General features: G+C 31.7%; 2 protein-coding genes across 2 annotated transcripts; both read left to right on the top strand.

Moving 5' to 3' along the window:
* Positions 1–24991: 24991 nt before the first annotated feature.
* LOC110633262 (probable LRR receptor-like serine/threonine-protein kinase At1g53440) lies at positions 24992–56048 on the top strand. The gene is given in 24 exon segments (XM_058145633.1): positions 24992–25259; positions 30199–30355; positions 30505–30579; positions 36433–36504; positions 36662–36733; positions 36894–36965; positions 37062–37133; positions 37808–37879; positions 37989–38060; positions 38169–38243; positions 38322–38393; positions 38493–38570; positions 39809–39880; positions 49141–49209; positions 49308–49370; positions 52214–52279; positions 52518–52567; positions 52809–53170; positions 53253–53445; positions 53527–53652; positions 53841–53956; positions 54059–55108; positions 55264–55411; positions 55508–56048. Coding segments are annotated over 22 exon segments (2427 nt in total). The 5' UTR covers positions 24992–25120; the 3' UTR covers positions 54341–55108; positions 55264–55411; positions 55508–56048.
* On the top strand, positions 55271–55738 carry LOC131179437 (cysteine-rich receptor-like protein kinase 43). The gene is made up of 2 exons (XM_058146285.1): positions 55271–55411; positions 55508–55738. The coding sequence occupies exons 1-2, from the start codon at positions 55271–55273 to the stop codon at positions 55736–55738; spliced, it is 372 nt and encodes a 123-aa protein (XP_058002268.1).
* Positions 56049–72089: the final 16041 nt, after the last annotated feature.

Here is a 72089-nt window from a genome sequence, read left to right as displayed (position 1 = left end):
GAAATGAATTTTAAAATCTATTTCTAAAATATAGAGATAAAAAAAAGTTGCAAAATTTAGAAATATATTTAAAAGTCGTTTCTAATTTAGAAACAAATTTGATTCTGTTTCTAATTTAAAAACATATTTAATTTCGTTTATTAATTGGAATTAGATTTTGAAATTCATTTCTAAAATGTAGAGATAAAAAGAAGCTCCTAAATTGAGAAAAGGACTCGAAAATCCATTTATAAGTGTTAGAACAACTTTGGTTAGCAGATTTAGAGGAAAAGAGGAAAGAAGAGAGAGAAGTCAGTGGGGAGGAAATCTTGGTCAGGTATAAGGGAAACTTGAGGCCAATAATTGAAAAGTAGTTGGGTTTCTATTTATATGTTTGTGGAAGGACTTTTCGTGGCCGAAGTTCTAACGTTTAAAGATCAAAGTTGCTTGTTACAACAACCTCACTTTTATTCAATTCATCTTATACTCTCATAAATAAAATTCACATCCACTTGGCCTATGATAAATATTCCAATTCTAGACACATATTCTATCTAACTCAGGTGGCAGGTATTACACTAACGGCAATGCTATTTAGAGAGAAAAATCAATCAGGCTATCACGATCCCCAAAACCAAACTTGGCCGAATTCTAGCATTTTCAATGTTGGATGGATCTAGGATCATCACCAATAAGCTCATCTCAGTCTCCTAGGAAATGTTTTCTTACCATTGTTGGCACCAATAGTTGTTTGAAATGATAGACTTCACGAGAGAAAATTAGGCCATACTATGCTTTTTAATGTGATTTCAACCAAACAACTAATAGGGCTGATGATCCAAGCTCTCCATCATGCTCTTCATAGTCTTAGCTATCATTTAGCACCAATATATGTTGTGCATTTTTGACACCAAACAACTAAGGAGATCCATGGATGGCTGAGATTAATTTTTCAAATCTCTAACTAATAATAAGGGATTTCAAAAAAAAAAAAATTAAATTTGCAATAAAAAGTTTTAGGCATCTAGAAAGTGTATTTGTAACAAAAAAATTCCATTAACAACTGGACAACTAATCTATTGGAAGTGCAAGTCCCACAAATGATTGAAAACTCAAAAGATCAGCATAAGATCAATGTCCCTTCGTACATTTTGGGACATACCAATTATCACCACTTTAAGCTTTCAAATCACCTTGAATTTCTTCTATATATACCATTTTTCCTTTAAATCATATTAAAACCTAATAAAAACATTAAAAATATAAAAATCAAATATAATGTAACTTAAATTAACAAATTAATTAAAATAAAAATTAAAAGCATGAAATTACTAAATTAAAAGGGCAAAATGGATGTAAAACTACCCTAAAATACTTATATAAAATGAGCTTATCATGTGCCCTGTCCCTGTCACTTTCTTTGCAATGATCCAAACCTAGGATCATTACCAGTGCTAGGGAACAAATAGGTATAAGGCCACTAGAATCTATAGTAAGCCTGAACATGGTTTCTTAAACTTTTGCAAGGCCTATGCTAGTCATAAAATACTCTAGATAACAGAGGTCATAAAATATATTTTAATATTACGAGATATGGTATTGCAAGCACAGTAACAAAACACCAAGGTTACATGTCACAAAAGAGTGGAATTCCCCAAAGACGCATACATTGAAAACAAAATAAGATAACAAACCTTTGGAACTTCTAGTCAAAATCCATTGATTGTGTCTTCAAATTTGTTCCTAAAAGGGAAGATAGAATAAAGGGAGAAAAAGGGAGAAAAATTGGGGGCTCAGTAATACATAACACTCATGCTGGGTATTAATGGCTTAGTGTGTAAAAGCCTACTGAGGAAAGAAAATATATTTAAATAAAATAATTCATACACATAAATGCAGAATACACATTATTTTCATAGCATAAACAAATTACAAACAAGGTTTTTTATGTCACTAATGGTTCTCCCATCCCATATCATAGTATATCTAACCCTCTAGAGGAGTTTATCAAGGCTTTCTCTTATCGTCAAATAATATAATAGATGTCAAAGACACATAATTACTTACTCGGACATCCCATTGCATTCATATGTGAACCCATTTGGATGCATGCATGCCTTTCCTTTCCTTTTCTTTCCCATTTGAAACTAGTGGGTCATTCATGAACTATCACACATCACAAGTGATAATGTAGAACCTAAGTGATCTATGTAAAATAACATTATTACATAAAAGTATGCGATTAAATTAATAAAATAAAATAAAATATAATGATTTCATAATGCATGTAACATCCTCACTTTAGCTAGTCCGTACAGTCTACTGTTCCGGTGACCAATGTCAGTCCGGGCAGCTAGAATGTTTGAAATTATAAATAGACTAGAATGAGGAGTTATAAAGAAATTACATAATGCTCATAAAAATCAAGGAAAAATTTTTAGAAACGAAATACACTAAGGTTAAACGAGCCGAAACACCAGGGATGAGTAACCCGAAGGGGAAGTGATGGTGAAGGCCGTTAGCAACCCTATTCCTGGGAGAAAAATTATAAAATAACTATTAGGACTCCAGAGAAGGGTCAATGAGGTTCTTATGGCATTAGAATGCCAAGAAAATGTTTAGAAAATTTTTTCTATCGGTACACATAATCTTGGCTCGTTAAGCCAAACGGAGGGCATTTTGGTCATTTCGTCTTCAGAGATAATTTTTGGCCAATTTGTCCAGTTAAATAAATAATTTATATAACATAAAATATGAATAAATGTTGTTAAAAATTTAATTGAAATTAAATAGACAAGAAAAAGAGAGAAAATGAAAGAAAATGGAATTATGACATCATAATGATGTCATTAAAATTCTCCCAACCAATCCAATGTTGACACATGGCATAAGCTTATTTAAAAGAGACTTAATGGGCTGAAAAATGAAAAAAAAATTAGAACTCTCTCTCCACTTTTCTTCTTGCCGTCACCCCTCCCTCCATAGCCAACCTTGAACAAGCTTTTCAAAGCTTGATTTTCCTAGCTTTTACCCAACTAAACCCTATATTCCCAATACAAAAAAGTGTTCTTACATCTTAGCAAGTCTTTTGGGAGCAAAAAGAAAAGGAAAAGAAGAACCCTAGCAAGTGAGAAATCTCACTCCATTAGAGGTTTGTGACCTAACCTTGGTTTTCACTTTAAATTTATGTTTAAGGACTATGAATGAGTGCAAATGACAAAGAAATTGATGAAATAGCATTTGTATGCCATCCCTAAATTTCGGCAGCCTTGGTTGGGGTATGATTGTGATGAGTTTTATGGAGTTAAAATGGTAGTATGGCTGCCTTAACATTGGTCTCTTAACTGAAATAGTGAAATACAAGTTAAATGCATGATTTGAGATGTTAGGGTTAGGGTATAAAATGGAGCCTTTGATCATGTAATGGTGAAAGTAAGTTTTAATGGTCAATTAGTGACCATTTGGTTATGTGTAAACAAGAAATAAAGTGGTTTGTGTAGTGGGAATTAAGGTTAGTGTGGCTGCCCTGGGTGGACTGGGCATGAGTCTAGTAGGTTTGGGCAATAATAACTGGAGTTGTAGAGGTTCAATTAGTGAAAGGATAATTGGACATGAAACTAGACACATAATGGCACAACTTTGGTGAAGAAACTATGCCCAGAAAACCAAACCAAGTTGACCTAAAGATTGCCCTAATCTGGGTGACCTGCATTCTGCCTAGGCAAAATGACCAAATGAACAGTGTTTTGTCATTTGGCCATAACTCAGTGTAGAGAGGTCCAATTGACTTGAAATTTTACCAAAAACAAGCTGAGATATAGACCTATAACTTTCATGAAGAAACATAACCCAAATTATGACCATAACATATTCAAAAAGTGACCTGCAATCACTGCTCAAAATACTATAGATTTGGTCAGTCCAGAAAATCTAGAAAATTTATAATCTGGCCAGTTGTGGTTTTTGAGCCATAACTTGAGCTACAAAACTCCAAATGGAGTGATTAAAAAAAAAAATGTAACTAGACAAAATAAGAAACAACTTTCATGTTGACCATTTTGCCAAATTCCCACTGCAAGAATGACTAATGGAACAGTAAACACAAAGCTTGGAATCTGAAAATTTTAAACAATTAACTTTAAGCTTAGAAATGGTATTGGCAACCAATACCAACAATTTTAGAATGCAAAATGTGGTATGTTGGGAGTATTAAAACCAATGTACCTATTGTCCATGTAAAAGTCAACATTTTGTTGACTAATGAATTGAATAGTAACACCAAAACTTGAATTTCAAGAATTGTGAAACTTAAGAGTGTAATATACCCTTGTACACCTAGCAAAATTGGTTTGGATAGGTTGATATGCCAATAGGGTTCTGTTAGCAGTACTGCATATGGCTTCATGCCATTATGTGTTTTATGGCCTCACGTGCCATTTTGTGATAAAATAGCCTTTGGCTATGTTGATTGAGATATTATACTTGGGTTTTATCCTTGATAATTATTACAGCTTATTAGCTGTTCTGTTGCACACCAGGAGACATAATGTGACCGATGGTGTGATGGTCTGAGGTACTTAGTACCCAGTGCCAGTTTACCTGTTTATCCAGTCCAGTCAATTAGTATGGGTTACTCGGGCAATGATAATAAATTTTACCAAATTTTAATCGAATAATACTGTAATAAATGTCAGAAATTAAGTCTGCCAAAAATGTAAACATATATTCTGCATATTACTTTACTTTAGTTATTTTATTTTATATTGTCACCACTAAGTAGAATTACTTAGCGCATCGCTTTTGCCACGCGCAGGTACTGGAGACCTAGCTGGGTAGCCCAGCAGACATCAGACGGGGTAAACTTTCAGACCTGCATCCGGAGTCCAGAGTCACCTCACATCTGCAGTGCACATGGTAGGACATTAGGGGTTTGGGTAGCATTTTGTATTTTGTATTAGTTTTGGATTGTAACTATAAACTCTTGAAATTATTTGATAATGTAAATATATGAAATTTCATGTTATTGAAATTTTCTGTATAATGTTGAGAAATATGTATAAATGTGCTTCAAGTGATGAAGTGAACAGAAAAATTCTGAAAATAGTATTGAGATTTTAAGATTGATTTGAAATGTGTGTAATGGAGTTCTGAATTTGGAAATTATATTGGAAGTGTCTTTTAAACAGGTTCAGAAGAATTGTTTTTCTAATTTACAGCAGGCACTTTGCCGGATTTTCTATAAAAATTTCAAAAAAATTCAGATTTATAAAAAATTATAAATAAATGAATTAAAAGGGATAAATTGTAATTAAAATATGAATTGGTACTCCGGCACACTGAGTGGCATAACTTGCTCTGTTACACTGTAGACGGGTAAGGGGTGTCACATTTAGTGGTATCAGAGCATCAGTTTAGGCATTTCTAGGCCTAGATAGAGTGTATACCATTGCATTGCATTTGTAAGTGTTGAGGTGACACTGATGCAGATCTGTTTGTTTTCTTATTTTGAATAGGATATGGATCCTACTTCTCAAAAAGCAGTTGATGAAGAGGTGGAGAGTCGTGCTCCAGCAAGGGCTAAATCTGGGGGCAGGGGAGAATCTGCTCCACCAGCAGCTGAGGCACCTGCCCAACCTCAGTTTGCGCTATTTCAGCAAATGACCGAATTCTACCAACAAATGATGGGGGTAATTCCACCACCACAACCACAGCCACAACCTCCACTAGCACCACAGAAGTCCCATCTGGAGAAACTGCGAAAACATGGGGCTATGGATTTCTTTGGGAAGAGGAGGACGATCCCATGATCGCAGAAAACTGGTTGGATAGAACCATCAGGGTGCTGAAATAGCTTAACTGCACCCCTGATCAGAACCTGGAGGCTGCTGTGTCCCTACTTCAGGATGATGCATATCAGTGGTGGGACATAGTAACCAGTGAGGTGCAACCAGAATGGATCACTTGGGAATTCTTCCTCACAGAGTTCAGGAAGAAATATGTCAGTAAAGTGTATTTAAAAGAGAGAAGAAGAGAATTTATCAGTCTGAGATAGAGGCAATTGTTAGTGGTAGAGTATGAGCGTGAGTTTGTCAGACTGAGCCGGTATGGGAGGGAGATAGTCCCTACAGAGGCAGAGAGGTTCAGAAGGTTTGAATAAGGACTCAATGACAATATTAAAGTCATGATAACAGCATTGGAGATCACAGATTTTGCTAAATTAGTAGATGCTGCATCAAAAGTAGAAAGGGTCCGAATCAATGAGCAAACTAGAAGGGAAAGACAGCAGAATAGGGGTCTGGGTCAGTCCAGTACATTTTCTGCTCCCAGTAAGAAGAGTAAGGGTCCTCCTACTCAGAGTTTAGGACCACCACAGGGTCAAGGTCAGTCTCAGGGGCCCAGACCACAGTTCACACCTAGGAGAGGCCAGTCCACACCATCAGTGGGCAGCTCTCTAGGGACGGTGTTTAGGGGACCAACCCCAACATCTTCTGCTTGTCCGTACTGCCAGAAGTGGCATAAGGGGGATTGTTGGCGAGTGACCGATGCATGTTTACGGTGTGGATCTACAGAACATTAGATCAAGAATTGTCCGAAGAGGACTACTATAGTTGCTCCAACACAAGTTGACAGACCTGCTCCTGCACCACAAAGGGGTAGGAAGCCTGGTAAATCTGAGGCAGCTGGTCCATCACTGAGGCCTGCATCCGAGTTAGTTGAGAGGCCAGAGACTAGAGTACCTGCCAGGGCCTATGCCATCAGAGCTCAGGAGGAACAAGATGCCTCGGATGTTATTAGGGGTACGTTTTCCCTCTACAACACTTCTATGCATGCATTGGTGGATCCAGGATCCACTCATTCCTACATTTGCATCAAACTACCCATAGAGAGGGGAGTTCCAGTAGAGGAGAGTGATCAAGACATTCTGGCCACAGTGTGGTAGTGAATAAGGTGTATAAAGGTTGCCCATTGAGGATTCAGGGGTATGAATTCTCGGTAGACCAAATTGAATTGTTCTTTCACGAGTTTGACTTGATTTTGGGAATGGACTAGTTGTCACGTCATCAGGCAATAGTTGATTGCAAATTGAAGAGGATTTCTCTGAAAACTTCTGAGGGTAATGAGATTACTATTGTGGGTGAAAGGATAGATTACCTGTCCAATGTTATCTCAGCCACAGTTGCAAGAAGATTGATAAGAAAAGGCTGTGAAGCTTACCTAGCACATGTGGTTGATACTAGGCAGGCTAACCCAAACCTGTGTGATATACCCACAGTAAGAGACTTCTCAGATGTATTTCCTGAAGAGTTGCCTGGTTTACCACTAGAAAGGGAAGTCGAGTTTGCTATTGAGGTAATGCTGGGCACAGCACCAATTTCTATTGCTCCTTATAGGATGGCACCCACTGAATTGAAGGAGTTGAAAATTCAGTTGCAGGAGTTACTTGATAAGGGGTTCATACGCCCCAGTGTGTCACCATGGGGAGCTCTGGTGCTGTTTGTGAAGAAGAAGGATGGAACTTTGAAATTGTGTATTGATTACCGGCAGTTGAACAAGGTAACTGTAAAGAATAAATATCCATTGCCCAGAATTGACGATCTGTTTGATCAGTTGAAGGGAGCCAGTGTATTTTCAAAAATTGATCTCAGATCAGGGTATCATTAGTTGAGGGTAAAGGATGCAGATGTGTCAAAAACTGCATTCAGAACCCGGTATGGGCATTATGAATTTTTAGTGATGCCATTTGGGTTAACAAATGCACCAGCAGCATTTATGGACCTTATGAACTGTATCTTTCATCCATATTTAGATCAGTTTATAGTAGTCTTTATTGATGATATTCTGGTGTATTCCAAGACCAAGGAAGAACATGATGAACATTTGAGGATTGTTCTGCAAACCCTGCGAGAAAAGAAGCTGTATGCTAAGCTGTCCAAGTATGACTTCTGGATGAGTGAAATCTCTTTCTTTGGACACATAGTATCAGCAGAGGGGATTTGAGTGGATCCCAAAAAGATAGAAGCAGTGATGGAATGGAAGCCTCCCAGAAATACAACTGAGGTCAGAAGTTTCTTGGGGCTAGCTGGGTATTACAGAAGATTTGTGAAGGGGTTCTCTCTTATAGCTGCTCCAATGACCAAGTTATTGGAGAAGAATGTGAAATTTGGCTGGAACGACAAGTGCCAAGCCAGTTTTGAGAGGTTGAAGGCTATGTTGACAGAAGCACCAGTGTTAACACAGCCAGTGTCGGGAAAAGACTTTGTGGTCTATAGTGATGCCTCACATAATGGGCTAGGGTGTATATTGATGGAGGGGAAAGTGGTTGCCTATGCTTCCAGGCAGCTAAGGGTACATGAACAAAACTACCCTACTCATGACTTAGAGTTAGTAGCAATTATCTTCGCACTAAAGATAAAGAGGCATTATTTATATGGTGAAAAATGCTACATCTATACAGACCACAAGAGTCTAAAATATTTAACAACCCAAAAAGATCTCAATCTTAGACAGAGGCGATGGATTGAGTTCTTAAAGGACTATGATTATGTGATAGATTATCATCTTGGGAAGGCAAATGTCGTTGCTAATGCCTTGAGCAGAAAATCCATCACAGCTTTAAGATCACTAAATGCCCGTCTGTCCTTAGCTCAAGATGGAGCTATTTTGGCTGAGTTACAAGCGAGGCCAAACCTGCTACAGCAGATACAAGATGGGCAGAGAGCAGATGAAAAATTAATAGCCATTGTGGGTAAAATTCCAGAGGGAAAGGAAACTGAATATGAGGTGAAAACAGATCGGTGTCTGTATTACAGAGGAAGAGTGTGTGTACCAGATGATGGGGAACTGAAGACTAGTATTCTGAAAGAAGCACACACTAGTGTTTATGCTATGCACCCAGGAAGCACAAAAATGTATAATGATTTGAAGCCTCATTATTGGTGGCCTGGTATGAAGAAGGATATAGCTGACTATGTGACTAAGTGTTTGACATGTCAGCAAGTTAAAGCAGAATATCAAGTTCCATCAGGATTGCTATAGCCTATAAGCATACCTGAATGGAAATGGGACCGGGTCACTGTGGATTTTGTTAGTGGTCTACCTCTCACCCAAAAGAAGCATGATGCAGTATGAGTGATAGTGGATAGATTGACAAAGTCAGCACATTTTCTGCCAGTTAGGACTGACTACTCACTGGAAAAGCTAGCAAAATTGTATATCAGTGAGATAGCTAGACTGCATAGAATCCCACTTTCCATCATATCTGACCGAGAACCAAGGTTTACATCAAGATTCTGGAAAAAGTTGCAAGAAGCCTTGGGCACACAACTCCGTTTTAGCATGGCTTTTCATCCTCAGACGGATAGACAGTCAGAACGAGTAATCCATGTAAACCTAAGAACTAATTGAATTTTCGCAATTAATAAATTGAAATAATAGTAACAATGTGAATTATGTGATAGATCCTGGAGGATATGCTAAGGAGTTGTGTCATTGAGTTTGAGGGGAGTTGTGATAGATATCTCCCACTGGCAGAATTCGCATATAACAATAGCTACCAAGCTAGCATTCAAATGGCTCTGTATGAAGTACTGTATGGGAGGAAATGTAGAACCCCAGTGTGTTGGACTGAATTGGGCGAAGATAAGCTGGTAGGACCAAACCTGGTGAAACAGACTGAGGAGAAAGTGAAGATAATCAAAGCTAACCTGAAGGTTGCCTCAGATAGATAGAAATCTTATGCCAACTTGAAGAGAAAAGAGATAGAGTATGCAGTTGGCGATAAAGTGTTTCTCAAAGTCTCACTGTGGAAGAAAGTACTGAGGTTTGGAAGAAAGGGTAAGTTAAGCCCTAGGTTCATTGGCTCATATGAAGTCATTGAACGTGTGGGACCAGTGGCCTATCGGCTAGCTTTACCACCAGAACTGGATAAAATCCATAATGTATTTCATGTTTCTATGCTGAGAACATATCGCTCAGACCCATCACATGTCATTTCCATGGAAGAGATTGAAATCCAACTGGACTTGACATATACAGAAGAACCTATACAGATCCTAGCTCGGGAAGTGAAGGAACTGAGAAATAAATAAATTCCACTCGTGAAAGTGCTTTGGAGGCACCACAACACTGAAGAGGCAACTTGGGAAAGTGAAGAGATGATGAGGCAACAGTTCCCTCAACTGTTTGCATCAGGTAAATTTCGAGGACGAAATTTTTCTTAGAGGGGAAGAGTTGTAACATCCTCACTTTAGCTAGTCCGCATCTCTTTGTTTCGGTGACCAATGTCGGTCTGGGCAGCTAGAATGTTTGAAATTATAAATAGACTAGAGTGAGGAGTTATAAAGAAACTAAATAATGCTCATAAAAATCAAGGAAAAATTTTTAGAAACGAAATACACTATGGTTAAACGAGCCGAAACACCAGGGATGAGTAACCGAAAGGGGAAGTGATGGTGAAGGCCATTAGCAACCCTAGACCCGGGGGAAAAATTATAAAATAATTATTAAGACTCCAGAGAAGGGTCATTGAGGTTCTTATGGCATTAGAATGCCAAGAAAATGCTTAGAAAAATTTTTCTATCGGTACACACAATTTTGGCTCATTAAGCCAAACGGAGAGCATTTTGGTCATTTCATCTTCAGAGATGATTTTTGGCCAACTTGTCCAGTTAAATAAATAATTTATATAACATAAAATATGAATAAATGTTGTTAAAAATTTAATTGAAAATAAATAGACAAGAAAAGGAGAGAAAATGAAAGAAAATGGAATTATGACATCATAATGATGTCATTAAAATTCTCCTAACTAATCCAATGTTGACACATGGCATAAGCTTATTTAAAAGAGACTTAATGGGCTGAAAAATGAAAAAAAATCAGAACTCTCTCTCCACTCTTCTTCTTGCCATCACCCCTCCCTCCATAGCCAACCTTGAACAAGCTTTTCAAAGCTTGATTTCCCTAACTTTTACCCAACTAAACCCTATATTCCCAACATAAAAAAGTGTTCTTACATCTTGGAAAGTCTTTTGGGAGCAAAAAGAAAAGGAAAAGAAGAACCCTAGCAAGTGGGAAATCTCACTCCATTAGAGGTTTGTGACCTAACCTTGGTTTTCACTTTAAATTTATGTTTAAGGACTATGAATGAGTGCAAATGACAAAGAAATTGATGAAATACCATTTGTATGCCATCCCTAAATTTCGGCAGCCTTGGTTGGGGTATGATTGTGATGAGTTTTATGGAGTTAAAATGGTAGTATGGCTGCCTTAACATTGGTCTCTTAAGTGAAATGGTGAAATGCAAGTTAAATGCATGATTTGAGATGTTAGGGTTAGGGTTTGGGTATAAAATGGAGCCTTTGATCATGTAATGGTGAAAGTAAGTTTTAATGGTCAATTAATGACCATTTGGTTATGTGTAAACAAGAAATGAAGTGGTTCGTGTACTGGGAATTGAGGTTAGTGTGGCTGTCCTTGGTGACTTGCAGGACTGGGCATGAGTCCAGTAGGTTTGGGCAGCAATAACTGGAGTTGTAGAGGTTCAATTGGTGAAAGGCTAATTAGACATGAAACTAGACACATAATGGCACAACTTTGGTGAAGAAACTATGCCCAGAAAACCAAACCACGTTGACCTAAAGATTACCCTAATCTGGGTGACCTGCATTTTGCCTCGGCAAAATGACCAAATGAATAGTGTTTAGTCATTTGGCCATAACTCAGTGTAGAGAGGTCCAATTGACCTGAAATTTTACCAGAAACAAGCTGAGATATGGACCTACAACTTTCATGAAGAAACCTAACCCAAATTATGACCATAACATATTCAAAAAGTGACCTACAGTCACTGCTCAAAATACTATAGATTTGGTCAGTCCAGAAAAACTAGAAAATTTGTAATCCGGCCAGTTGTGGTTTTTGGGCTATAACTTGAGTTACAAAACTCCAAATGGAGTGATTCAAAAAAGGAAATGTAACTAGACAAAATAAGAAACAACTTTCATGTTGACCATTTTGCCAAATTTCCACTGCAAAAATGTCTAATGGAACAGTAAATACAAAGCTTGAAATCTGAAAATTTTAAACAATTAACATTAAGCTTAGAAATGGTATTGGCAACCAATACCAACAATTTTAGAATGCAAAATGTGGTATGTTGGGAGTATTAAAACCAATGTACCTATATTGGGAGTATTAAAACCAATGTACCTATTGTCCATGTAAAAGTCAATATTTTGTTGGCTAATGAATTGAATAGTAACACCAAAACTTGAATTTCAAGAATTGTGAAACTTAAGAGTGTAATATGCCCTTGTACACCTAGCAAAATTGGTTTGGATAGATTGGCATGCTAATAGGGTTCTGTTAGCAGTACTGCATATGGCTTCATGCCATTCTGTGTTTTATGGCCTCACGTGCCATTTTGTGATAAAATAGCCTTTGGCTATGTTAATTGAGATATTATACTTGAGTTTCATCCCTGATAATTATTACAGCTTATTAGCTATTCTGTTGCACACCAGGAGACACAATATGACCGATGGTGTGATGGTCTGAGGTACTTAGTACCTAGTGCCAGTTTACCCGTTTATCCAGTCCAGTCAACTAGTATGGGTTACTCGGGTAATGATAATAAATTTTACCAAATTTTAATCGAATAATACTGCAATAAATATCAGAAATTAAGTCTGCCAAAAATGTAAACATACATTCTGCATATTACTTTACTTTAGTTATTTTATTTTATATTGTCACCACTAGGCAGAATTGTTTAGCGCGTCGCTTTTGCCACGCGCAGGTACTGGAGACCTAGCTGGGTAGCCCAGCAGACATCAGACCGGGTGAATTTTCAGACATACATCCGGAGTCCAGAGTCACCTCACATCTGCAGTGCACATGGTAGGACATTAGGGCTTTGGGTAGCATTTTGTATTTTGTATTAGTTTTGGATTGTAACTATAAACTCTTGAAATTATTTGATAATGTAAATATATGAAATTTCATGTTATTGAAATTTTTTGTATAATGTATGTGGAAAAATGAAATGTTGAGAAATATGTATAAATGTGCTTCAAGTGATGAAGTGAACAAAAAAATTCTGAAAATAGTATTGAGATTTTGAGATTGATTTGAAATGTGTGTAATAGAGTTCTGGATTTGGAAATTATATTGGAAGTGTCTTTTAAACAGGTTTAGAAAAATTGTTTTTCCAATTTACAGCCGGCACTCTGCCTGATTTTTTATAAAAATTTCGGAAAAATTCAGATTTATCAAAAATTATAAATAAATAAATTAAAAGGGATAAATTGTAATTAAAATATGAATTGGTGCTCCGGCACACTAAGTGGCATAACTTGCTCGGCTACATTGTAGACTGGTAAGGGGTGTCACAATGCATGTTCGTACACGAAATAAATTAAATTATACATTTATTTAAAATAAAATTTAAGTAGGTTCTACTTACCTCTTGGTGTTGACATCTACTATTAGACATTCCTTGGACTTTTTGACCTTAAGTACTTGGTGTCCTATCTTCATGTCTATAAGAAAGGGTTTGAAAAGATATATAATTAAGGTTAAAAAAAATTGTATAAAATTATAGTTTTACCAGTAGAACCACTTTCGATAAGGATAGACTTTTGGATGTCGAAGGTGCGTGCATTATTTATGTAACTGTTCATATGATTCGGCTACTGAAGAGTGATGCTTTAGCTGTCGAACTCGGGATCTTTTAGAATTTGGTTGATAGTCCAACAACAAGTCTGTAAACCCTCAAATCCCAACATTAAGTTGTAAAGTTCTCATTATAGGTCCATTTTATCATTTAATTCTTTAAGTAACTAAAATTGTTCTTAAATACACTAATTTTCTATATTAAACTTAAATTCCATAATTTTGCAGTAAACCTTTAAGCTATTTTAATAACTCAAAACTAATCCTAACATACTGAATTAAACTAAGGGGAAAGAGAATGAGGACCACCTCACTTAGCTAGAGTTTCCAAGTGGAGGAGTTTCTTCCATTTCCCTTTTGTACTACTTGATAGGGGAGAGAAAATGCATTTTTTTACCTTTTTTAGAGGTTTAGGAGTAATTTTTCTTCATTTGAAAGCTAAGGTAGGGAGATTTAGGGAGAGAGAGGTAATAAATCAGAGGGAGAGGGGAGAAAATAGGGATAGGGCTTAGGGAGAATGGGAGAGGGTTGGTAAAAACTTCTAATCTTCGGGTTTTATATCCAAGTCGAGGGAAGTTTGGCAATCAAACTTCTTCTTTTAGAAGTTTTAAGATTAACTCCCTTTTTAAACATTCTTTTTCCTAAACCCAACTCTTTAAGACTTTCTATCATCTAACAATTTAAGGAAAGTTCTGTCTCTAAGCACAGATTCCAGCCAACCAAGGTGTAAGTTTCTACATTCCCCCCCAACTTAATAACAATGATTCAAACCAACACATTACTTTACTTCCTTTGCATGATAAACTCAATTCAAGAAATTATTTATCTATCATAGTAACAAATCTATCTGCAATGCCAAGAAACATGGCATGTAATCTAGCAACTTTAATAACATGCATGAAAACTACCTTTATAAAGAGATCTTCATGAATCTTATCAATAATATTTTGCCTTTGTTAAATAAATAAGTCTAATACAACTTGTTCTAATGTTTTTTCAACTTTTAAAACAAAGATAATTTCAAGATGTTGAATTAACTTAATTTTCCAAGAAACAATGAAGCTAGCTCTACCTCGTCCTCCATCTCACTCTCCCTTTTTCCCCTATCTATTATAACATATGAGAAAACTTAGCAATTTAGCCCCATTTCACATTGTTTATAAGCACACACCCATTTCACTCCACAACAAATTTATAATAGGAATAAGAACAACTCCAAGAATAAGAAAATGAAGTGGAAATGAAGGAAGAATAAACTAAGAAAATCCAAAGGTCTTCTAGTCATCCACTTAGTTAGTAATAGCTTCCATTCTCTATGCATATACCTCATCAAAAATAATTCTTAATAGATCATAGCAATCATAAATATGATGTGAATAATAAATATAAGATTCAACTATCACCCTAATAATAGATCTTGAATAAATAAATTCTCATAGATCTAGAAAGCAAACTTGATACATAATTTGATTAAGCCATACCAACAATCGAGAGGGACCATTTGATTTAATAAATTGATTTCTCCCTCTTGACTCTTCTTGATTCACAAAACTTTAATGACGAAGGTCTTTCTTGAGATAACCTTAATATCTTTAACTTTATGAAAGAGAATGTGTGTGTGACCTTATGGGCAGAGAGAGAACCAACTTACACACACACACACACACACACATAATCTGGCACATCTATAAAATAATCCTTGTACAATTACAATTAGGATTTATTTTAATTAAAGTAAATATTAATAAATATTAGGCCACATTAAAGGAATTGATTTTGGCCCATATGGTAATATTAATTATGAACAAAAAATCTTATATTCTCCCACTTGGCACAATAATTTAGTGATATAACCTATAATAGCATAAACATTAGGCGTGCATAAAATAAACCAATCCTTTCCATAATTAACTTCCTATAATAAATTATTGAGTGTCCATTATGGCGATTATACGTTGTTTAATCACATACTCCCTTCCATATACCATAACACTAGCAACTTATCATAGTAGGTTCATAATAGATATATGTATATCACATCATGGTCCACAACAATGTCTTAAAAGACTTTTCCTATCATTATTCACTCATAGTATTATGTGTACACAATCATGAGAAATAAGAAATACTTTAACATATGTTAAAAACACATTAATGAGCTCAGAGTGTCAAAGTCAATACATTATATGTTAATACAACCAAGATCCATTAGAAGAAAATATTCTTTAAATGTCATAGGTTGTACACTCCTAATTAATGGATCTATAACAATGAGATCAGTAATAATATGCTTTAATAGACATTATTTGTCTCTAAACTTTTCTCCTTAATAGCAAAATACTTTATATGCTTGGTATCTTTTGCATATTTGTCGTATATGGAGAAAATACTACTATGGAATTATCACAATGAATTCTCAGTGGTTTATTAATGGTCTTGACTACCTCAAGTCCTGAGATAAAATTCTGCATCTATAATGCATGAATTATAACTTCAAAACATGCTATAAATTCTACTATCATAATGGATAAAGTAATGACAGAGTATTTGGCACTTCTCCATGATGTTGTTCCTTTAATTAATAGGAATAGGTAACCAAAATAGACTTTTTACTGTTAATACATCCTGTCAAATCTAAATCTGAGTATCCAATCACTTTCAAATGATTAGATCTCTTATGCATTAGCATGTAATCTTTAGTTCCTTATAGGACTATGTAAACTTTCTTTACAGCTTTCTAGTGATCAATTCCGGGGTAAGGAATTGTATAGGTTTGAGCATAAATCAAATTGCTCACAACTCAAGCATAAGGGATTGATTCCATTTCTTTACATTCAACATCATTCTTTGGACATTGATTGAGACTAAATTTGCCCCCCTTTTGCATGAGAATAATTCCTGCTAAACATTTATGCATATTAAATCTCTTTAGAATTATATCAATATAGGCTTTCTAAGGTAATCCCAATAGTCCTTATGATCTATTATGGAAAATTTCACAAATGATGCCTCTCCCATACCTCGAAATTCTTTGAGATAAAATCTTTAATCTCAGGTAATATACCTAAATCATTTGCAGCAAGTAAGATATCATCAACATACAGAATTAAGAAAATAAATGTACTCCCACTGATGTTAAAATATATATATATATATATATATATATATATATATATATATATTGATTAATCACTTTTTCTTTAAATAAAAAAATTTTATGGTATCATTGAACTTAATATACCACTGGTGGAAGCTTACTTACTTCTGTATATTGATTTCTTAAGTTTGCATACCACATGGTCTTTTTCTGCAACTGAGAAACCTTTAGGTTGCTCTATATAAACTTCTTCTTTAAGTTTTCCATTTGGAAAGGCTATTTTTATGTCCGTTTGATGTAACTCTATATCATAATGAGTCACTAATGCCATAATAACTCTTAATGAGTCTACTTCTTAATGAGTCTTTCTTTGAAATGAGTGAGAAAGTATTTTTATAGTCAATACCATACTTCTGAGTATAACCCTTAGTAATAAATCTTACTTTACATCGTTCGATATTGCCATTCGAGTCGTGCTTGGCCTTGAAGACCCATTTAACTCAACTTGATTAGATACTTTAGGCAATTCAATGAGATCTCATATTTTATTTTGTTTCATGGATTTTAACTCATCTTTCATAGCATTTAGCCACTTATCAGACTTAAAATTTTCCTATGGCTAATGAAAATGAAATTGAATCTTTATTGATTCCTTATATCAAAATCTAACTCTTTTAGATAAACCACATAATCATCAGCAATTGCCAATCTCTTTTCTCTTTGAGATATTTTTAATTGCTTTTTCTTTTTTTTTTTTTCTTTTGTTCACCACTATTAGTTCTTACTAGGTTAGCTTCTTTAGGGGTGTATCATCATCATGTTGTATAGCAATGTTAGAACATTCAACAACTACTAGAACAACACTTGGAGTAGGAGTGGATATAAAAACATTAATAAACACAGGAGAATCAATTTTAATTTCTAGTATATCCGCTTCCTATCTCTCAACCTGCCATTAACTTCATCATTCTTCAAGGAATCTAGCATTACCAGTTTCCACAATTCTTGGACTATGATTTGGAACATAAAATCTATACCGTTTAGATTTCTTAGGATGACTAATAAAGTATCCACTTATCATTCAAGAATCTAATGCCTTTTCATTTGGATTATAAATTCTTGCTTCCGCTCGACAACTCAAACATACAGGTGCCTTAAACTAGGTTTCCTTCTAGTCCATAATTCATAAGGTGTTTTGGAGACTACCTTACTAGGAACCATATTTAATAAGTATACAACGTTTTAAGTGCATACATCCACAAAGATACAAGTAAAGAAGAGTTACTCATCATACTTCTAACCATATCCATTAAAGCCTAATTTCGCCTTTCAGCCACCCCATTTTATTGAGGAGCACTTGGTATAGTATACTATACACATATGTCATGATTTTCTAAGAATTTTACAAATGGACCAGGACATATTTTCCCAATTCATTATGTTTCTCATCATATTCACCACCCTTATTTACACTTACTATTTTTGCCTTTCTATCTAATTTCCTTTCAACCTCATTTATGTACATTTTAAGTGCATCTATTGATTGAGATTTTTCATTAAATATATCTATAATCTGAAAAATCATCAATAAAGGTGCTAAAATACTTTTCTCCACCAAAAGATGGAGCATCAAAAGGCCCACATATATTATTATGTATTCTTTCAAGAAGTTGACTACTTCTTATGGCTCATTTCTTATTATGTTTGGTTTGCTTTCCTTTAATGCAATCCACACACATATTTAGATTAGTAAAATCTAGACTCGGTAGAATCCCATTCTTTACCAATCTCTCTAATCTTTCTTTAGATGTTTGAACCAAACGCTTTTGCCATGAAAAAGCAAAATTCTTATTCAGCCCACTGCGCTTAATTCCAACATTACTGTAAGTGACAAGCAAGGATTCAACAAAATTATCATCAAGTTTTAGTCTACATAAACTATCAGTAAGAATTCTAGAACTAATAATGGAATCATTATTTATTATTAAATAAACTGAAACATTCATGTCCAAGCTTAATATTGAACCCATATTCATCACATTTTGAAATAAAAAATGATATTTCTAGAAATTGAATAAGTCTAGGTGATAGCCATTACCCAAGACTAAAAGTTAAGTCCTTATGCATTCAATTGGAGCCTTCATACAGTTTCTCATAAATAGAAAGTCTTAATTAGGTTTACGATTTGCATTTTAAGGAATCCTTTCATCACATTGGATAATATGAGTAGTAGCACCAGAATCAAGCCACCATGCAAGTATCATTAGGAACTTCAATCAAATTTGATTTGAAACATACATAAGTATAAGGATTACCTTTCTTTTCAAATCAAGCTTTAAGTTTCAGGCAATCTTTTTGATAGTGCCTTACTTTCTTATAGAAGTGACATTTATTTGCCATTTGTTCCCCAACTTAAGGAACATTTGAAGATTCTTTCTTTTTCTGCTTAAACTTATTGGCTTTAACTTTAAGTCCTTTACCAGCTTCTTGACCCATAATATTGACGGAATGAGTCTCTTGATTCTTCACTACCATTTCCTCTTAAACTAGCTTATTGGCCAATTCATTAACATTCCAATTATCTTTAATAGTGTTGTAATTAATTTGAAATGGCCCATACTCAGGAGGCAATGAGTTTAGAATGAACTACACTAAGAAGGAATCATCAACCATAATTTCTAAGGTTTCTAGTTTTGCTTCAATATCACTTGTTCCAATAATGTACTTTTGCATACTTTTTGACCCATCATACTTCATGGTTATGAATTATGCCATTATAGTACCAATGAGTGGCTTAACTTCAAAATGGAAAGCACCTTTCACAAGGTTAAGGTATTCTTTTGCATTTTCAGTTTGTGAAATTGTAGTCCTAATGTTGTTGGAAATAGTTATTCGCAAAAATATAATGTTAATTTGTTTAACCATTCCCATTGCAGATAGTGTAACTTCTATTCCTCACTACTTGTATCCCTAATAGCAATGAGTTTATCTTCCAATAATGCCAAATCAAGGTCCAAGACACCTAAATGGAAATTGACATCTCACACCATTCAAATAAGTTCAACCTATTAAAATAATAACATATTAAGCTTGCGAATGAAGAAAAACAGTTGCATATAATATTTATATGCTCATAATATATTCAAACAACTTAAATAATTAGAGTATACTATAGTTCTCCTTTGAGTAGACACTATTACTATTCTAAATTAAATACCTTTAATCTTGATTGGACAATAATTACTTTACATCAAATATACATGCTTTCTTTGAACATCCAATACATATTTGATAAAATATTATCATCCCATAATTTTCACTATTCATAGAATAATTTATTTACCATTGGGTAAAATCCTTAAGTTCTAATGGATATTAGATATCAATTAATCTATTTTTTACTATAGGCATTTATTAGTATGGATTATTGATAATTATTACAGTTACTTTGGTGACTAACAAACTATTATTTTTATTTTTATTTTAGCTTGGCTACTTTAGTGACTAACAAATCAAAATAAATAAGATAAGTCATGCACATAAATTTGGTATCTTAATTTGTTCAATCATTAGGTTCAATTACCAATCTTAATTAGATTGGGTAGAAAACATAAATTTTTTTTATTATTTTGTCTCTTTTAATTTCTTTCTTTTGAGAGAACTTATTTGTATAACACGATTTTTTGTCATGTTAATAATCCTCATACCCAGAGTTTAACTAGGCAAAATTTTATTATTGTTATTATTATTATTATTATTATTATTATTATTATTATTATTATTATTATTATCTACACTTTAATTCTACCCAGATTTAACAAAAAACAAGAATATCAACATCATGTTCATCATCATAAATTTAATGGAGAAATTTAATTATTCAAAACTTAGGGCTCTGATACTATATCTAAAATAATTCTTAATAGATCATAACAATCATAAACATGAGGTGAATCATAAAAATAACTATCACCCTAATAAGGGATCTTGAACAAATAAATTTTCATAGATCTAGAAAGCATATCTAATGCGAAATTTGATTAAGCCATACCAATAATTGAGAGAGACAATTTGATTTAATAAACTGATTTTTCTCTCTTGACCCTTCTTAATTCACAAAACTTTAATGATGAAGGTCTTTCTTGAGATAACCATAATATCTCTAATTTTATAAAAGAGAATGCGTGTGACCTTATGGATAAAGATAAAGAGATGATAAGCATATATATATATATATATATAGAGAGAGAGAGAGAGAGAGAGAGAGAGATGGGTTCGACTGTGATTGGGATAAATGCTAGTCGCTATTGGGTCTACATTACTAGCTAAGGTCGCATCATTACAACAAGTGAGGGATAATGAGCGAGAGGCGTAAGATTTTTTGTCAATAATTAATATTATAATATGGGTCAAAATCAATTATTTTAATATGGCCCGATATTAATTGATATTTACTTTAATTAAAATAAATTCTAATTCTAATTGTATAAGAATTACCTGATGGATGTAGCAGATTAAGTATTGAATAAATAAATAAATAAATATACCCATATATATATATATATATATATATATATATATATATATATATATATGGGTAGGGTAAGGAATGGATAGAAAGTAGACTTGGCCAGGGGCTGGGTTAGAATTGGAATTAGACTATAATTGGATTGAAACCAGTTAAACCAATAGTTGACTTAAACTTTGATTGAATCGAATCTAAGTCGGCCTATTAATAAATTTTCTCTTCTTTGACCAATTCAAAAACTCATTGATTAAAAGAAAATTTATATGGAGGAACCAACTAGTAGATTAAATATATAATGTCGCAAAAAATATATTTCTAAAAACACAAAAACAAATCATTAATTACACTATATAACACAAAAACTAAATAATATATTTAAAAAAAAATTATTATATAATTAGAAAATTCTACATAAATGAAAACTAAAGAAAACGTATATATTTTTATTTAGATTCGGTCCATTATAAATATAAAATATAAATATATAAAATCTATATATTTAATAGATAAATTTTATTATATATTTTATAACTTAAGTTTATATAGATCAAATTTAGATAAAAAAATTTAACAAATAATATTTTTTCCTTAAATAATGCTTATCGTCACAACATGATTGTAGCTCATCCACGTCACAATATTTTTTAACATGATTCGTGCTCATCTTTTTCTAATTGGAAATGGACTGGAAAGAGAAAAAGATTTGGAAAAAGGAGAGGCGGCAAAAATGTCCCCCAACTATTATTTGCACCCATATTAATTATATTTTAAATAAAATTGTTAAAAATGTTTTTATATCAATATATTTGGCTTTTTAATATTTCAAATTCTTAAATTTTCTTCATATAAAGATAAGTAATCAATAATTTTTCTTGCCATGTTTCTGGTTTTTTTTTTTCATATATATATATATATATATATATATATATATATATATATATATATGTGTGGCTAATAGCCGAGTCCATAAAAATTAAATTATTATTATTATTATTATTATTATAAGTGATTTGCCTTAATTTTTTTTATGCAAAACTATACTATATGAATTTTTTTATTTTGAATTTGTATTTTATATCTATTCTCTCCTATTTTCTAAATAGAAAAAAAAATTGCCTATTAAGAGTTCTGAATTATTCAAAATTATTTAAAGTGTGGAGTCATCCGATCAAAAAAAGCAAAACTCTTATACATAGAGGATGATATCCCTTATTAGGATGGACATCAAAATAAAGGAGAACCAAAGAATTGGAATAAAAACCTCTATTCTAAATGAGATAGAAATTAAATAAAAATTGAGAAATTAAATAAGGAACATCGTACCTTCCATACCTACATACATCTAGAAGCATCTCACCACATCTATGTCAAGTCAAAACTTAGGATATTTTCGTGTATGAGATTAATTGACCATGCTATCATATTAAAGGTACGTTTGGTATAAGATTAAAAAATTAAAGATTAAATGTTAACCTAGTAAAATTTAAGGGAGTAATTATTAATGGGCAAAAGATATTTAATGATATAACAATTAATGATGTTTGGTATGAAATTAAAAAATTGAGCTCACATTAAAATATATAAACATTTATTTTTTATATTTTAATAACAAATATCAAAATTATTTTTTTATTTTTATTTCTAGTAATATTATTTTTTATTTGTAAATAATTTAATTTAAAAAATTTATTATATATATATATATATACAAATTTCCTTTGCTTGCTATGACTTAATGAAATCTGTATATATAATCTGTAAATTGATAGAATTTTTTCTTTTTGTACTATAATTTACAGATTATATATATATATTTCATTAGGTCATAGTAAGCAAAGGAAATTTGAATATATATATATATATATATATATATATATATATATATATATATATATATAATTTTTTTCAACTCATAATGGAATAAACAAGATAGAAATTCATATTTTTTAAACCCATAAAATTTATAGTCTTGCTCATGTGATTAAAAAAAAATCGTACATTCTTGTTATTGTAGGAGAGAAAGACTTTTTGGAGATGAAAAGGTCAAAAAATAAAACAAGTTAAGAAGAAATAGAAAAATAGTATATAAATAGTATGTTTAACTTCTGTTAACATACCCAACCCAATGTTAACATTTAACCCCTAAAAAGAGGTTCAATATTAATGAGGTTAAAAATTAACCTACTCACTTTAAAATATCCAAACAGTATTAAAAATTATAAGTTTAATTATTAACTCTTATTAACCTCATACCAAACACATCCTAAGATGTTAGTGATAGAGTTTGAAAATAAAATATCTCAGATTAATTGAATTTCTCTTACTATTTGTTTGCACTAAAATAATTAATTTTATTTATTAATTATTTGCAAGCATAAAATTAATTAAATTAGTTTTATAAAAATTAATTTAATTTCATTGATTAAATTAGTTAAAAGCTTGAGATAATTAGTAGATAAATGTGGCTACAAATAAATATTAAGAGGGAATTAGCCGATATGAGTGGCTGTTAGAAGGGGTCATGAGGAGCTAAGGGAGGTAACAAATAGTGAACAAGTAATTCTCATCAACTGCATAATATAAAAATGAATCTTCTAAACTTTTTCCAGTACCGATAAAGAATACTATAAATATTATATGAGCAACAATGCTTACGACTAGTCTCAACCAATCAATTTTAAGTACCTATAAGGAATATTATAAATATTATATGAGCAATAATACTTACAACTTGCCTCAGTCAATCAATTAAATTAGACTCTAAGTAGTCGATATATCTTTTACTTTTATTAGCATTTCATTTTTTAATTGTTGTATTTAAATCGTAAAATATTATATTTATTATTTAATTAATCAAATTAACTTATTTTATTTTAATTATTTATAAAATTAATAAAATTGTGTTGAATTTAATTAATTTTCATAATCATTTAATTCAAAAAATCAAATGATATATTCTATATGACATACCCGCAATTCTAAGTTATTCGCTAGTGAAGCCAAGTTGTGTTCTAAGAAAACAGTACCTTAACTAACACTTGAATGGTTGAAAAATAAAAGTACAATTATTGGACTGGTAAAATGATGCTGAGAGAGTGAATAAGGGAAAAGTAATGATCAAAGTGGAGATGGCATCATCATGTCGGGCAATCATGCAAATGGCCTGGGTCCGAGAATGTGGAAAATTGTATTAAAGTTACAAGAATAGACTTGGACAAAGACTTCTGTAGCTCTTTAAGTAAATTATTATCACGCCTTTGTTAAAATTAATTTTTTAAGTAAATTTTTAATTCAATTAAAGGTTAAGCTATTTTTTATTTTCTTTAAAAATAACTTAATTTTTAAAGATCACTTAGCACTCTATTTTTAATTATATTTTATTTGATATTTAAATTTTATAAAATATAATTATTTAATTTTGTAATTAATTAACATGTAAATATAATTTTTACACTTTAATTTTTTATTATATTTTTATAATATTTAATAATTTAATAATTATACTTTTATAAACGGAGGATTCACGTATCAAATAAGATGCAAAAATTGATAAGCATATTTTTTTTTATTTTTTTTACCTTATAATTCCATTAAAGATCCTTTATTTATAAAGACAAAATTATTTTATAAATTTATTTATAAAGATCATTTATCAGTGTGCCAAATCCATCTGTTGGACAAATACTAAATTCCAATTCCTGAAAGATCAAATTCCTTATTCAATGTACCATTAACATGTAGTCCTAATTTAAAAGCTAAAGTAAGGAAGAAAAATAAAGAAAGGTTTTTCTTTTTGACGAGATGGTCATTCTGAAGGAAATAAATTGCCAAGCAAAGTGCATATGCATGTAGCTAGTGAAAAAGCTGAAAAAAAGAGAATGCATCTTTCTAAGCTTGTTCCTTTCCTGGTCTTTCTTCTTCTGCCTCTGCTCATCATATGTGGAAACAGTGCTGATGATCCCATTTTGCCTCCGGAGGAAGGTACGAATCTTCTACTTGATTGTGTGCATCATTTTCATAGCCTCTGAAGCAGCAAATAAAGAATACATAAATTATTGGTTTCGCTATTATCATTCTTTCCTTTCTTAATTTTTCTTCTCTATTAATGTTGTTTTCATGGCAAGGATAAGCACGAGTTAATAAAGGGTAAATTTCAGTTCATTTGGATGATGATAATATTATCATCAGCTAGGGTGCGTGCATGGTTCTGACATTTTCGAATTGAAACTAAACTGAATATTTTAATTTCGATTTCGATTTCATTTGATTTTCAGAACTTCGATTGAAACAGAATCATGGTTTCAGATTTTTTTTTTTTTTTTTTTTTATATTTCAATCAGTTTAATTGGTTCAATATTTTAATTATGGGTTTCGGTTTTTTCAAATAATTTTATGCAAGCAAAAAGTCTTAATTATATTTTTTAGTTATTTCTTAATTATAAAGTACATATATAATTAAGAATTAAGGGTCTATTTAGTTAAACTGAATATAACTCATAGTTAATAGCTGTTACTGTTAGCTAATAATTTATAACTGATAGTTAATGATAGATAGCTTTTATTAAGTATTGAGTAAAATTATGTTTTATTGTTGTTATTGATATGTAAAATTATTAATAAAATTATATATTATATAATTTATTTTACTAATATATCATATTATTAAATAAATATATAATTATTAATTATATTATATCATTTATTTTATTATTTTATCATTGTTTGTCAATATTAAATTAAGAGATTTGATATTTTTAATGAGTAATAATAACTATCTGTATAAAAATTATTTTTACATAATTAAATATTATAATATATTTTTATATTAAAGAAGTAAAGGGTTCCAATAAATTTAAAATTTCCCAGAAACCTGTAATAAAATTTATGATTTCAATACCACTTTTTCCGAATTTATGGTGTGCGTAGAAAAAAATTGAAAAAAAAAGTACGTAAAATAAGAGGATTATTTTTGTCAAATAATTATATAAATATATAGCAATTTGAAACAGCTCCAAGTTTAGAACTTACACAAACTGTTGTAGTTTGGTATCATATTAGATTTATATCAGTTATTTTAAAAATTTATCAAATACTTAGATTTAATTATTTGGATGTCTATTAATTATCAGCAGCATCAAACAGTTGAATCGAATATGCGATTCGAGTTTCATGAACGGGTTGGGGAGGATTTAGATTCGAATTATTTTAAATTTGTGAGTTGATTTATTTTATTTATGAGTCATTATATAAAGATTTCATATTAAATTTATATCGATTTATGAATTATAAATATTTTTATTTAAACATTAATTTTTATAAATTTAATTGTTTTTCAAAATTTATATTTTTTAATAATCAAAACATATCAATTTTGAAATAATCTAATTTATTAAGTATATCAAAACTTTCTAAACCTACTTAGTCAACAACTGGAGTTAATCAGTATATTATTAAATAAATATTATAAATTAATAATATTACTTTATTATAATTTATAATTTTATATATATTCTATATAAATAATTATTAAAACAAATTTAGTTAATTTTAATATGCAAATGTTTTCTTTTAAAAAATAATTTAATTTTTAATTTAAATAATAATATTTAATTATTTACAATATAATATTTTAAATTAAAATTTTATAATAATAAATTTATTCATACTAATAAAAAAATAAATATTTAATATATTAAATTATATTACAGAGAATTTTATATACATTTTACTATATAATAATAATAATAGTAATAATAATAACAATAATAATAATAATAATAATAATAATAATAATAATAATAATAATAATAATAATAATAATTCAATTATTTAAGTATCATACTAATATTAATATACTAAATTACTAATATTATTAATTATTGACACTATAAATTAATGGTGGGTAAAGTTAAAAAACTTTTCAATTTTTTTTCAATAATTATAGGTTAATAGTAATTATGGAAATGAGGTCGGTTTAATTTTAAACCAATTTTTTTTTTTTCAATAATTATAGGTTAATAGTTATTATTTTCAATTTTAAAATTATATCAAATATAAATTTGATGAAATTTAATTAAATTTTTTATTTTAAGTTATGTTATACAAAGTAATTAAAATTAATTTCAAATAAATTCTAAAATTTATTGTAGAATTGATCCAAACACTCTGTAAGTAAAATCAAGACTTAAATGGGGCTGGGTAAGGCAGAAGAAATGAGGATTTGGGCCTTCGGTGGGTGTGGACGCAGAATTGGAAAAAAATTAAAATTTGGTTGATTTGGTTTTTCATTGATTTTTCAGTTCAAAAACCAAACTAAATCGGAAACTAAACTTTCTTGAAACCTAAAATCTAACTGATTAATTTAAAAAAAAACTGAAAAATCAAACTAAATTAATTTGGTTCGGTTTCTTGGTTTAAACCATTGTATGCACACCTCTATTTATTAATGATTTTAAATTAATATAATATAAATTAAATCAATAAAAGAAATAATTTTATATAATTTTTAAATTGATTGAAATATATATATATTCAACCAAAGTTTAATCAGTATATTATTAAATATATATTATAAAATTAAAATGATAAATTTATTCATATTAACAAAAAAATAAATGTTAATATATTAAATTGTATAATATATAAAATTTATATACTATTCATTGTATAAAAATAATTTAATAATTTAATTAAGTTAATATACTATTATAGTTTATTATTGATATTATTAATTATTAAATTCTAGTGGATGTTGTTAAAAAATTTTTATTCTTAGATTAGTAATTATTAATTATTATAATTATAATTATATATATATATATATATATATATATATATATATATATATATATATATATATAGACACACACTACTGTGAAACAAATGCTAAGTGTGTTTGTAGGTCATATGGCAATGGAAGTGAAAAAAAGTGTAAAGGTGTTAGGTTCTATTTTTTTGTAGCGCTATTTGGAAAACTTTTTTCGTTGAGTAATCAAATCAGATCACTCGGTCCAAACTTGGCCAAGTTGACCAGTTGACTGGTAACTCGGTCAATTCAATTTGCTTCGCATCGATTCTCTACAAAGAGGATTCGACTCCTCAAATTAATCCGGGTTTAATAACCATATTCATAATTATAATTAATTGATGTGTCAAAATAATCAAAATAACTTCTGTTATATGCAAGTTTTGATTATGATCTCTAATAAGTTCTACCGATTATTATATTTGTGAGTGTCTGGCCTGATGTTTTGTGAGATGGGAATGGAGAAATTTTTTTCCTGCCTCAAAATTCCTCCTAACCTATTTTACACAATAATATATATTTTTTTTATTAAAAGTAATTTATTTTTATATATATATATATATATTTAAATATTATAATTAAAAAAAAATATATTAGTAAACTTAAATTTAAAGCTTCTATTTATAACTTATATTATATTTTTTAATAAATACTTTTATATTATATAATAAATTAAAATAAAAAAAAATAAATAGAAAAGTTCCCACAGGACCCGCCTGCCTTGCTCTTTGGCAGGGAAGTTCATACCATAAGCCCTAAGCCCGAACTCCTGTAGGGCAAAGAATAAGGAGAGTGATCCATGCCTCAACCTAATCCATTGTCTAGGAAAACTGTTTCAAATCCGATCGAGTTACTAGTTCACTAGTTATCCAATCAGTTTATGTAAACATTAGAGTTTAAAGATTAAATTGGACCGATCATGTATAGTCGGATTCCAATTTAAATTGATCCAAATTTATCAACTATGAGTTTATCTCCCATTAAATTTCTAATTTTACAAATCGTTTACATTTTTATATACATTAAAACATATTATAAATTACTTTAGATCAAACTAAAGAACTAAATCAAATTTATTACGTCTAATCTTATCATAGATATTCTTGCATGTATAGTGCGCTCAACATCATGATGTCCGATTCTTGCGTATGAGGTTCCACTTATTAATATTTGAGAATCCCACTTGGATATAGTTTAATAAGAAAATTCATATTTTAGTTTTTTAGAGTCAAATGAAGATATAATAAAATTTAATTAAAATTAGTAATTGGGTTGTTGAGTCATATGAATTATTATACCGACTTTCAAGTTTATTAATCATTTAAATTATAATTATTTCAAATTTTATATAAAGTAAAATATATAATGAGTGATTTTAAATTGAGAGATTGAAGTTGCATTCACTGCCAGATTAAATATTCACTGCCATATTAAATTTGCCACCCCCTACTTAGTGATTCATAGTCGCCTCGATTATTGGTTGTTACTTTAATCAAGAGAGTGTTTGATTTAATTTATAGAAATTAATTTATAAATATATAATATTTATAAGCTAATTTAAATTTATATGTATTTAAAATTTTAAATAGTTATATATAGTATTTATAAGTTAATTTAAATTTATATATATTTAAAATTTTAAATGATTATATATTTAGTTAAGGTATTTATAAATGACTAGTATACAGTTGATGTGTTTGATAAAATATAATTTATAAGTATATTTATTATCAAATGATTAAAAAAAATATTAAATGAGATTTATGATAAAATTTAAAAATTAAATTAGAATAATATATTAAAATATTTAATTAAATTAATTTATAAATACAGATATTATAAATGCTAATAAATTATTCTCTCTCAGGTCATTTTTTATAACTTATAAAATTAATTTATAAATTTAAAAATTATTATACAGATGAATTTATTTTTAAATTTATAATCTGTTTTAATAAGTTGAAAATTAAGATATACAACTTCTAGATAAATAGAATTGTGTTTAATGTTTAAGTACTAATTAATTAAATTTTGCGGTGAGTTCTCTGAAAGCAGTCACATCTGAGCTGGGGTTGGTGCCTGCATGTTTAAGTACTAATTAATTAAAATTTGCAGTGAATTCTCTGAAGGCAGTCATATCTGAACTGGGGTTAGTGCCTGCACCATACATATGGACCTATTATTGCACAGGGAGTTCACGCCGTGGCTACAGCATTAACATCAGATGCAACTGTAGTTATGATAACAACAAGACTTGCCACATTACCAGCATGTATGTTACCATGTTTTCATGAATATATTATTAAAAATCTTTAAAATTTAGAATAATTTTTAAAAATAGTTATCAAAATTTAAATTTAAATTTTAATCTCGTAGTTTGAATTATTTTTATATTAACTTTATTATTATTTTGAATTTTAGAGTTACGGATGTGATAGACTTGAGTGGTGGAACTATCCATAGAAATATCTCTCAACTCAGGTTTCTGGAGAAACTGTGAGTATCATATTATTCTCTATCATTTTCTTCTTTCTTTCCGGTCTATATATATGCATGCACATAACTCTGTGTGCAGTGATACACATTTTTAGAATGACAAAACAGAACGTGATAATTTATTCTGATAAAAAAAAGGTGATAATTTATCTATTTTGAATGACTAAATAATAGAGATATAGAATTATTCCTAGAACCCTCACGTATAAATTTATAAGTTTAAACTTTTAGGTTAAGTGATTTCTTGACATGATATTAAAATTTTTCAGACCAAATAAATTTAGCGATCAAATCCTTACCACCTAATTTATTAGTTGAATATTTCATTACAAGGTAAAAATGGATATGTGCTTGTTCATTTTTCAAATCTAGTGGGCTTTTGTGTGTGAGCCTTCAAAACAATAAATTCTCCTATTTAAATTCTAATCACAATTTAATGAAAATAATTAAAAAAAATCAATGTAAACTGTTGTAACTTTTAGCTACAAACAGATTGGTGTGTGAAATCTGCAACCAAGCTTTCCAAAGAGAGCAAACTCTCCGGTTACACAGGCGAGGACATAACCTACCATGGAAGTTTAGGCAAAGAACAAGCACATAAATCAAGAAAAGGGTTTATGTTTGCCCAGAACCTTCATGTGTTCATCACAATCCAGCTCAAGCATTAGGTGATCTTACAGGAATCAAGAAGCATTTTAGTCGATTAATCTGTGAGTCACAAACGTCAAAAAACCATGAGACCCTTTGACCCATCTACCTCTTCCTCCCTTTTCCATTTCTCCGGCCATCACAATACGTCCAAACCATCACAAACCACCCAAAATAACTCACTCTCCATATACTTTGAAAACTTTCCACCAAACTGGGATGCTAATGCTCTTCTCAAAATCTTCAAGCCTGGTGACATTGTTAGTATTTCCATTCCTCAAAAACTCACTCATAGGGGTCGGAGATTTGGTTTCATCAAAGCCTCCTCTACCTTCAGCTTCAAAAACATTCTTGATGTACTCAATAAAATTTGGGTAGATACTTATAAGCTACGTGCATTTCAATCTAGATTAGGGAGGACCTTTTATAATACCCATGCCCACTCTCAGCCTAGCTTCTCTTATCGGAACCACAGAAGCGGCCTCAATAAACCCTATCGCAATCAACAACGGCGTTGGAAAGGGAAAGCAGCAGTAAACACAAAGGAAAATAAGAAAGAGAGCTGTAAGCAGATATGGGTTAAGAAGAATGGTAGCAAAATACAAGAAGCTATTGATATTTGTCCTGGTCTTCCTTGAGATGAAACTCATCAAGCCCACAACACTGTCTCTGGCAAATATATAGCTCCATAAGACTTTGCCAAACAAAACCAAGCTCTTTTAGAGAGATCAGCCATTGCTAGAGTTTTGGATATTAAATCTTTGCCAAAAATTGAGCATTACTTATTAGCAAAAGAAATCATTGATTTTGACATCAAACCTCTGGGTGGGGACTTAGTCCTTCTTTCCTTTGAAAATAAGGAATTAAAGGAGGGTTTCTTAGATTGAGGCAAAACTTGGCTCAAGGAATGGTTTTTTGAGATTTCACCATGGAAAACATGTTTAACGCCTCAAAAAAGACTATGCTAGCTTTGTCTACATGGCGTTCGTTCTTAATCTCTGAACATCTAATTTTTTCAAATGGATAGGAAGCCTTTATGGAGAGTTCATAATGGCTGATGGGGAATCATTTTCTTTATCAAAGCTTGACTTTGCAAGAATTCTAATCCTAACGGATTCTCCAACTCTGGTCAGCAGAACATTAGTGGTTGATTCGAACTATATGAGATTCCAATTAATCCAGTGGAGGAGTATTGTCATGATTTTTTTTCCTTGTCCCATATTTAAGCGAAAATCTCACTCTCCAAATATCTCATTGGAGATAAACTCTGAAGATAACAATGATAACAATGATGGGGTAAGCAGAGATGATCTTCTTGGTGGAGATAAACACAACAGTGGTGATGATAATTTCAATGGTAAGGAAGATGCTACTTCCTATAATAACAGTGATGGCATTAATCATCTGAAGAATGAACTTGGTAATGGAGATGGAAGCCATGGTGGCTTCGGCAATAACCAGAGCTCCAATAGTGGTGATAACCTGGCATGCAATGTTAACGGTACGGTTGTCCCTAGCAGCATTAATGAAGGATCCTATGACACGTGTCTTAGTAGATGGTAGTGCTCCCAAGGTTCCTTCTATGCATGTTGAAGACTCTGCCTCCTCTAGTAAGCAATGCAACCACCTCAATTATGAGATTGGTCTAACACGTGAAGAAGCCTCTGAAACAGCTACCTCTACCTCGTTCCCATCTGCTGATGTCACAATCTCTGTTTAAAGCATCGAAACTCTAGAATGTGATCTTTTAATAATTAATCGACATTCTCTAGCATCAAGCTCAGTGGCTTCCCCTCCATTTAATATTGACATCTTTGAGGTCCCACCATTTGAAGCTGCAGTTAGCGATAGTTCTAATCACTGTAGCACCCAAAGATACTGCAACATTTGTTCTCTCTCGGAATCAAATGAGAGTCCCACCTTAGAAGCAAAAAATGAAGAACTTAGCTTTGATAGTAACATGCTACTTTCATACCTAAAGGTAAACTACATTTTAAAATAAAGACGAAAAGCCAGTGAAGTAGTTGAGCTTTATGAATTTTACCGAAAGCTCATTTGAGGAAGAAGAAAGGAAGAGACTCTCTTGTTACACTTTACTAATCAAGTTGAGGCAGATCTTCTTCTTCGAAAGAATTAAGGTTCAAGTTAGACGAATTTGGGTTATGGGAACACTTGACTGGATTGCTATCGATGCAGTTGGACTCTCAGGTGGGCTGCACATAATATGGAATAAAGAAGCTTTTCCTATCCAGAGAATTTAATCTTTCAATCGGTGGATTTTGTTGCATGGTTCCTTTGTTTCTGATAACTTTGAGGCCATAATTGCTTCTGTTTATGGGCCTTGCTCGATCAAAGATCAACTCATGTTGTGGAATGAATTAACACATGTCATTGAGTTAATTGATGGGCCTATACTTCTCATAGGGGACTTTAATCAAATTTTATCTATATCTAATAGAAAAAGTGGCTGGTCATCCTCAGTGAGTATGAGACAATTTTAGTCTTTTGTGAATAACCTTTATCTTCTTGATATTTCACTTAGTGGCATACATTTTATCTAGAGGAATACCTCCTCAATGAGCTGCATTGATAGAGCCTTGTCTTCACATCATTGGATTACTATTTTTCCTAATCTCACTCTCATGGGCTTACCTAGAGGAGGCTTAGATCACAACCCCATCCTTCTCTCTTCAAATATCTCTGACTAGGGCCCGAGACCAATTCGATTTCTTGATGCATGGTGGAGTTACCCAGGTTTTGCAAACACTCTAAAATCTTTTTGAGATAAGGTTTTAGTTTCTTCTATGCCTCTAACCTTAAAAAGATGAAAATGCTGAAACAGCATCTCAAGATTTGGAATGTTAACATGTTTGGGAATGTGGAAAAAAAAAATCAAGGCTCTGAGCCAATCTATTGACCAGTGGGAATTACAGCAGAATCTTGAGACCTCTCTCCTTTAGAACTGATCACCGTCTAATAATTAAAAGCTGATGTGCAAGCTTGGATAGCCAGGAATGAAAGCATTTGGTGCCACAAATCAAGGCTCACCTTGTGTAGGCTAGGAGACAAAAAAACATGGTTCTTTCATATTTGTTGTGCCAATAGAAGAAGGAAGAACTTAATCTCTTCTATTGTTAAAGATGGTCATACTTACTTAGATATACCCTCCATTATGCGAATCATCTTGAATCATTTCAAAGAGAGATTTTGCAAACAATACCCTCCAGATTGCCAAAATGTAAATTTGAATTATAGAAGAATCTCTCCTGAGGAAGCCTTGAATTTGGAAATTCCCTTAACCCTCGAAAAGATTAAGTCCACAGTATGGAGTTGTGACCCCTCCAAGGCACTAGAACCGGATGGCGCAAACTTCCTCTTTTATAAGAATTCTTGGAATCTCATTAAAGATGATCTAATTGCAATGTTTGATAATTTTTCCTGAACTCCACCTTGCCCTCTAGACTTTACTCATCCTTCATAATGCTTATTCCTAAAGTGTAGGGAGCCTCAACGTTCAAGAGTTTAGGCTTATTTCCTTGATTCATGGGCTCTATAAAGTGGTGGCAAAGGTCCTGGTCAATAGGATCAAACCAATTATCTCAAAGATTATCATCCCAAACTAGAGTGCCTTTATTAGTGGACGTAAAATTATTAATAGCTTTCTTGCAGCCAATGAAGTAATTGATTTCTGCAAGAAATTAAATCGAAGCTGCTTTCTATTCAAATTGGACTTTGAGAAGTCCTTTAACAAAGTACAATGGAATCATATGATAACACAATGTTATGTATGGGCTTTGGCATTAAATGGAGAAGGTGGATTCACACTTGCATCTCAAATGCTTGCATACCATTCGAATTAATAGGCGCCCTACAGAAGAATTTTGTATCAGCAATGGGTTCCGACAAGGCGATCCCTTATCGCCATTGTTATTCATTATTGCTGCAGAGCCTCTTTCTTTAATGATTGATGAAGCTTGTTCCCAAGGATGGCTTAATGGAGTTTTAGTTGGTTCCTAAGGATTGATGATTTCTCACCAGCAATTTGCAGATGATACGCTGCTCTTTTCCTGACGGTTCTTCAATCGGAAAACCGGGGAGGTCAGGTATTGATGTTGTATTAAGGGACTTGTTTGGGAATATCATCTACTTATTTTCTTATTTTGTTGGTATCATTGACCCAAATGCAGCAGAACTTTTAGCTATCTCAAAGGCTCTTGAAGTTAGTGTCAGTAAGTGGGAGATCTTTTCTTCAATTAGCCCCATCCTCATTGAATCAGATTCAATGAATGTTGTTTCTTGGTTTCATAACTTGGAGTCTGCTCCTTGGAGGCTTTCTTCAGTGGTCAACTCTATCATTGAATGCAAGAGTCATCTTTCAGCTCTGCTGGTTAAACACATCCCTCGTGAGGCTAATGCTTTTGCGGATAATCTGGCTAAGCAAGGAGTGCTTTGTTCTAATGATTTTATTGCTTTGCTTTGAGTACTTCTTTTGTTTTGCATTTTTTATGGCTAGTTTCTGATTTTGGTTTTATGAACCTTGTTAAGTTCTTTTATTGTTGCTTCATCCTCGTTGGGGTTCTGAAGCAGTCTGTTTCACTGAGGTGTTACATCCTTTGTATTTATTTCTTTCTTAATATATTTCCTTTTTTGTTGATAAAAAAAAAAAAAAACCGTTTCAACTTTTAACCCATTGTTAATATTATTTAGATATTTAAAGAGGGTAAGTTAATTTTTAACTATTTAATAATTATTCTCTTTTTAGGGATTAAACTAGCCATTCATCCTCGCATTGCATGGAAATAATATAAATTTTTTTATTTTTAATTTTTATTTAACTTAAATTAAGTGAATTTCAATCGGTTAAATTATTTATTTTTTATATAATAACAAAATATTTTTTATAACTTGTCTAAGTGCCATGTATCAAAATCAAGAAAACATTTGTATATATGACAACACCAAAAAAAATTCTGCCTACAATATATATATATATATATATATATATATATATATATATATATATATATATATATTAACCTTGAGCGACTATATTAACCTTGGGCGACTTAGGGCTACAATTGCCCTCTTTTTTCTAAACTTGTGCCAAATGCATCCTTAAAATAAAATTTTTGACATTTTGAGGCGTGTATATCTTCCACTTTATTCGTTCTAACGATATGATTGCTTGAATTACACTATCATTAGAGATCTTGGAAGCAATCAACTATCTGGTTCCATACCTGATACCTTGGGAGATCTTAAGCATTTAATAACGCTGTAAGTCTTGTTCGTAATATCTTCAATTCAAGCATGTCTGTTTTTTACAACCAAAGTTAAATGAGTGAAAGCTCATTGGTATTTGTTATAATAAAATTTGAATGTGCAAACTATATCAATGGATAAATGTGCATTTCTTTTTTCTCACATCTTGCAGCAATCTGTACAAGAACTTACTTACAGGCGGCATACCTCCATCACTGGGGAAATTGTCGTCGCTCAGAACTCTGTAAGTGTTAGTCGTCTCTAAACCAAAATGCTGAGTAATATATATATATATATATATATATATATATATATATATATATATATATATATATATATATTTCCAATTAAATTTCTTTTGAAAGTTTTAATAGTTTTACAATTTTTTTTTCTTTTTCTTTCAGTGCACTGTATAGGAATAGATTGTCAGATCCAATTCCTGAAGCACTTGGGGAGCTTTCTAATCTTGAGACCTTGTATATATATATAGATAACCTCACTTCAATACAATTCATGGGTTTCCATTTATTTCTATGATGTCATTTTCTTCTATTTGGTTTAAATTTAAACAGGAGATTGGAACAGAATCAACTCGCTGGTGTTATTCCACTGCAACTAGGAAGCTTGCGGAAACTTAAACAACTGTGAGTATCAGAAATAAGAAGACCAAAAATATAAAGTAATAAATAAATCACATAAAATAATAGAAGATGTTTCTTTACAAGGAATTTTTATTTGGTAAAATCCATGTACACGCATCAATTTTATATTATAATTTTTCATCTATATCTAGTTCATTATTCTTCGACTAAATCCAAAAAAATATGTTCCATAAACTATATAAGATAATTTATAAATTAGTCCTTGAAGTATGTTAAAAATTATATGTTAGTCCCTAAAATTATATGTTAGTCCCTGCTTTTTTTTTTTTTTTAATTTTTTTATGAGTAATATGTAGTTCATGAGATTAGATTTCATTAATAGATTAGCCCTTACAGTCCAAATTGACTATTTATTTCTTTAACTCCATTAATTTCTTTTCAATTTAAAATAATTTAATCTATATAATTATATTTTATTAATAAAATAGTCCATGTTTTATATAATTATTTATTTATATATAAATATAATTAAAATATAGTTTTTTAGATTAAATATAAAAATAATTATTTAAATAGAAAATTTAAATATAAGAGTTATTTTATTAATAAAACAAAACAATATATTTTGATATATCTTCGGAACTATTTTGCAAATGATTTAAATATATACTTTTTCTAAAAAGGTCTTTGGTTTTCACCCCTGTTGATTTAATTAGGAGGTTGGATGAGAATGAACTGATTGGCACTCTTCCACCACAACTTGGAGGCTTGAGCAACCTTCTACAGCTGTAAGTTTCAAAACCATTTATAATTAAATATGATCTATTTAATTAAATTATATAAAAAATTGTTTTAAAAAATAGAGGGTATAATTAGTCTTCTTATTATTGTATGCAGTGATGCAAGTTCCAACAATCTTAGTGGTGTTTTGCCAGATAACTTTAAGAATCTCAAGTCTCTCGACTTCTTGTAAGCATAATTTCATGTTTTCCTTGGGCTGCCTACAATCTGATTCATATAACGGAAAAACATAAATATATTATATCTTGAATTTATCTGGATTAATGGCTAATGCAGTGCTGTATCTGGGAACAACTTAACGGGTCCAATTCCCAATTTTATAGCAGAAAAATGGACCAGACTCACGAGCCTGTAAGCATTCACTGATCATATAGAAATAAATATATGTGGGTGTGTGTTGAAATAGCATTGGTTGTATTTGCATGGCAGGTTTCTCACTGGAAATGAATTTGAAGGACCACTGCCTGATAAAATTTTTAGTATGTCAAATCTTCAATATTTGTAAGTGCATCTTCATCTTCTACTTTTGTTTAATATTTAATTTTTCATTAAAAAAGGGATGTGAATAAATATTGTTTCTAAATATTTATTTTGATACAGGTTGGTTAGTGACCTCAAAAACACTGGTTTCTCTTTCTCTTTCCCGACAAATGCAAAAATGCCAAACATATATTACCTGTGAGTAGTCCATTCTTGGCTTATTATATAATACACTGAAAGCACATATTTTTATTTATTTTTTAAATATAATTTTTTATTTTATGTTTTTTAAAAATAAAACCCATAATTTTATACAAAGCAAGGAAGTGCTTAAAAAACACATAATAATAGTTTTTCGTTGACCATATAAATTCATTCAAAATGACTTCTTACACTAAAAAATATTTTCGAAGAAATGTATAAAAAAAGAAGTTTTCAAGAAAGTTTTTCCAAGAAAATACTTTTAGAACAAATTGATTTTCAAGAAAAATATATTTTAAAAAAAAAATATTTTAAAGGATAAAGCTTTAGAAGAAATTTCCAAAAGATTTTTTTTTTTGTATTTCAAAAATTTCATCATTGAGCATGCATATTTAGAAGAAGACTTTTTTTTTTTAATTTTTAAATAAATAAAATTTTCTTTAATATATAATAATTTTTTTGGAAATAATTTTTTCATTTTGTTAGAAAAGTTATTTTAAATATTTTAATAACATTATTTGGAAACATAAAATTTCTTAGAAAAATATTTTCACTAAAAGTTGATATATATAAAATTTTACAATATTTAAAATATAATTAATTTTGACTTGAAAATCTAACCATATTATTAAAATTTAACATGTCCACTTTTTGTTATTTTTTTTGTTTTACTTTGTTCGTTGTTTTGTTTTTATATTTTAATTACTTTTCTTTTATGTGATTAATTATGATTTTCGAAACTAAAAAATTTATTTTATTTTATTTGTCAGTATTATCTTTGATTATTATTCTATTTTTTTTCTTTTTCTAAGATTTTTTTTAGCTTTTTCTTAGTTTTTACATTTTTATTGAAAAAGTAAAATATTCTTTTAGTTTTAAGAATTATTATTATATACAGTTAATTGTAATTTTAGGAATCCAACTATTTCATTATATCTTGATAAGATTTATTATATATTATTATTAATTTTAAAATTATGTGGTTTAATTTAAATTCTAATCATTAATTAATATATATATATGTGATGACTTTAGAAATCAAACTCTAATACTAAATTTAAAAAATAATTTAATTAATTATATTTGGGATTAGATAATATATATTGCATTTAATCTTTTATATTTTGTATACTATTTTAATTTTTTAATTTATCATACGAGAATTACCATTGCAAAGCACGAGAGGCTTAACAAATAAAACAGAATCTCAAATTCACTAGTTGTGGTTTTCGCAGGGTATTGAGAAATTGCTTAATTACTGGTCAAATTCCAAAATACATTGGTGAATGGTCATCGTTGCGGTACCTGTGAGTTATCACTACTATTTTTTTTCCTCTTCGTAAACATCTCTTATGCAAATAAGTATAACTTTCAAATCAATATTTTAGAATTCAATGATTAAAGCATTCTTACTAAACCCAGATTGAAACGACAAGTCAGATCGCTAATTAAATTTTAAATTGATATAAATTTATAATTGAATTAAATTAAAAAGTCATTTGGTTGACTTGATAATCGAACTGGTGAACCGATATGAACTTGTTGACCTGACCGGTTCGACCAGTCAATAGAAATATTTTTTTCTTAAGTGTTATCAAGGGAATTAAACTCAAAATCTGAAAAGAACTTTAAAATCAAACCAATTGAATTAGCTTGATAATTATATATTTATTATTGCAACACACATATACACATATATTATTTCATAATAATATAATAAATTTTATATGATAATCTGTTTATTTATTTTTTAATATATACTTAATATTTAATAAAGATTAAAAAGATAAATATACATTTATAGAAATTTTTTATGTGTTATATTACTTAAATATTTTTATATAAAATTTAAAAATACTATTAAAATTTATGTAAATATAATTTATAAATGTTAAAAGTTTGACTTTAATTAATTATATTTATTTATTTATAGTAATAAGTATTATAATTAATTAATTTTTAATAATAATTTTTATATATTTAATTAATTTTTAATAATTCATTAATTGAAAAACTAAACTATAAATCCTTTTTTTTGCCGAGTCAATTTTTGAGCAGACTTTAATTACACTATATTAAAGGTTCAAAATAATAATTATTTATAAAACTGACAGTTTAGCTATTAGTCCCTAATTGATATATGCTAACTGTTATCGCAATTACTGAATTAAATAAGTGCTAAGGCATACCTAATACAATTCTCAATGGGCTTAATATTTAAAAAATCGCACTCTTGGGGTGAATTATTAATTTTGGCCGATCATTTTAATTTTATTAATTTTTTTCACAACTCTACCTTAAGATTTAATTTCAATTTTAATAATTAATTTTCATGATTAAAATGATAATTTGGCCATTTTTTGTTTGCGAGAAAATAGTTTTATAAGTTTGGAGATTTGATATTCTTTGGAGAGAGATAGTAAACTAGGAGAGAGGAATTTTGAGATTTCAATTTAAATTAATTTCTTTTTTTGAGAAATAAAGCTTATCATTGAAGCAAAAGACCAGCAGGGTGAAGCGTCCATAGCTACAAGACCAGATATGGAAGGAGGAACATCTTCCATCTAAATAATTTCGAAATACTCCAAAGAACAGGTTACCTTAGCAAGAGTATGAGCTACAACATTAGCTTCCCTAACCATGTGCATACAAGAGAAAGAAGATAAAACATGTAATTCAAGTAGAATGAGATGGACCTGAGTGCCAAAATAAGAGCCAGGAACATGTTTCTCTTTTGCAGATGATGAACAAGTGCCAATGAATCTGACTCGAGAATTAGTGAGGTAAAACCTGTATCCTTAGCTAGCTGGATACCAAAAGCATAGCTTTTGCTTCAGCGTCCTTAAGAGACAAAGACCCACTAAAATGATGCGATCCCGACATGGGCACTTCCCCCTTATTGCGTAGGACAATACCCAAGCCGCAAAAAATACCCTCTGTTAAGGAAGTCAGCTATGTATCCCTAAATAATTAGGATTCCAAAGTAATTAGGTTTCCAAGTGTAGATTAATATGTAGCCTTATCTTATAGATTTATATTCCTAGTTAGTTAGGAATCTCTTGTATAACTACTGTATTACTTCTTTTATGAATGAAAAAGAGAAAATACCTTTACAATATGGTATTAGAGCATCTGAATTAAAAGATTCCTGCTCTGTTTTTCAACTAAGGTTTCAGTAATCTCGCGCATACTCTAGGTCACCCACATAGGGTGATATTCTATTCTCATAGCCCACTCGAGGAGGACCGCTAGCCGTCAATTGTCCTTTGGCCGGAATCCAGCCACTGGAGGACTAGTGAATGGCCGCCACATGCCGCTCTTGTCTCGTCATTATTAGGACACACGCTGGCGTGTGAGGCCTTTTCTAGCCACCGTTTCTATTACCACTTCTTGATACTTGATCAACATGAAGAAGGGACTCTTGCCCAGTGTGCCTTAGTCCGTTTGATAAGTCCCACAGCGTGGTCTTGCTAGTTTCGGTACTGTCATTTTTGTTTCTTTAATTTTTTTTGTTGCTGCTGTGTTCTTCTTGACTTAATTGTGTTTGTTTGAGACTGTTGAAGTTCAGTTGGTACTTTTGGACTTGTGTAAAAAGTTTGGTCATTATTTTAGTGCCATCTGTGGTTCTATTTTTGAATATTACTTTCATTTTGTCCCCTAAAAAGGTTGAGGGTAAGTCTAGTGTCAAATGTGATTCTTGAGATGACAAATATCACAGAACACAAATGAAATGGGCAAATTTTTTGGACTGGAGTAAAACTATCCATTTGTTTTTACGGAGTATTGACAGGGATGATCACCTTACTTTTGATCCACTCGAGGATGACATGAAGCAGTCTTGGTTATGTGAAGATGCTCGATTGTTTTTGTAGATTCAAAACTCTATTGCCAATAAGGCAATAAGTTTGATCAATCACTATGATTTTGTTAAAGAACTAATGGAATATCTTGAGCTTTTGTATTCTAGTAAATGAAACATCTCTTGCGCATATGATGTGTGTAAAGCCTTTTATCTCTTGGAAAAATAAGAAAAAATCGTTCAAACGAGTCTATGAGGAGATTAAAGTTCTACTTCCCTTTAGCCTAGACATTAAGGTTTAACAAGCCCAACATGAGCAAATGGCAGTCATTAGCTTTCTAGTTGGTCTTCCTCAAAAGTATGATGCTGCTAGAACTCAAATCTTAGCTAGTTCTAAGCTACCATCCTTACATGAGACTTTTACCAGAACTTTTCATACTAAAACACCACAATTTGTCCAACCTGTTGATAATAGTGCTCTTGTGAGTCATGGTAATTAGAATGAGGTTAGATGTCTGAACAATAGAAGTGGTAATTCTGGTTACAAGAAAGGGGGAAGTGGCAATCATGACAAAAGTTCTTATAGTTGAGATGCAAGGTGTATTATTTGTTTCTATTGTCATAAGCCTGGCCACACCAAATACACATGCATAAAACTTCAAAACAAAAATTAGTGAGCTCAGTTAGCCAATATTGCATCTTCTGATGGTGGAGCTACATCCTATGAGAAAAATATTTTGGTTTCTATAGATGAGTTTGCCTAATTTCCTCAGTATTAGGCATTATTAAAGTCCATCACTTCTTTTATCACTGTAATTGCCGAGTTAGGTAAATTCAATACATGTCTTATTTCTTCATCATTAAAACGGTTATTGACTTTGGTGCTACAGATCATATGATAGGTAACTCTAGTCTCTTTTCTACCTTTAAGTCTCGTACTACCTCTTCTAGTGTTACTTTAGTAGATGGGCCAACCTCTTGTGTTCTAGGTACTGGAACTGTTATTCCAACTTTGTCAATTTCTTTGTCCTCTGTATTAAGTTTACCTAAGTTTTCCTTCAATTTAATTTCTATTAGTAAACTCACATGAGCTTTGAATTGTTGCACCTCATTTTTCCCTGATCATTGTTTATTTCAGCATCTTATGATGAAGTGGATTATTGGTAGCGGTCATGAGTCTGGAGGACTGCAAAAAAGTAAGAGTCAATGATACTTTCTTGAAAACCATAAGATTCTCAATAAAAACTACCAAAAGCAAAAGGAAAAAGCCTAGACATGCCAAAAAATGCCAGTGAAGCCACTCAAGAGTGAAAGAGCATATAAGGCTTAGGAGCAGGAGTTGGAATTTTGCATAAGAGCCATGTCAGACCGAATTCGATTAATGAAAAAAAATTAATGATTGATTCATCAGGTTTAGAGAATATTAAACCAAGTTTCTTACCCAACTTAATAGTTCCCATGCTTCCTTTTTAGCATCAAAAGGAAAAGACTTAAGGTCTTTAATAGCAACTGATTTCCTATGAAGCATATTGATACGACAAATGTCACTATCTATGGGCTGCATAACAGGATTTGCTTTGGAATTTCTCATCTTCTTGCCTCCACAAGTTAATTTACATGAGATATCAAGCATGTAATCAGTGTTTTGACTCCGTTTGAAGTGCATTTTAAGCTGGGGCATCCCTCTCTGTCTTCCTTGAAGAAACTATGTCCTTAATTTCAAAATGTCTCTACGTTAGAGTTTGAGTCTTGTCAGTTTGCTAAGCATCATCATCTTCTTTAGTGTCTAGAGTCAATAAAAGTTCTAAGTTCTCTTTTGAATTAATTCATTTTGATGTTTGGGGTACTTATCTTATTATGTCTGAGACTTGTTTTAAGTATTTTGTCACTTTTTGTTGATTATTATTCTCGTGTGACTTAGTTATATTTAATGAAAAGTTGTTCCAAGTTATTTTGTATTTTTTATGCCCTTTGTGCTAAAATAATAACACAAGTTCATGTTCCTATGCACACATTACAAAGTGATAATGCCAAAAAATATTTTTCAGCTACCTTTCAAATCTTATATAACACAAAATGGAATTCTTTATCAAACCTCTTGTGATGATACCCTTCTCAAAATAGGGTTGCAGAAATAAAAAATAGATATTCTCTGAGGTAGCCCATTCACTTCTTTTCCAAATGAAAATACTTAAACAGTTTTGGGCCGATGTAGTCTCCACAACATATTTTTTAATTAATATAATGCCTTTTTATGTTCTTAATGGTGATATTTTGTATACTGTACTTTTCCCATCAAAATCATTATTCCCAATTGAACCTAGAATTTTTAATAGCACTTGTTTTGTTCGTGATGTTCATCCCCATGTCACCAAAGTAGACCCCAAGTCTATTAAGTGTGTTTTTCTTGGATACTTGCATCTTCAGCAAGGTTATAGGTCTTTTTCTCACACTTAACTATTTTCTTGTCTCTACAGATGCTACTTTTCTAAAGAATACTCCTTTCTTTTCCTCCTCTTCTAATTAAAAGAGTCGAGGGAAAGAAGATGACCTACTTATTTATATTATAATGCAATCTATTCAAACTTTAGATATTCCTAAACTTGCCATAAATCTAGCAGCTACTCGGCCACCTGTTGTACATGTCTATTCTCAAAGACTAGAGAATTATGACTCATGTCAAACTCTTCATCATTAAATCCATTAGCTAGTGTTCTAGACCCTAGTCTTGATCTTCCTATTACTCCGACGAAAGGTAAATGTCAGCGTACTTATCTTATTTCCTCTTATATTTCATAAGATCACATATCTTCTTCTCCTAGCTTTTTTATTGACTTTTTAGACTCTATCTCACTTCCAAAAATAGTTCATGAAGCTTTATCTTATCTTGGCTGGATATCTATTATAGAAGAGGAAATGGTGGCCTAGGATGGTAATGATACTTGGAATTTGGTAAACTTACCTACAGGAAAGAAAGTTATTGGATGTAAATGGGTTTTTATAGTGAAGGTTAATCCTGATGGCTCTATGGCTCATCTTAAAGCTTGTTTTGCTTGCTAAAGGGTATGCTGAAACTTATGGAGTTGATTATTCTGATGCATTCTCTCTTATAGCAAAACTTGCATCTGTTTGCCTATTCATCTCTATGGCAACTACCTATGACTGGCCCTTACATTAGTTAGACATCAAAAAAGCTTTTTTGTATGGTGATCTTCATAAGGAAGATTATATGGAGCAACTACCTTTGTTTATTCCTCAATGGGAGTATGGGAAGGTGTGTTGTCTTTATTAGTCTCTGTACAGTTTGAAACAGAGCCCTAATGCTTGGTTTGAGAGGTTTAGTGAGTTCATTCAAGCATTTAGGATGCAAATGAGCAAATATGATCACTCAGTATTTTTTAAACGATTTGAGGATGATATAATTCTAGTAGTTGTATATGTTGATGATATTGTTATTACTGGGAGTGATACTACAGGTATTTCATCTTTAAAAGCTTTTCTTCACACCTAGTTTTAGACAAAGGATTTGGGATTATTGAAGTATTTCTTGGGTATTAAGGTGGTAAGATGAAAGAAGGGTATCTTTTTGTCTCAGCATAAATATGTTCTTGATTTATTGATAGAGATAGGAAAATTAAGTGCTAAGCCGTGTAGTGCACCTATGGCTCGTAATTTGCAGCTCTCTAAAGAAGATGGTGAACTGTTTAAAGATCCTAAAAAGTATGGGAGACTGGTTGGTAAACTAAACTATCTTACAGGAAAATTAGGTGCTAAGAAGTATAAGAAAATTGGGTGCTAAGTCATGTAGTGCACTTATTTTGACATTGCATATTCAATGAGTTTTGTAAGTCAGTTCATGTCTACTCTAACAGTTACTCATTGGGTAGCCTTAGAACAAATTTTGTGCTACTTGAAGAGAGCTCCATAGTGGGCCTTATTGTATTTGAATCATGGACATTCAAATATTGAATGCTTTTTAGATTCAGATTGAGCAGGGTCCAAGGCTCATAGAAGGTCTATTATTTAGTATTTTATATTTATTGGAGAAAATCTAATGTCATAGAGGAGTAAGAAGCAGAATGTGGTCTCTCAGTCTAGTGCAAAATCATAGTACATGTGAGATAATATGGGTGTATCAATTATTAAATGAAGTTACTTTTAAGTCGTCATTGCTAACTAAGTTATGGTGTGATAATTAGGCTTCTATGCATATTGTTTCCAACCCAGTGTTTCATGAGTGAACCAAGCATATCAAAATTGGCTGCCACTTCGTTCATGATAAAATTTAAGAAAAGATTATGCCTGTAGGTCATGTTAAAACTAAAGACCAATTGGGGGATATTTTCACAAAAGCTTTAAATGGAGCTCAGGTTAACTATATTTGTAACAAGTTGGACATGATTAACATCTATACTCCAACTTGATGGAGAGTGTTAAAGAAGTCAGTTATGCATCCTTAAATAATTAAGATTCCTAAGTAATTAGGTTTCTTTGTATAGATAGGTTTCCTTGTATAGATTGAATATTTAGCCTTATATTAGAGATTTATATTCCTAGTTAGCTAGGAATCTCTTGTATAAATATTGTATTAATTCTTTAACGAATGAATAAGAAAAAAAAAAACCTTCACAACACCCTCGATGACAGATGCATCCATATTGAACTTGAAGTAACCCATCAGTGGAGCATTCTAGTTAGCTAATCTAGACATGGCTACCCTTGCACTAGACAAACCATGAAATTTCTTGAATTCAAGGAAAAAGATCTCAGCTTTCATAATCACCTCCTTAGGTTTTGGATTAAGTTGGTAAAAAATTGAGGAATTACGAGCATTTATACTAGCCATAAGTACATACAATAAAGCATAAAGTTTTCCTTGGATAACAAAGCCTGAGCTGCTTTTAATCATTGCAGAGCACAAGTAACAGTTTGTGTTGGCACTAGAGGGAAAGAGGCTAATTGAAACATCATTATTGACATTGGGCGCTCACACAGTGCATGAAGGATTGTTTCTTTAGGGTAACCACGCCTACTATACTTCAAATCCAATTATACATCCCATCTTAGCAGTGTGCCTGCCTCTGGAAGCTGATCTGTTATAAATATATAAATAAAATACTTCAATTTTAATTAAAGAGTCAAACCCCACAAAAATTCCAAAACACATAATATGATGTATGGGATGATGATAGTTGATCAGGGTCATGATTTAAACCCAAAGAAAGGTGGTAAGCACTTCTCACCTTGAACATCCCATCCTTTGTGTAATGCTAGGCCAACAAGTAACATTCTCATCCTCTACTCAAAGGAATGTCGCAAACCTGATCAGCTTCAATTGCCATAACATTGCATCTAATTAAATCCTCATTCCATCAAAGCCCATCATTAGCAAACAACATATCCACTGTAGTAGTTTCCTCCAAATCCAATTGAGGGGACCAAACTATAAATCCATTTTGCATAGGTAGCCATATATTTTTGTAGATTCGAATACTTTGATCATTTCCTATAAGCCACTGAGTTCTTTTTTCAAACACCTAGGCTTGTAAAAATGCTCCTCCAAGTAAAGCTAGCCTAGTAACCATTTTTTTACCTCCATAAAAGATTTTCTAGGATGGTATTTTGTTGTAACCTTTTTTTTCCTTTTACTGATGATAAATTAGGGGAATTTAGGAAGAATGACCAAGTTATTAACAAAAATAAAACTCAAGAATTTAATAATGCGATTTTAAATATTTAGTGACCAACGTAGATATATGTTTTGGCAAATCTCAAGAAATAAATAATAAGTAACCAAAATAGTCAAAACCACTAGATTGCAATAAAAAAAAACATTTTAATAATATTATATATTAATGGACCATTTGGTTGCAGTCCCACAAATCACATGGCCCAGCCATGTTCTGAGAGAAGTTTGCATGGCCTAGCCATGTTATATTATGTAAAAAGATGTTTTGAAGAGAAAAAGTGTAGAGAAAAATATGGGCTAGCCATGTTCCATCCAGATTTACATGGCCAAGCCATGTTATAAGAGCTGAAGAGGTCTAAGTGCTAGAGGGCTACACGGGGTACCCTTGTTAATTTCCACGGCCGTGCTTATGTCCATGTTACATACATGGCTCGTGTCTCGTCAAGCTACTCCATGGAATTTCATCCACAAGCAAACATGCCCTAGCTATGTTCCTCAGCCAAATTGAACGCCTTGGACGTGTTCCCACTGAGAAGCAAATATTAGAAACTAGCTTTTTCTTATTTAAACTAGGACTCTTTTTTTAGTTTGAACTCTTTACTTCTTAATTAGTTTTCATTAATATTTCTACTCAGTTTAGGACTACAAACTCCATAAATACACTTTTATAAACATTATTTAAAGACTTCTATTTCAATTTTTAGATTCCTTAATAATGCTTCCATTGCATTATTCATTCTTGTGTTTAAGATTTTATTTAAACTTTTTCTTTTTTTCAATGGTTTGTTTGTTGACAACCCTTTCACGCTATACATTGCATCATATGCTATCACAACATTTACTACCCTGTTTTATACATGCGTAGTTTTATATATTTTTACTTCAATTTCATTTTCATGTTCTTTTATACTTCTTACCTGTATATTTGCATTTTAATTGTGAGTATATATATTTCTATTTATCTTGGTTACCACTTTATTCTCAAATTGATTATGTATTATATATCGATAAATTATCAACATTTTTTAGTTTTGATTTTATCTAAATCAATTTATATATGCTTTTTGTTTGTCTCACAGCGACTTAAGCTTTAACAACTTAACCGGTGAGATTCCAGAATCGTTGAGGGGTCTACATTTGAATAAAATGTATGTGAATAAAATTTATTATGCTAAATCATTGCCATATCATAATTATGTTTAAAAAAAAAAAAAGAGATATTTTACTATTGGAGAATTTTACATAGGTTTCTTACAAGGAACATGCTTAATGGAATACTGCCTGGCTGGATTTCTGAAATTGCTAAACTGTAAGATTTTATGACCTAATTAAATCTCTTTCTAATCTTATTTATTGCATATTATAATTGATATAGGTTGTTAATATTTTTTTTTTAGTTAAAAATATGGGTTATTAATATTTAAAATTGATAGTTTGTAAAGAATGAGAATTATTTATTAATTAAATTGCTATTTAGAATAGATAGTAGATAAAATACCATCTAGTTGAAAAAAAAATTTCTACTTTACATCTATTTAAAAAAATCTACCTTTTTTTATAAGCTTAATTTTATTAAAGAAATTAAAAATTCAGGAAAACTTAGCATGGAAACATTCAAACTAACCCTAACTTGCAAACCATCCAAATACACCTGAACCTAGGATGTATCATGCTAAGAGAAAAAAACCTAAAACAAATAAAATACAACCAAGATCTTAAACTAAACACCAAGGACCACACTACACCATTTGAACTAAAAAAAACCAATAGGCCTCTAAGAGACAAAACAAATCAAAACATGAAATAGCAGCACAAACAAAACACCATGAAAAAAAAAAAAACCCACAATCAGCCCAAACAAATGTTGTCAGTGCAATGTTGTAGATAAAAAGCTATCAAATAACAACCTACAACTAAAATAGTGAAGATTAGATCCAAGCTGAGGAATAAAAGAAGATTCCTACTCTAACGAATGCCTAAATACCACAATGTTCTTCCACTGATCAAGCAAATCATTCACTTCCTTAAGATAAGAATCAACATGCCCGAATTCCCTTCAGTTCCACTCCCTAACTTTGACCTTGAGCAATTTAATTTTTTGGGGCAGAGAAGGTGAAGACACTACAATTGAAATCTCATCCCACATACACTTAACCATATTAGAAAACCCCTGCTAGGTTCACCAGGCATCAAGAAACCATAATGGTTTTAGGCCATAATCTTCTGTTTACTAAGGATGGTGATTGGATTGTTGCCTGATGGGCCTCTTATAATACCTCTAAGATTCAGATTTGAGAAAGAGTCTAACTTGTGGTGAGATAGCAAAGCTCTATCTATTGAGCAAGATTGAGATTATTAATGAAATTTCTAAAATTATCTATGCCAAGAGAAGAGAATCGACCACTGCTCTAACCGGAAGTATAAAAAATCTGATTAAAATCCCCAACTAGCAACATTAGACCACTAATAGTACATAGAGTGTTAAACATTTCTTGCCAGAGCAACTTTTGATTGCCATCATCATAAGGAGCATATAGTAAACCCAACATTGATTGAAAATTATATGACTTAAGGTCACATTTAATAGAATCCATTTTTCAAAACAGAAAGATTGAGACACCACTACCTCCTCTTTGTTCCATATCACTAGAATACTTAAAAAAAAATTACTATGCATATAAAAATTGAACTTGAATTTGAATTTATCATTGAATCAATAATTAGTGGTTAAAGTTTTAATTTGAGCATGAAAATAAAGTTTGGGTTAACAATGTGCCTACATGGTTAACAATGTGCCTACATCCACAAGATTCCTGCTCGCTTATACTATTGAGAAAAGATGTTACAACTCTAATAGTGTCTAATTTGTATCTAAGCTACCCTTTATATAGTTTACACTCTTAGGGTTTCTAAAAATATACTAGAGTCCTTTACTAAACAGTAAAAGACTTTCTAGACTCAATAGAATTAGGATTCCTATCCTAATAGGAAGTTCCAAATCACCTTGAAAATAACGACCTAATATCGATGTAACCATGTTGGATTACATAGGCCCCTCTAGATTGCTCCATTCATCTTAAATGCCATCAACACAACAATACATGTGGCCACGTACTCCTCTGGACAAAATAAACCAAAGCTTATGATGTTTACACAGCCATGTCATTTGACATAGCCATGGTTGTGTACCATTCTGGACAAAAGTGCTTGGAGCACATGATGTTTACACAACCATGTCATTTGACACACCTATGGCTATGTAACCTTCTGCCTTAGATGAAATCTATTATTTTTCTTCATGGTTAGGGATGTTATGTGTGCACAACTTCCCTTTTTTTGGAAATTTTTAAGTATGTAGCTAATCTGCAAACATAAGCCAATTTTACTAAATAGAAATAATATTATATTTGTGACTTAAAATCTTAATAGAATATTAAGAGATATCTTTTCTTAATTTGAATGGGAGAAATATTCTAAAATAGGATGGAGGAATATTTTCTATATAGAGTAGAACTCATATTTTAGTGTTATTCTTAGATTAAGTAGGACTCCTAATTAGATTAGGATTGAGGGGATTAACATTATAAATAGGAGTATAAAGAAAAGATTACTTGGCTTTGTCTATTATCGAGGAGTGGCTTTCACCATTGTGAAGAAAAGGCTTTTGCCCATTGAGGAGAATGACACTTGCTTATTGCAGTCCCATGGAAGGAGCGCATTTCAGCCTAAGGTGGAGAATGGTATAGTCCAAAAGAAAGGGGCTATTGTCTATTATAGTAGAACACATCCTTTGTGATGTATAATATAGTTAAAGTAGTAAATATATTGGGTTATACCTAGAGGAGACTGAGAGAACTAATATATTTACTATGACCAGTTTGTAAAAGAATCTCTTAGGTGTAATTGGGATGATTTGTGGTTAGCTTTGAGCTTGTAAATAATTATTATATTGATTATAGTGGAAGATGGCATACCTGTGAATGTAGCCCTATATAGAGAGGGTGAACCACATAAAAATTAGTGTTTTGTGTGTTTACTTTATTTTTTTATAGTTTACACGCTTCTATGATGTGTAACAAATAATATAAACTTTCTCATGCTACTGATTGACTTACTATTGTCTTATTATATAAATTGACTGCTATGATGTAGGGACTTGTCATATAACAATTTTACAAATCATTCCACAGAAAAAATTTCAATGCAAGAGCTAAACATGTAAGAAAATGTTTCTTTTTCTTGTTCATCTTTTATTATCTTATTGCCTTTAACAATGTTATCATAACTTTCAACTAATGACAATATCTTTTTTTTTTTATATTTATTTGCATCATGTTGCTGGGGTCCATCTAGTGAACCAAACGGGTATAATTAATGACATATACACTCTTTACTTAGTACATAGTTATAATATATTTTCATGAATGATTTGTTATAATTTCTTTTTTTTTTGTAGGAATTATATACATGAAATAAGAGATGATCAATGCTCTCACAAATCAAAGTGTAAGTATATATACTGAACATACATTGATAGTTGTTTTATATGGAGTTTTTCAACTAAAATATGAAACCAATTTAGCAAAACCTAAAATTATATGAGACGAAAAGGGTAAAAAAAAGAAGTTAATTCTTTTGTATTTCTGGAGTAATCATTCATTTTTTTTTTTGTTTTTCTTACAATTCTTATAGTAATACCAAAAGTACACTAATTTTTATCTTTTTTTTTTCCCCTAATGTGTTGTAGATCATTCCTTGTTCATAAATTGTGAAGGTCCAAAGTTGCTTATTGAAGGAAATCTATATGATGGTGATAATGCCACATCAAACTTTTTTAAAGATCCAGAAGGAAAGTGGGCTTATACATGTTTTGGTGATTTTTGGTCAACAACCAGCAATTCAAGTGATTACATTAAAAACATGACATGTGGAATTTCTGAGAAATCTCTATATAAAACAGCTCGCCTTTGCCCTGTTGCTTTGACATACTATGCCTTTTGTTTGCATCAAGGCAAATATGATGTGACACTTCACTTTGCTGAAACTGTTTATGCAAAGGAAGAAGACTATAGTAGCCAAGGTAAACGTGTTTTCGACGTATATATTCAGGTAATTTTTCTTCTTCATAACGAGATGGGAACCCTTGTTTATATCAATTTATAGCCATTTAAGCAACTATTTTCTATCATAGGGGGAGAGACAGCTAAAGGATTTTAACATAAAATGAAGGATTGGGGGTCCAAATGTAGAATTACCTGTGGTGTTGCCAGCACATGTAAAAGACAATTTATTACAGATACATCTGTATTGGGCCGGCAAAGGATCTCTATACAATCCACCTGCTCTTAATGGACCTCTTTTGTCAGCCATTTCTGTGATTCCAAGTAAAAAAAAAATATATAATTTTTATCAAATTTTTCAACTCACTTTTCTTTTATTTCATCATTTGATATTGTTGTATTCAGGTAATCATAACAAGAAACTATCTCCAGTGAAAATAACAGGGTTTACACTGGGTTCAGCTTTTACTTTCTTACTTGTATTGTTTGTCATGAGGAAAATGGGCTGGTTAGGAAAGAACGAGTTGGATGGTGAGTTTATTTTGTCTGCACAAAGATAAATTGAGTTGACCAATTGGTATTTACACAATTTTACAAATATCACATGAAGATTTGTAATCTAATAATAATTTTAGGCATAATGTCCTCTATTACAAAATTGGTTATTCTTTGGAAGATATGGATTAATTATTTCTAAGATTTTGTTTCTCTTTGAACAGAAAAAATAATACAGGTTGAAGACAAAAAGTTTACCCTGAGGCAGATAATAAACGCTACTCGAAATTTTAACCCTAGAATGGTGATTGGTGAAGACCGTTTTGGGAAATTATACAAGGTCACAATTCTATTCCATGTATTATTCTTTTTAAATTTTATTTTTCAAAGTTTTGAAGAACAAATTTTATATTATATATATATATGTTTTATGTGGTTGTAGGCTAAACTACCAAATCAGATCAAATTAACAGTGAAAAAGATATCTCCTGAATTAAAGCAGCAAGAAAAAGTGGAACTTCAAAAGGAAATTACAAACTTGTTATCCTTGAGACATGACAACCTAGTTAAACTATTGGATGGCTATTCTAAAAAGAACCTACATCTGCTAATATATGAAGATTTGGAAAAGCCCTCCCTTCATCATAACTTGTTCGGTAATTATCAAATTTTAAACATTTTTATGTATTATTACAATGTAAATTTGTTATACGTGTTTAGATGAAGAAAAAGAAATAGTTTCTTACATGATATGGTGCACAAGAAACTACAAGTTTATTAAGGAGAAATTATTATATACACACATAGTAATGTTTTTTTCACTTATAAAATATTAAATTTATTTTTTATGATTTGCAAAGAAAGTCATATGTATGTGACTGTAATGAACACTATATTTTTATGTACTAGATATACCTAATATTCTCTCAAGTTTAAGAACTCAATATATAAAAATATGATAAGTTCAAGGAACTCATAATGTTTTTTTTCCTACAAATTGAATTAAATTGCTTTTTTTGATAATAACACGTATTATAGTAACAACTATTAGAGAATCTTAATTAATTAATGTTTGGATTTGCAGTGTCAACAAAACACTTGGTTGGAAGGATAGACTTGAGATCTGCTTGGGAATAGCAAGCGGTTTGAAGTATCTACATGAAGGGGAGGAAAGAGAAGTGAAAGGAAAAGAAGAGAGAGAAAAAGAAAGGAAAGAAATAAAACTTAGTTGGAAAAATAGATTTGACATGTGGTTGGGAATTACAGCAAAAAATTTGAAGTTTTTATATAAAAATGGGGGAAAAAAAGAGGAAAAAGAAACAAAATGGAAAGAAAATAAAGAAGAGAAAAGAAAGTTAAAAATTGTTCATGGCAATGTAAAATCCAATAATATTATACTTGATAAAACCTATGCGGCTAAATTAACTAATTTTGGATTGGCTACAGTCTATGAGGTCGATCCATTTATGCCATTCAACACAAATGAAGGAAGGTAAGTACTAAATTATATTCATTTCTCTTTATTTTTATTGCCTAATTCCTAGTTACTAGTGGTCTTATAATATTTGTCGCCATTGCTAGCAAAAAAAATTTAAAAAATGATTTTGCTTGCTTTTAAACTAACTATTAATTAATTTCTTATTACAGACAATATATGGCACCCGAGTGTTTATATGGATTTCCTGTAACAGTTCAAGCTGATGTTTACAATTTTGGGGTGGTCATGCTTGAAATTGTTAGTGGGGAAGAGCGTATGTCTATGTCAAACCACAAAATGCAACTTTTAGTACATAAGGTATGTGAATTTGAAAAGATTTTGTCTATTAATGCCAGGGAGGGACATGATGATTCTAGTTTAGGACTTGTAAGTAACCCTATTGTGCAATTGCAGGCTATATCTTTTCACGAAAAGAAAATGACTTTGGAGTTGATTGATAAAAAATTAAAAATTCCAAGTGATGATCAAGATCAGGCTAAGTTTATTTTGGATTTAGCCATAAAATGCATCAATCAGACCCCGATTATGAGGCCTACGATGTCTTTTATCGTCAGTGAACTTGAAAGAACCATTTCAAAGGAGAAAGGATTCATGCATGAAAGTGGCTTTGAAATAGATACCTGATGAGGCAAATTTGGATGTTTTGTGTATTTTCAAGATTGACCACCACAGTTTGCTTAGCAGTTATGATTATAAGTATCTAAAATTGATACTACATTGCGCTCCATTTCGATGTATATGTAAATTTAAAAATGACATGGTGTTTGAATTTGTTATTGTGTTTAGATTTTATGTTTTAACATGGAACGCAAATTTGAAACATAATAGCCACTAGCTCTAGAACCCTTTTGCCCCTCCTTCAATTGCAGCTTTGTGCTGTTGCCACTGTTTTATTGAAGTGAAGTTGATGCAAGTGTTATTACTGGATTTCTTTTGATTAGTTTTGCTGATGAAAATGATGTTGCTGTTTGAAAATATTTTGCTAGAGGATGTTTAGATATTTTGTTATTCACCAAATCTTGTATCAGATGGAGTGGATATAAAGGAATGGTGAAGCTTAATTTGGGGCTTTAGTTTGGATGACTAACTTCTTTAATTTATGAGAGTTTGGCTAACAAACTTTAGCAATATCCATGTATAAATATTTTTTAAAAATCAGTAACAGATAATTTTGCTATCCACTTTTTTATATAATTTTTCAGTTACCTCTCCCTCTATCTCAAATTTATGCTCTTTTTCTAACAAATGGTATCAAAGCACTCTTAATTGTGAGGGACTGTGTGAGTGTTAGAGAGAAAACTAACAAACTTACCACAAAACACTTAGTTCTTGTTTGAGTGTTTAGACTCTATTTGTGTAACCTTATGGGCATGTGCATTGATGCCGTGTGAAGCACAATGATGGAAAAATTGTAGGACTATGAGATATATTTAGACATTAAAAATGGATAATCATATGTATGGCATGTCTCTAAGAGAAAATAATTTTAAAAAGCAAAAAATGATTAATTAAATTTAAATAAAGTTTATTTTTTTTTAAAATTTAATTATGGAAATTTATTAAAAAAAAAATCTAAGCCTAATTGGACTCTATGGGTCCAATTAGCCTTGGTGAAGAAATTTGATTAAATAAACAAAAGCCCACTAGTCTTTTTGTTTTACTTTCGACAATTAAAGAAAATTAAAGGAAAATAAAAACAAAAAAAAGGAAGTTATGGACTCACTTGGCCAAAAAAAAAAAGAGACTCTCTCGTATTGCGCCTCTTCGTCCCTCTCTTTTCTTGTCTTTCTTTGTTCTTGCTTATTTCAAGAAAGTATTCAAAATTTGATTAAGGTGAGTGTCACTAAGTGATAAATATTTAAGAAACACGTCATATGTTATATTTTTATGATTATATGCTTCTAATTTATCTCATGTATTCATAACATACATGTTTATGTGCTGAATTTGAGGGAAATCAACAACTCTGCACACATCACTTTTTTGGATTCATATTTTTATTAATTTGTGTTTTTTTTTTGTTTTTGTAAAAATTTTACAAAAATTATATTTGTTTTATTCCTGAAATTCTAATAATTTTAGGCTCAAGAACCATGAAAACAGCTTCTGATTTGAGTTAGTTATGGCCATTCAAAGTTAGGATATCTATAAAATCTGATCTGCAAAATAGTCAGTTTTCGAGGCCTATATCTTCCCCAATTTTCAATCTTTTTCTATGTTTCTTAATTCTAAAAATAAGTTCAAGACCTTGGTTAACTTTTTCGTTAGTTTATGTCAATACCTTTTGTGGTTTGTGAGATACATCAATTTTAAGAAAATAGTGCTAATTTGTCTTTGATGTGAAACAGTAGTGAATCCTAGTTTTTGTAAAACAATGGGTGAGGTTTTTTTTATCAGTTATTAATTTTATAATTTTTTATGATGTATTAGTATCCTTCTGGAATTTTTGTCTAATTGTTGTATATGTTTTGTTTAAATTTCAAAGTATTGCAAATCTGCCCAGATCTGGAAACTTCATGTTGATTTATAATTTTTTTTTGTTTTCAAGTTGTATTTTGATCTAATTTAAATGTTGTATATGATGTGATATGGTGTTATAAAGTGTTAGAATTGGATTGAAAGACCATTGGTCATTAGGTAATTTTAGCCAAATAGAAATCTAAATTAATTAGGATATAAGTGTTGGATTTCAATATAATTGTTATTAGTTTATTTCATATTATAAATAAAATTGGTAAGTAACTCTAAGGTAAGTATCAAAAAATGGCAATAATTGCGTGGAGTATGCATGAAGCTTAATGAGAGCAAGACAGATAAACATGCCATACTAGAATAGAAGGCCATTTTTCAAAGGTAGCTTGCCCTAATGGCAACTGTAATTATTTTAAGGTATCTCTAAATTTTCAAAATAACAATTTTGTATACAATATGTAGTAATAATAGGATTTTATTAAATAAATAATAAAAATTAATTTTATTTTCATTTTTAACCCACTATTGAATGAAAATTTAATTAAATAAATATTTGATAAATTAAAATTAATTTGTTTGTAAAAAACCAATTTTGGCATATAAATAAATTAAATTAAATATTTGATAAATTATAAAATAAATTGCCATGTTAGAAATAAATTATTGTAAGTTGTAATTATTTGGGCTTTATGTATTTATTAGAATAAAATACACATGTGAATAATTTGATTATTTAATTATCATTAGGATAATTTGATAAATTAATCAATTAATTAGTTAAATAGAAACTTAGGGTTATTTATAAATTGAATTTATTTGTAAATCAAATTGTCAATAATTAATTAATTTTAGTCACTTGGTAAATATCACTTAAGTAAATTTAGTAACCCCATGGATGGGGAATACTTGCGCATGAAATTGTTTGTAAACAATAACCCCGATTTGAACTATTTGAGTGTGTAGGTTTAGAAATTGATTTAGGTAAGAAGTTTGATAAAGGAATAATAAACAAGACTTTTAGAAATATTAGTGGAGGACTGACACTCGAATTAACAAAGTTAGACTAAGTGTAAGGGGTGCCTAACACCTTCCCCTTACATGCCCATAATTTCAAACCTAAACATTAAGTTATGGTGACGATGGTTGTGGAACCTCTAGAAGGAGTTAGTTGCCATCCACGGCCCCATTGGAAAATTGAGTGTATTAGTCAAGTCCCTTTGGTTGTCCCCTCAAAAATTGATACCTTAATGAGATGTCGCTCAAAAGAAACAATGAATGTGTCCCAGTTATTACCGGGTGGTGGCTCTTGTCTATCTATACCTTTATGGCATAAACCTTTAGTATCATAATAGTGTTATGGGAAGACAGTACTTTCTAATGGGCTCAATTCTATTAAGATTGTATAAATTGCATGTCTAGGAAATGATGTCTAAGGAGATGGTACTAAAGTGAGATTGATGTGACTCCACCATCTTTCCTGGGCATTGCCTGGTGTACTTTATGCGATCCCAGTAGATGATTTGGTGAATCCATTGGGGACTAATGGATAGTTACTCTAACATATTTCTAATAGTTTAATATTATTCCTTTATTAAACTAATTTGCATTGCACTATACTATTACATGGATCACACTTACCTTTGTAGCCCTGCTAGTACTAACTGAGGAGGCATAGTTCCATTTGAACTATGACAAATTGGTGAATGTTAGCACCTCATGCCCATACCTTTGAGTATATAAAAGAGTCACAGCTTTGGTTTTTGTGCTTATTGAACAAGCTCTAGCATGGGTAGCCCTTTCTCCTACCCAATGAAGCCCATAAGCCCTAGATTTTAGCCCTAGGTACCCTGTAGATTTGTTGTGTTGGATTTATGGCCTTACTATCCAAACTATAAGTCTTAGTAGTAGTTGAATTGTGTCTAGTGTACCAAAGCCTAGGATAAAATTTTAACCTACCCCATGTGTGAGAGTTGGAGGAACAAAGAGGTGAAGACTCAGCTGTAGTGAAAGGTTTTGGTTTTTATTTTTTATTTTTTGGTTTGGTTTGTATCTTTGGGTTTTGATTTTGTAAATTTTGGTTTCAAAGGTAAAGGTAAATTTATGCATTCATACTAGCATTCATGCATCATCAACATTGACTTCTAAATTAGCTAAGTTGTGTGTTTATAAAATTAATCATGGCATTTAGGGGAAACCATTAGTTGCTGGATGAACTCAGGGGGATCCATCATGAGATTGAGCGGACTCACCAGAATCTCAGAATGATGCAGGAAGCAGAGAGGAACGTAAGATAGCTCTAGCATGCTAACAGAGAAACCCTATATACTTATGAGGGAGGAAGAACTTTACCTAACAATGAGAATGATGTGGGAAGCAGAGAGGAATGTAAGACAGCTCTAGCATGCTTACACAGAAACCCTATATACTCATGAGGGAGGAAGAACTTTACCTTACAACGAGCTAACTCCATAACCAAATTCAGAGAGAAGGAATGGCCCGTGCATGGAGGAGTGGGTAGAAGGTTATATGGAAAATGCAACAGACAGTAAATGTTATTCTCCTGCTAGTGAAGTTAATAGTGTCGATTGCACTTACCATCCTCCTAGTAGAAATGCTGGTCCTACACATAAAGTCAAGTGTGACACCCTTTACCCATCTATAGTGTAGCCGAGCAAGGTGTGTCACATTCAGTGCCAAAGCACCCTATCTTGTCTTGTCATGTACCTTATTAATTTAATTTTTATTTATTTATATTATCCCATATGTAGAAATATTTTTATTTTTATTTTTTTTATCACATTTCATTTTTATGGAGACCTGGACAGAGTCTCCTCTATTTTTATTAGCGTATGGCGAGTTCTACTATTTACCTATTAAAAATAGTTTCATAACCATCTCATTTATCCATGTACCATGCCATGTCATCAATTTCTCATAAATTCATTGAAAAAGAAATCACATGTCATTTCATTTATATAAAATTCATATACAATAATTTACAATTTATTTATAGTCACAAAATGAATTACCTCATTTACTTATATACAATAATCAAAATACAAAAGCTAAATATACATGGGCCCTACCAAGACTACTCTGCTGAGGTGACAACCATACAATGGTAGATCCGATGCAATCCCTATCTGTCCCTACTACTGCTACTGCTGGTGGTGGTCTCCAGTATCTGCGCATGGTAAAAACCAACGCGCTAAGCAATTTTGCTTAGTGGTGTATAAAGTAAAATAAAAATAACTAAATAATTATTCCATGTATAATTTCATAAATTTTGAGTCATTTACAAATTTATTGAACTTTGGGAGCAATTAAATTTATCGGGATCTTTTCTGCTCATTTATCTCATGTTTGGTCCTATTAATTTCATATCAGTGATCTATTCATATAATTATTTAATTTTAAAACTTATTACTCATATCTGTGCCCAAGTAACCTATGACAGACTATAGAGACAGGATACATGGGAGTATACTAGTTAGACATCCGTATGTCTATCAAGTATACATCGGTTATGTTAGGCACAAGGCCAGCGGGCAGGCATAGAACTAGAAATCATAATGGGTACAATGGCCAACGGGTAGGCATAAAGCCTGAAGAACAACCATATCAGACATATGTTGTCTATCAATGATCATTCCTGTGGGTAGTACTATAATCTGTAGTCTCTAATTGTTATATCAATTGATCCATGTTATATACATAAGTCTAGGTATACTTTGGGCAAGGTAGTATTATAAAGTACTTATTGTTTCATTATTCCATATTGTGTACTAGTTGTATTTCATAGCATTTTTATGTCACTTATAATGGGAAAACATAAGTCCCAAGTATATAATAACATCTCATATATGTTCATCAACTCATGTAGGGTGAATAACATTTACAACGTAGGTCATTTTGAAAAGGATTTCATGAATCTAGAATTAGTGTTTTAATTTCACCTAGCCAATTGGTCAAGTTGTAGTTATTGTTTAGCCATAGTTCCTTCATGGAAGTTGTTCTTCTATGTCTTATCTTTGTTTTCCTTTTTGAATTTTGTCATTTGAAGTTTTAGAACTCAAGTTATGGTCAAATTACCATAACTGGTTCATTGGCTCTTTCTGGTTCCAAAATCAAGCAGATTCTGGAGTTAATCTTTATCTAGTCATTTAGGCATGCTACAGTCATTTTTAGGCCTAATGTCCTTCTTATGAGTTGTTACCCTATGTCTTAGGGTCACTCAGGTTCAAGAATTATAAATTTTCAAGTTATGTAAGGTGAGTTATAGCTAATTGACTGACCTGGACTCATGAACCCTGTGCCTTCAGGATTTCAGGTTCAGGTCAGTATCTTTGGTTTCAATTTTAGGGTTCTTACACTCAAAATTTGAAGAAAGTTCCTAAATCAAAGTTAAATTTTCTATTTCTTAGTTTCCAGAACAGTTTAGCTCATCCCATTTGGAGTTTCCTAGTGGGAGATATGGGATAAATACTGTTCTGGGGTGAAGTGAAATTTTGGTTCAGTTTCAGGTTTTGGCATGTTGAATTATCCTAGCAAGTTGACCAAGTTCTGTTGGGTTTTGGCTTTTGGTCAAAACACCAAAAGTGTAGTTCCAGGTCTTATAGAAATGTTGGCTTTGGTTTCACTGCATTTGCAACTTTGTGGACCAAGTTATGACATTTTTATCAAAACTGGTCGGGTAGGTAAAAATCCAGAATTCAGGTTAGTTTTGGTTCTGGACAGAATTGTTGACCTAAATTGTTCTAGCAAATTGGTTAGGTTAGAGGCAGAATTAGGCTCTGTGTTCTTCATGAAAAATATGATCCTATGTCTAACATTTCCAATGGTTCAAAAATCAGGTCATTCTGACTTCCTAGAGTGAGTTATGGCCATTTGAACATTTACTGTTCATTTGGTCATTTTTCTAGGTCCAGAATAGGATTACCCGGATTCAAGCAATTTTTAGGTCAGGTTAGGGTCAGTTTTTGGGCATGGCCTCTTCATAAAAAATATGGTATTATAACCCTAGTTTCATATCCAATTGGCCTCACACCAATTGGAGCAACACAACTCTACTTATGGCTTAAAAACCACACTGGACTCATAGGTCCAAAATCCTGCATGAAAATTCAGCACTCCCAATTTCAATTCCATCCAACTCCCAAACTTCAATTCACATTCATGGCACTTCTAATAGTCAACAATTGATCTCAACATCATCAATTTCAAGCCATACACAAACTTCTCAAAGTTAGGTCAAAACCCTGACTTCAATTTTCACAATTCATGCATAACACATGCAAATCCATATACAACTCATATCTACTTGTTAATCAACACCACCAATCATAATTATATTCATGAATTCATCAAACCCCTATATTTCCCAAGGCTGATGAATTTTAGAGTTCCCATTTGTCTATAGTTTTCTTTTGATTTCATACAATTTTTACTTAATTTAGCATGCTTACAATAATTAAAGAAGAAAAAGGTTTGTATAGTGCACTAACCTCACTTGTGCCCAACTTGACCTTGCTTAAACTTAAATTTTCCTTCACTTCTTGGCTGCCACTATCTTCCTCTAGGTGTGGGATCAATTTTTAATGAAGACACTTATGAAAAATATGTAAAAAAAAAAATGGAGTTTGTTGAGCTCAAGCAAGCAATAATGGAGGAAGATGGCATAGGGAGAGTTTCGGCCATGGTGGTTAACAAATGAAGAAGATGAGCTTTTTGGTCAAATTTGTCTCTTATTGTGTATTTATCTTCTTAAGATTGAATTAAAATTTTAATCATGTCATTATTCCATCATCCTTAAATCATGCTTACATCATAATTTAATTTCTTTCTCTTTTCTTTTCTTTTCCCATTTCCATTGCATATTTCATAATTTTAACTTATTTTATGTGTTTCAATCTCTCTCATTTTGATTGCCATTTAGGTCAAAATTTAACACTGAGGGTCAAATGACCAAAGTGCCCTTCATTGGACTTATTGAGTTAGATTTATCTTTACCGATTGACTAAATTTTCTTGGATTTTTTTTTGACATTGTTATTGTCATTTAAACCTCATAAATCCTTCACTCACGTCCCAAATATTTATTTCACAGGGTTCCCCACGAGTTTGGGGTTGGCAACTATTTTCACAGTCACTTCCCGTTAGGGTTACGCATCTCCGTGACCTCCGGCTCATTTAACTGAGTTGCACTTTACTTCTTTTATTTTTCCTTGATTTTACTGGGTCTCTATTTAGTCAATTTATGTCTCCTCACCCTAGTTTAAGTGTAGTTCTAGCCATCCTAACTGTCTGAACAGACATTAGTCATTGGAACAGTAGAATGTACGGACTACCTAAAGTGAGGACATTACATCAAGCCTCGTGAAAAGAAATAAGAAAGCACCAACTCAGAATAGCAAGAGGATGCCCCTGAGGATATGTTAGTCTTATGTCCTTCTTAAGTCTATTAGAATTTATGAGTTGAGAAATTTAGGAATAATAGGATTAGGTTTTATTGTAGATCAAAAGGTCAGTTTTTTTTCGAATGTTATGCATTGGGATTGTGAGGTCCAATTTTCTACATTAATAAAATAAGTATGAATTTTCTTTTAAAAACTTGGTGTTTTACTACTTCTTTATTTCTTTGCTTAATAAACTTAATAGACTTATTGTAAATAATCCTATATATACACAACTCAAAGAATTAAAGAGGTCTACTCATACATTGCATTTCTATACATAACATGCCTAGTTAAACCTTAAACCCTATTTTTGTAGCAAACATAACACCAAAACACACCAAAGAGACTTTTGATCAGGTCACTTGGGTTAGGAAAGGGAAGAGACTAGTAAGGATTGCACTTGCACCATTTAAGATGGAAAACACTATGGCCATGTTTAAGAAAATGCTTGATGAAACCTTGAACACTAAGATGTTTAATTTGGAAGAGAAAATTATGGTCATCCTTGAAAAGAGGCCTAAGATAAGCCAACCAAGTGGCATTAAGATAGAAAAACTTAAGAACAAGGCTAATAAGAAGAAAGGTTATGATAATTTTCTGGGATGGAGATGATTATCTTTAGAATAAGGATAAGAAGAAGGGAGTAGAATCAAATGATAAGATTAAGGTAGTCACTGATATGATAGAGAAGCTACAAGTTAATTTCAAAATGCAGAATGGATTCTGTAAAATGGGGTTATTTGATTCTGGTGAGTTTGACATATAGGTGGAAGGAAATCTACCTGAAAAATCCAAAATGCCTGATTTGCCCAAGTTTGATGATACTAGTGACCCAAAAACCCATCTCAAAGCTTATATGATAGTAATGAGAACCACTAGAATAGACTACCTAGTTCTTTTCCATGTCACTAAAAGTAATTATATCCGTATGGTACATGGGTTAGAAATAACCATGAAGAAAGACTGGGAGGAGCTAGTTAGGAGGTTTGTGCAGTAGTATTCCTATAACATAGCCTTAGACATCACTCTGAGGGATCTCAAGACTACTAAGCAGAAGCCCAATGGGACTTTCTCCAAGCACTTGATGAGGTGGAGAAAGAAAGCCATGAAAATGGCTAACAGGCCCACTAAAAAGAGCCAAGTGCACTTGGTATTAAAAAATTTATAGCCTAGCTACTATGATAAGCTCTTCTACTTCCCTTTGGCCACATTTGAGCAGTTATATGGCACTGGTGTGTTGGTAGAAGATGAGTTAAGCAATGAGAAGAAGAACTATTAGCCCAAGAGGGAAAGTTATCAGCTAGCTGGTAATGTGGCTGGAGAAAATAAGGTTAATGAGGTTCAGACAATGTCTCACATCCTAAGGAGATTTTCCCAATTCAACCAACCCTTCTTCAAAGTTTTTTAGCGTCTCAAAGCTTGAAGCCTCCTACAACCCTTATCACCAAGACCACCACCAAATCCACTTCCACCTAACTATGATGTCAACCAATATTGTAAGTTCCACTAAACGCGATTGTGACACTAACTGATGCTTCCAGCTTAAGCATGAGATCCAAAACTTAATGGATGCCAAAAAGGTAGCTGACCCAAAAAACTGACTAAACACCTGCACTAACCCTATGCCTAACCACAATGTTCCACCTCTAATAGGTCTTTACCTGATTTCCACCACACCAAATAACCTTAATTGAATTATTGTCTTTATCCAACCCATCTAGAAGCTGATGAAACATAATCGATAATGGTTATTGACATTTGGGATAGTTCTAACAATGATGAGGGTCCTTTAGATGTTTGGACTAATTTTGATGGAGTGGTGAAGAAAAGGGTGAGTCACATGACTAGAAGGTATAGATATTATCTTGATCCACCCATGGAGAAGGATGAGGGGATGGGTAAGAGTAAAGAGGTCATAGAAAAGGCAGTAGAGAAAGAGGATGATTAGGTCCTTATGCGATTAAAGAGGACTTAAGCTAGTGTGATAGTTTAGGAATTGTTGCTGGCATCTGAGAGGCACAAGACTACACTTACCAAAGCTCTGAATGTGCTCAAGGTTTCTATAAATATAATGCTAGAAGAGGTTGCTAACATAGCCTTAATAGAAGACAAGAGTCAGATCACTTTCTTTGAGCATGATCTCCCAGCTGAGGGGAGAAGCCACAACAAGCCCTTCTTTATAACTGCCAAGGTTAGAGGAGGGAAAGTGCCTTACGTGATAATAGATGATGGCCCTGCTAACAATATTTGCCCTTTGAAGGTACTATCAAAGTTGGAAATATCACCATCTGAGTTGACTGAGTTAGACAAGGTGATTTGCGCATATGATGACTCTAAAAGAGAGGTGATTGGAGTGTTGAAAACTAACACCAGGGTGAGTCCCATTGAGATAAAAGTTGAGTTCACTGTGATTGACATACCTATCACTTTCTTCTTATTACTAGGGAGAGTATGGTTTCATACTTTAGGTGGAGTTTTTTCCACACTTCACCAAAAAATCAAGTTACCGTACCAAGATGGTGTAATCACCATTAATGCATAAAGGGAAAGGGAAGTAGCAATATTGCAAGGAGATGGTTTAACTCAAGTAATATCTGGTTTTCAAGTTATTGGGATCTACAAAGACTAGATGGATCCAAAAGTGGTGGATATGATGAAGGGAATGAAGCTTTTTTCTAGGCATGGGCATAGGAAAATGTGTAAATGGATTAGTGATTTTTCCTAAGATCAAGGGGTAGATCACAAGGTATAGGTTAGGTTATGAGCCAACTAAAGAGATAAAAGAGCCAAAGCCTCCTAAGTTCATGAAAGAGGGGGCAATTACCTAGATAGATAATTAGGAGCTGCCACATATGGAAGAGTTATAACAAAAAATTAGCACCATTGACCTAAAGATTGCATAAAAGCCAAGCACCTACACACCTAAGTTCGAGTTTGTTTTTTGTAATGACAATAATGCCAATGTTTTTATTTCTTATGTATTTGATGTTGATTTTGAGGCAAAGATCAATGACATGACCACTCCTTTTGCTTACTTGTTTGATGTTTATCGTAATGGGCAAATGCATGGCATTCATAACCATTTAGAATCTATTTCTGTTAACGCATTAAAATCTATCTTTATTAATTTGGGTACACTAGAAAACCCTATAAAAGTATAGTTAGCCGAAGATCCAACTCAAGAAGAAGAAATAAACTTATAACTTTATTAACAAAGTACTAAGAAGCATTTGCCTAGTCTTCTAAGGATATGCCTATGATTGACTAAGATATAGTATGTAACACCCTCACTTTAGCTAGTCCGTACATTCGACTGTTCCGGTGATTAATGTAAGTCCGGACAGTCGAAATGTCTAGAACTATATGTAAACTAGAGTGAGGAGTCATAAATAACCCAAACAATGGTAAGGAAAAATTAAAGAAAAATTTTAGAAATGAAATACAATAAAGTTAAATGAGCCGGTGCCCCAGCGATGGGTGACCTAACGGGAAGTTGCTGTGAAAACAGTTAGTAACCCTAAACCCAAGGAAAATTCCATGAAATAATTTTTGAGACTCCAGAGAAAAGTCATTTAGGTTTTGATGGCACTAGAATGCCAAGAAAATACTCAGAGAATTTATTCAATTGGTATAGACAATATTAGTCTGTTAAGCCAAACGAAGGGCATTTTGGTCATTTCACCTTCAGAGATGATTTTTGACCAACTTGTCTAATTAATTAAATAAATTATATGGCATAAAATATGAATAAAAAGTGATAAAAAATTAAATTAAAAATTAGTAGACAAGAAAAGAAAAAGAAAATGAAAGAAAACTCAAATTTTGACATCATAATGATATCATTATAAACTCTCCACCGATCACCATTAGACAACCAATTAATGAACCAATAAAAAGAGATAAATGAGACCAAAAATGACAAAACAATTCTGCACTTTATCTTCCCCAACCAGCCGAACTCCCTAGCCAAAGCACTCTCAACCATTTTTTTTTTCTTTAAAGCTTGATTTTCCCTAAGCTTTCCACCCCAAAACCCTAAACTCCCTTCATGAAAATTTATCCCTACATCAAGAGGAACATTTTGATTATCAAAAAGTGAGAAAATTCCAAAGTTTCTACAAGCTCAAGAATTGATCAAAGAGGTTAGTGCTAATTATCCCTTTTCTCTCTTTTGATTCATTATTAAGAGCATAAATTGAGTTAGGAATTGTAAAGAATTGAAATAAAATCCATGTGTATGGATACCATGAATTTCGGTAGCCTTATGGGGGAAGTAGTTCTGATTGTTTTGATGGATTTGAATGGTTTAGAAATGGTGTTTGATGTCTAGAAATCAATTAGAAATTGATTAGCATGCCTAATGTGATATGTGTTGTGTAAATCTTGAATTGGAGCTAGGGTTTGATATAAAAATTAGGAATTTAATGATATGTTGATAAGTTATTGATGTTGAGACCAATTATGGACTAATTGAAGTGCATGGAATGTGATTTGTGGATGGTAGTAGTGTGGGAAGGTGGTATTGGAAGTGTTGTTCTTATGCAGGGAATTCTAGACCTATGAGTCCAGTGTGTTTAAATGAACATAAGTAGAGCTAGACAGCTCCAATTGGTGTGAGGCAAATTGGAGATGAAATTTAAGACCTTAAGCCACATTTTTGGTGAAGAAACCATGCCCAGAAAACCAACTTAAGTTGCCCTTAAAATTGACCAAATCCAGGTAACACACATATTGCCTTGGAAAAGTGACAAAATGAACAGTGTTTGTTCATTTGGCCATAACTCAGTGTGGAAATATCCAAATGACCTGAATTTTTTATCAATGAAAATATTAGACAATTTAGAACAACTTTCATGAAGAACACAAACTCAAATTCTAAACCTAACCAATTGAAATTGCTAGTCCAAATTAGGACACCAAATCTGGTAGAACTAAATTTGCCCAGAAAATCTAAGTAAAGACCAATCCGGCCAGTTATGGTAAATTGACCATAACTTGAGCTACAAAACTCTAAATGGAGTGATTAAAAAAAGAAATTAAAGAAGACACATAAAGGAACAAATTTATTGAAGAAACATTTGCCCGATTCTCACTGTAGCTTAGACCAATGGCACACTAAACATAGGACACAAAAACTAAATTTTTGAAAATATTTCTAGAAGGCTTTGATTTGCAATTGGCAATCAATGCCAATAAACTTAGAACCTAAATTAGTGTAAATTGGTGTAATAAATTAGATAAGAAATTGTAAGTGATAAATAGATAGTGAGATTGATAAATAGTGAACCATATAAATGAATTATATTAATGTACGAATGAGATGGTAATTCTTATTATTGGAGAAAGGAAATATACTTTGAGTACAATGGGACATAAGGATAATTGATGTGAATTGCTATCGTATGAATGATCAAATGAATATATAAATTATGGAATTTGTCATGAAATAATAAAGTCATAGAATATAATATATATTAAAATTTAATGGTACTATGTGTCCATGAATTTGTAACACCGTCACTGTAACAATTCCGTACATTCTACTGTTCCAGTGATCGGTGTCGGTCCGGACAGTTAGAACATCTGGAAAAATATTTAAACTAAAGTGATGAACCATAATTAACTCAAATATTAATAAGAAAAATTTAGAAAAAAATTTAGAAATAAAATACAACCAAGTTAAATGAGCTGGTGCCCTAGCGATGGGTAATCCAGTGGAAGTTGCGGTCCTCGCAACTAGGAGCCCTAAACCCGAGAGAAAATTCATAAAATAATTTTTGGGACTCCAGAGAAGAGTCATTGAGGTTTCTATGGCATTAGAATGCCAAGAAAATGCTTAGAAAAATTTTTCAATCGGTATAGACCATTTTTGTCTGTTAAGCCAAACGGAGGGCATTTTGGTCATTTCGTCTTTAGAGATGATTTTTGGCCGACTTGTCCAATTAAGTAAATAATTATTATGACATAAATGTGAATAAATATTGCTAAAAATTAAATTGAAAATGAGTAGAGAAGAAAAGAAAAAAAATGAGAAAAATATCAATTATGACATCACCATGAGGTCATTTAAAAGAATTCCACCAATCACATTTAATCACCACTTAAATTAACTAATAAAAGAGGATAAATGATACAAAAAAATTAAAAAAGCAATCCGCTTCTTCCACAACAAAGCCTGCCGAAACCCTCTCCCTACCCATTACTCCAAGGAAGCTTGAGCAAGCTCCAAATCCCACCTCATCTCACCTTGAAACCACAACCTTGCTTCACTAAATATTGATTTTGCAACTTGAACAACCTCTAGCTAGCAAAAAGAAGAAGGAAGAAGGAAGTTTTGGAGACTTGGAAAAGTTAGCAATTGAGGTTAGTGTCCAATCTTTTACTTTTTTTTACTTAAGCCATGTTTAATGCCTTGAAATAAGTGGGAAGTGTAAGAAAACAAAATAAAAATTTGTGTGTGTGCATCCCTATAATTTTGGCAGCTTAGGGATGGTTAGGGTTTGATGAATTTGCTTGAAGTAAAGTGGTTATGAGCTGCCCTTGGCATGAGATGCGTGGTTGAACATGTAAGACCAAGTGTAATGCAAGTGTGATGAATGAATGAACTTTGAAAATGTGGACACTTGAACAACATTAGGGTTTGCTCATGAAATGGTATATTAACTTTGTAATGGTCAATTAGTGATCATTTGAATGTGTGTGAGAAGGAATTGAAGTGAGTAAGGATAATGGAGTTGAGTTTAGCCATGCCGCCCCTGGTGACCTGTAGGACTGGTTGTGAGTTTAGCAGGTTTGGGCAGTTATAAATGGAGTTGTATAGGTTCAATTGGTGCAAGGCCAATTGGACGTGAAACTAGACACATAATGGCACAACTTTGGTGAAGAAACCCTGCCCAGAAAACCAAACCAAGTTAACCTAAAAATTACCCTAATCTGGGTGACTTACATTCTACCTGGGCAAAATGACCAAATGAGATCATTCATTTGGTCATAACTCAGTGTAGAAAGGTCCAATTGAGCTGAAATTTTACCAGCAGAAAGCTAAGACATAGCCTACGACTTTCATGAAGCTAAGACATACCCCTCTGCAAGGCATAACATGATCCCGTAGTATACCTAATGAATTACCAACTTCGTCTACTGGTAACCCATTAAATACACTACAAGGGATTTTAAAACTTTTCTTACTTCTTTTTACAGTGGTGAGCACTATTTACAGGTGTTAAAAATTTTTTTGAACTTAAGTGAAAGAGCTAACACATTTGAATTATTAGGAATTTCTGTAAAAATTTTGGCGGAGTGCCCTCTGTATTTTGAATAAAACAGTTCTTCAAAAACCTGTAAAAAACACTTTAAATATATTTCTCAATCTCAAACTCCAACATAATTCTACAAAATATGTTTTTCAACTCAAATCCACAATAATTTTTCAAAGGCTGAGATAAAAGAAATACAGTACAATTTTTACAAGCCAAAATAACTCATAATTTATTTTACAACTTCGATGTACAATTTTAATTTACAACTGTTCAAAACCAAGAATGATATATACATACAGTGAACATACATTACAGTACAAAATGCAAAATATAGTATACTCAATATACCCGATGAACTCTCAGTGTTGCCCTAGCAGCCTAGTCTACTGCCCTGTCCATCTGTTTACCTGCGACAGCAATGAAAAGCTATCGCTTAGACAATGTCTCAGTGGTGCACAACATTAACCAAATACGTCTTTAAATCACAAATCATAAGTCATAAAAATAGTGGATACTTAACCATAGTTAAATTCAATACAATGAATGTCATAAAGAATTTGAACTCCATTTCACAATATCACAATAAATCTCAATAAGTCAAAACATGGTTAAATTCAAAAGACAATGAATATCAATAAGAATTTAAACTCCATTTCACAATTTACAAAGTTCATATAACACAAATTTGATCAAATAACTGAATAATACAGTTTTGCCAATCAATAATATCGTTTGATCAAATAACTGAATAATACAGTTTTGCAAATCAATAACACAATTTAGTCAAATG

The sequence above is a fragment of the Hevea brasiliensis genome, chromosome 4 (assembly GCF_030052815.1).
Source record: "Hevea brasiliensis isolate MT/VB/25A 57/8 chromosome 4, ASM3005281v1, whole genome shotgun sequence".
NCBI lineage: Eukaryota > Viridiplantae > Streptophyta > Magnoliopsida > Malpighiales > Euphorbiaceae > Hevea > Hevea brasiliensis.
The sequence above is the reverse complement of the archived record's forward strand: the minus strand, read 5'-3'. Positions and strand labels throughout refer to the sequence as shown.

Coding starts and splice junctions, on each gene's coding strand:
- LOC131179437 (XM_058146285.1), top strand. CDS start 55,271: ATGGCACCCGAGTGTTTATATGGATTTCCTGTAACAGTTCAAGCTGAT. Junction 55,412..55,507: donor TGCAACTTTTAGTACATAAG/GTATGTGAATTT, acceptor GTGCAATTGCAG/GCTATATCTTTTCACGAAAA.